The sequence below is a fragment of the Vipera ursinii genome, assembly GCF_947247035.1.
Source record: "Vipera ursinii genome assembly, chromosome: 3".
Lineage (NCBI taxonomy): Eukaryota > Metazoa > Chordata > Lepidosauria > Squamata > Viperidae > Vipera > Vipera ursinii.
In genome coordinates, this window is record NC_139516.1 from 890001 (window position 1) to 949939 (window position 59939).

The 59939-nt window shown below is 50.7% G+C and overlaps 1 protein-coding gene and 1 long non-coding RNA gene across 3 annotated transcripts; one reads left to right on the forward strand and one right to left on the reverse strand.

Annotated features, from left to right (window-relative positions):
- The first annotated feature begins 15940 nt into the window (after positions 1-15940).
- Positions 15941-20975, forward strand: LOC310639383. Its single transcript, XR_014492291.1, has 3 exons — positions 15941-16166; positions 19080-19226; positions 20843-20975. It is a non-coding gene; the product is annotated as an uncharacterized lncRNA (long non-coding RNA).
- Positions 20976-25272: 4297 nt separating this feature from the next.
- LOC310639355 (waprin-Phi1-like) lies at positions 25273-45283 on the reverse strand. 2 transcript variants are annotated; one of them, XM_083361020.1, is made up of 4 exons: positions 45204-45283; positions 34793-34942; positions 26525-26677; positions 25273-25428 (listed from the first exon to the last, which is right to left on the reverse strand). In XM_083361020.1, the coding sequence occupies exons 1-3, from the start codon at positions 45277-45279 to the stop codon at positions 26526-26528; spliced, it is 378 nt and encodes a 125-aa protein (XP_083217146.1). In that variant the 5' UTR covers positions 45280-45283; the 3' UTR covers positions 25273-25428; position 26525. The 2 variants fall into 2 exon arrangements, with proteins under 2 accessions (XP_083217146.1, XP_083217145.1); XM_083361019.1 differs by lacking the exon at positions 45204-45283 and adding an exon at positions 35228-35414.
- Between the last annotated feature and the right edge of the window lie 14656 nt (positions 45284-59939).

The following is a 59939-nucleotide window of genomic DNA, read 5'->3' on the forward strand; positions in this document are numbered from 1 at the left end:
CCCTAACAATAAGTTAAAAACATTTTAAAAACCCCTGTCGTCAGTCCAGGTCAGCCTGATGGAAAAGGAGTGGTTTGAGGCCGCGGCGAAAGGACCGGAGATCCGGGGCCGTCCGAAGCTCAGGGGGGAGCTGGTTCCACAGGGCTGGCGCTCCCACAGAGAAGGCCCTCCCCCTGGGGGTCGCCAGCCGGCACTGTCTAGCCGACGGCACCCAGAGGAGGCCCTGAAGATGTCCTGAAGATGCTTTTTCTTTTTTCTTTCCAAAAGGCAACTGGGCTTTCTTTCCATTTCCTTGAAGATATTTCATTTCACATCCAGGAAGCTTCTTTAGAACTGAAGAAGCTTCTTTGATGAGAAGCAAAACATTTTTCAAAGAAAAAACCCCAAGAACATCCAGTTGCCTTTTGGAAAAGCACCTTTGGGACTTCAGTCCACAACTCAATGGAGCTGGTGACCACTTTCCTGTTTTGGGGCCCTGAATTCCACTGCAAAGCGGCTCTTTCTGCCTGTTCCGCATCTGAGAGTAATGGAGGATCCCAACAGGCTCTGGAGTTAGAAGAAGAGGTGAGACATCCTCCCAGCTATCATGGGTCTATAAAATGAGTGAAGAAGCAGAAATTCCCCTGTCTCCTCAACGATAATGCTGGGACCTAGTAGATCAATAGATGGGACCCAATGGTGGAGATGCCTCTTTGTATGGTCCCCCTTACGCTAAAGACTTCTCTTTTACAAGATGTGGAGATGGCTGTCAATATTGATGTGACAGAAGAGAACCCGTGAAAGAGAACATTGCATTGATCATTAGAAGCTATTGATCATGCAGGCTATCTAATGATGGGGAAAGCAGGTTTCTTAATCCTAATCTGAGATACATTGAGCGGGTTCTCTGGGACTTGACAGCAGGACTGAATGGGCTGTTGGTCTGATCCAACAGGGACCTTAGTTCTGTTGTGCTGCCAACCATCTAAGCTCTCACTTGTTCAAAGAGCCATGGTCCTCTGGAAGCATCGGTCTGTAGGGTCTCCTGCTTGAGCAGGTGGTTGGACTAGAAGACCTCCAAGGTCCCTTCCAACTCATTGTTCTGTCTCCTGGAGGAGGACAGTTCTTCCACAGACGTGGAGCAAGCGTTGGTCACCTGGGCTGCTTCTGCCCAAAAGGTCCCTTCTGGACTGCTTAAGGAGCTGTGGATTCCCAGGTTACTGAGATGGAGTTTTAAGGGAGTGGGAGGTGTTGCCTTGTGCCCCTCCAATACCGCTCCACCCAGGAAGAAAGGGATCTGCACTCACCAACCCATTCGGTTGCGGTAGCAAAAGTAACTGCCAGAAGCAGGAAGCAGACCAGGTGGCTCTTCATGGTTGAAGTTCTACTGGTCCAGATGTGGTGATCCGCTTGCAATATATACCTCCCGGGCTTCGAGGCCAAGGCCAGACCTGCTGAGTCTGCTTTACTTACCCTGCTGATGCATTCCCAGAATTCCTTGCTGGAACTCTGCCCCACTGTGTCCACAGGCTTATCTTGTGTGGGGCAGGTCGGGGTGACCCCTGGAGGAAGGCCATGGGGTGTACTCCTGCCAGGTAGATCTCCCCACTCCATCCTTGGCAGCTGGCAGCAGGAGGCTGTGCCCACTCTGGAGAGCCAATATTTACAAGGCCATGAAGTGCAGTTGCCTTCCCTGCAGATTTACAGAGTACAGAATAACAGAGGTGGAAGGGACCTTGGAGGTCTTCTAGTCTGACCCCATGCTCAGGCAGGAGACCCTATACCCTTTCAGACAAATGGCTGTCCAGTCTCTTCTTAAAAACCTCCAGTGTTGGAGCATTCACTGCTTCTAGAGGCAGGTGGTTCCACTGGCTAACTGTCCTCACTGTCAGGAAATCCCTCCTTAGTTCCAGGTTGCCTCTCTCCCTGATTACTTTCCATCCGTTGCTTCTTCTCCTGCCTTCAGGCACTTTGGAGAATAGGTGCCCCCCCTCTTCTTTGTGGGGAAATGATTTACTCATGGGGAGATGACCATGTGGCTTTTAGGGCAGCAGGGAAACCATTTTCTGTCCAGAGTGCTATCACCAACTACAGATCTTTGTTGTTCTTTGAGCTTGGTGCTTTTCTTGCAGATATTTCTTCACCAAACTAGGTAACATCATCAATGCTAGAAGTGGAAGAGAAGGAGAGGATGAGAAAGAGGAGGAAGGATCCTTAGTGGTCTCTGAGCTTGGTGATAAAGTTGGCAAAGTTCTACATTTAGAGAAGAAAGACCACAGGTACGTATGGTACCTTGCTCAATAGTAGTAACCGTGAGAGGGATCTCGGAGTCCCACATGCTGCAGCTGCCCCCTCCCCCAAAAAAAGCCAACACAGTGCAAGGCTGCATTAACAGAGGGATAGAATCAAGATCACGTGAAGTATTAATACCACTTTACAAGGCCTTGGTAAGGCCACACCTGGAATACTGCATCCAGTTTTGGTCAACACAATAATAAAAAGAAAGATGCTGAGACTCTAGAACAGGGGTGTCAAACTCGCAAAGTCACGTGACGTGACACGACGTATCGCAACTTTTTCCCCATTGCTGGCAATGGGGTGGGCCTGGTTTTGCCATGACACATCTGGCCCATGGGCTGGCAGTTTGACACCTCTGGTCTAGAAAGAGTGCAGGGAAGAGCGACAAAGCTGATTAGGGACTGAAAGCTAAAACATACGAAGAACGGTGGCAGGAATTAGGTATGGCCAGTCTAGAGAAAAGAAGGACTGGGGTGCCCTGACAGCAGCGTTCCAATATTTGAGGGGCTGCCACCAAGAAGAAGAGGAGGGCTCACCTTATTTTCCAAAGCACCAGAAGGCAAGAGAGAGAGAAAAAACAACGGACGGAAACTCACCAAGGAGAGAAGCGACCTAGAACTAAGGAGGAATTTCCTAACAGTGAGGACAATTAACCAGTGGAACTCCTTGCCTCCAGAAGCTGTAAATGCTCCAACACTGGAGGTCTTCAAGAAGAGACTGGACAGCCACTTGTCTGAAATAGTGTAGGGTTTCCTGCCTAAGCAGGGGGCTGGACTAGAAGACCTCCAAGGTCCCTTCCAACTCTTGTTATTCCCCCTTTGGCTGAGAAGGAGCCTCAGATTCCTGAACAACCTTGGACATTTGCAAGGCCTCCGCAGCCCTTCTGGAAGCAGATCCAATCTGATCAGCACCCAGCCTGTGAAAAACCCTCTTGAGGGAGGGTTTGCGGATCTGCCCCAGTTGGGGGTTGTGTTTGGTTTTCCTTGGCACACATCTTATGGGTAACAAACTCCTTATTCTCTGGTCAGGCTCCTTGGCAAAACAGCCGCGCCTTTTTTCCTCCTCCAAAATAGTTGTGCTGCAGCCAAGTCGCATGACAGATTCTGCTAGCAGCTCTTTAATCAGGGTTAATTGGAGCCTCTTAGTTGGGACATCAACCCTTTCCCCTGAAATGTGAGACGCGCCCTTTTCTCCCTCCCCTCCCCTCGTTCTCCAGGGTGGCAGCTGCAGAAGGAAACAACCCAGCCCTTGTTTCCTCACCTTTGTCCTCACCAAAGACCGATCCTGGTTAGCAGAATAACAGGATGACAGAGTGGGAAGGGTTCTTGGAGGTCTTCTAGTCCAACCCTCTGTTCAGGTAGGAAACCCTAAACCATTTCAGACCAATGGCTGTCCAGTCTCTTCTTAAAAACCTCCAGTGTTGGAGCATTCACCACCTCTGGAGGCAGGCAGTTCCACTGGTTAATCATTCTGTCAGGAAATTTCTCCTTAGTTCTCTCCTTGATTAGTTTCCATCCGTTGCTTCTTTGTCCTGACATAATAGCAGTCTTTCAACCTAAACACCTAACCCTAAACACCTTAGACAAAACAGACAGCCCAGGCTAAAATAATCTAATAGCAAAATCCATTCCACAAAGCAAGGTCATGGAACCAACCAGGTAATTCTTGATGCATGGCCAGCCATTTAATGACTGTTTGTAGTTATGAACAGCTGGAGGCTAAAACACAGGAAGAATGATTGCAGGAACTGGGTGTGTCTAGCTGAATGAAGAGAAGGGTGGGGGGTGACAGGATAGCAGCGTTCCAGTATTTGAGGGGCTGCCCAGAGAAGAGGGAGTCAAGCTATTCTCCAAAGCATCTGAAGGCAGAATAAGAAGTTTTGGATGGAAACTAATCAAGGAGAGAAACAACCTGGAGCTAAGGATAAACTTCCGGACAGGGAGAACAATTAACCACTGGAATGGCTGGCCACCAGAAGTAATAATAATAATTAAGTTGGAAGGGACCTTGGAGGTCATCTAGTCCAACCCCCTGCTCAGGCAGGAAAGCCTATACCATTTCAGACCAATGGCTGTCCAGCCTCTTCTTAAAAACCTCCAGTGTTGGAGCATTCACCACTTCTGGAGGTAAAGCTGTTCCACTGATTAATTGTTCTCACTGTCAACTAAGTTTCTCCTTAGTTCTAGGTTGGGTCTCTCCTTGATGAGTTTCCATCCGTTGCTTCTTCTCCTGACACGATAGCAGTCTTTCAATATTTGAGGGACTGCCACAAAGAACAGGAGATCAACTTATTGTCCAAAGGACCAGAAGGCAAGAGAAAAAACTAATCAAGAAGAGAAGCAACCTAAAACTAAGCAGAAATTTCCCAACAGCGAGAATAATTAACCACTTGCCTTCAGAAGTCGTGGCTGCTCCATCACTGGAGGTTTTAAAGAAGAGACTGGACAGCCATTTGACTGGAATGGTGTGGGGTCTCCTGCTTGAGCAGGGGGTTAGACTGGAAGACCTCCCTTCCAAGTCTGTTATTCTGTATTCTATATACTTCTTGAGTTGCTCTGTCACAAAGTTTTGTTAAAGTCCTTGTTCTTTGTTTTGGGGTAAGAAAATCCAAAACACCATTTCTCTTTATTCTTTTCTTAGAGCTGAGTCTTGGGAAAAGCACTTATGTATTTCATTTTATTTATTATGAAATTTAATACCACTCATCTCACCAACGGGCAACTCTAGACAGTTTAGAACAAGTAAAAGGATCAGAATAAAACATTAAAATATTACAATAATATTTGACTAGCGCTGGTCAAGAGGCTTGATCCAAGAAGCTGGCAGCTACCTGTCATAGGGTTGTGGGGAGGAGGAGAGAAATTTGGAAAAAGGAATCCATCTTCTTGTTCTGGATAAAGGCAGAGTGATCTCCCCTGTCCATTCTGCCCATCGCTCAAGCTTGTCTTGATCCTTTGCTGCCTTGGGCTCATCTGCAGACGTAATAGGGATCCCTCAGTTAGTCCAAAGAAAAGAGGAAGTAGGGGAGACATGATAGCAGTCTTCCAGTATCTGGGGGGCTGCCTCAAAGAAGAGGAGGGGGTCACGTTATTCTCCAAAGCACCAGAAGACAAGAAACAGTGGTTGGAAACTGATCAAGGAGAGAAGCAACCTGGAATTCAGGAGAAACTTCCTGACAGTGAGGACAATTAACCAGTGGAACAGCTTGCCACAAGAATCATGGGTGCTCCATCACTGAAGGTTTTTAAGAAGAGACTGGACAATCACCTGTCTGAGATGGTAAAGGTTCTCCTGCTTGAGCAGGGGGCTGGACTAGAAGACCTCCAATGTCCCTTTCAGCTCCTATCCTATCCTATCCTATCCTATCCTATCCTATCCTATCCTATCCTATCCTATCCTATCCTATCCTGTCCTGTCCTGTCCTGTCCTGTCCTGTCCTGTTCAGTTCTACTCCACTCCACTCCACTCCACTCCACTCTGCCATTGCAGAGCAGCAAAGGCTGGGGAATTCTGGGAGTTGAAGTCCACAAGTCTTAAAGTTGCCAAATTTGAAGACTCCTCGTCTTAGGCCATATTTTCTCATTTTGTTCAGCAGAAAAACAAGGCTCTTCTGTTGGAGGCTGTGCCAATATCCCTTACGTACAGCATTTCTCTAATCTAGTAACTGTTTAAGAAGGAGATAAAGTTCAGTGTGACACGACCTCTTTGACACAACCTCAAGTTGGCTTCTGTGATTTGTCGGCTGTCTGTCCAAGCTCTGATAAGATATTGCTTAATAACCTGTTCAAAGGTTTGGACTAGCGTGGACATCAAGGTGACAGGTCCATAGTTGCCCAGGTCCTCCCCTCCCCCTCCTTGAAGACAGAACTGTGTTTGCTCTCCTTATTTTGGGGGCCTCACTGGTCCTCCAGGAGCTTTCTGCAGATTGCCAGAAAAGACCAAGTCCAATCATCTCGCAATTAAAGTGGAATTCCAAGAACGCAGAACGTCCCTTGTCCCTGTGTATGATATCATGCAACATGCAAGCCCAAAATCTGGGTTAATAATCCACAGGGCTCATTTTGAAATCACGCATTTGTCCAAAGATGCTTTTTCGAAAGGCAGCTGGACTTCGTTTTTCCTTGAAGAAGTTTCGCTTCTCCTTCCAAAAAATTCTTCAGTTGAGTTCTTCTTGGAGGAGAAGGGGAACATCTTCAAGGAAAAACAAAGTCCGGCTGACTTTTGAAAAAGAATCTTTTGGACAACCATGACCTGGATGACTGGGAATCTCCATAGAAATGTCCCGTTTTGTGGCCTAACAGGATGGGTTGGTCCAATAACTGGAGCTGGCCACAATTCATTGCCTGGTTCCTACAACACAATCTACCCCACCCCTATTTTAACCTACAATAGTGGTATGAATTCCACAAATCCAGCCCCTGAGTGACCAGAAGTGGCCATCCCTCTGTAGATGCCACCTGGTTGGTTGAACTCCACAAGGAGAATGGAGGTCAGCATTTCCTTTGAGGGGCCTGAATGCACATCTGTACATATCACTCTTCTATTCCATCTGATGACCTCTGGAGAATCTGCCTGTCTGTCTGTCTGCCTACCTGCCTGCCTATCTTCTCTCTCCCTCCCCCCCCCTCTCTCTCTCTCTCTCTCTCTCTATCTATCTATCTATCCATCCATCCATATCTATCTATCTATCTATCTATCTATCTATCTATCTATCTATCTATCTATCTATCTATCTATCCATCTATCCATCTATCCATCTATCCATCCATATCTATCTATCTATCTATCTATCTATCTATCTATCTATCTATCTCTCTCTCTCTCTCTCTCTCTCTCTCTCTCTCTCTCTCTATCTATCTATCCATCCATATCTATCTATCTATCTATCTATCTATCTATCTATCTATCTATCTATCTATCTATCTATCTATCTCTTTCACTCTCTCTCATTCCATTCCATTCCATTCCATTCCATTCCATTCCATTCCATTCCATTCCATTCCATTCCATTCCATTTGTTTGTTTGTTTGTTTATTTATTTAGAAAATGTATATGGCTGCCCAGCTCTCTCATGGTGACAGGGCAGCTTACAGAAGTAAAACCCCAAATACTAACTCACACAAACCACCTTGTCCCTTGGTGACAACAACCAAACTGACCACTGGAGGGACTCCGTATCCCCCTGGGGTCCCCAGGCCCTCTGGCAAAGCCAGGTCTTTGGGCCCTCTTGAAAGAATGTCAGGATGGGAGGCAATCTTATCTCCACAGGGAGGAAACCTTTTTCTGTGTCCCACCAGATGGGCCTCTTTAAGAGAGGGGACCCATAACTTCCCCTGCCTGCTTGGTCTGGTGAGTCAGGTGGATGCAATTGGGGAAAGACGGTCCTCCAAATAGCAGGGAGGGAGCTTCCTCGGAGAAGGCCCTTCTTCTTGGTCCCACCAAATGGACTTCCTCAAGAGAGGGGACATGAGACACCCCCTGCTTCCCTGCTCTGGTGGGTTGGGTAGATGTGTGATGAGTCTCCCAGATGCTTCTCCAGATACCTCTCCAGATGTCAGCTTGGAGGAAGATGAACCAGTTCCAGGCATGTCAGGAAGGGAGTTGGTCAATGGCTCTGAGCAGCCATCCAAGAGGGATTTGGCTGAAGCACGGCTGCAGCAGGACAGCCCTGAGGCTTCAGGTGGGGAGAGCAGGCAGCTGCAGCCGGTCAGGGATGAGGAAGAGGAACTGCCTTCTGCAGTGCAGGGCAGAGAAAAGGCAGGAGCAGTGAAGGTCAGCCAGATTACCCATGAGGAGGCCGCCTCATCCTTCTTGGTGGGCTGCACCAGAAGCTGGCTATTTAGCGCAGCAGACGGAGGGAGACAATGCTGGGAATATGTTTTCTTGCTGTCTGTTTGGAACAGAGGGGTTGATGGAGGAGGAGGAGGGTTTCAGGGTCTCTTTACCCCCAGCAGTGCCAGCTGACCTTCCCCTGGCTCCCTGCAGACCATCCTGCAGCCATTTGAACAGCACTTTTTGGCCTCTTCACAGTCAAAGTCATGAGCGCAGGTCTTCAGCGTCTCCTCCAGGCATGGTCCCAGGGACCCCCGCAACAGCAAGGGACACACTCCAGGCTTCCCTGCAACCAGAAAGTAGCCTGAGGCCCCTGCCTCTCCCCCCCCACTCCCTAACAAGCACCTGGGCTCCCCTTCTGCCTTGGATCCCTGTCCAGCCCCTCCTTGCCTCCTATCCCTCCCACTTGCTTCATCCCTCAAGAACATTATGCTCTTCTGAATGTCCTTCAAGAACTTAATATTGATCTTTCAAAAACATTATGTTCTTCTGAACGTCCTTCTAGAACTTAATATTGATCTTTCAAGAACATTATGTTCTTCTGAACGTCCTTCAAGAACTTAATATTGATCTTTCAAGAACATTATGTTCTTCTGAATGTCCTTCAAGAACTTAATATTGATCTTTCAAGAACATTATGTTCTTCTGAACGCCCTTCAAGAACTTAATATTGATCTTTCAAGAACATTATGTTCTTCTGAATGTCCTTCAAGAACTTAATATTGATCTTTCAAGAACATTATGTTCTTCTGAATGTCCTTCAAGAACTGTATGTTCATACCTCAAGAACATTATGTTCTTCTGAAAGTCCTTCTAGAACTTTATGTTCATCCATCAAGAACATTATTCTTCTGAATGTCCTTCTAGAACTTTATGTTCATCCCTCAAGAACATTATGTTCTTCTGAACATCCTTCAAGAACTGTATGTTCATCCCTCAAGAACATTATGTTCTTCTGAAGGTACTTCAAGAACTTTATGTTTATCCATCAAGAACATTATTCTTCTGAACGTCCTTTTAGAACTTTATATTCACCCTTCAAGAACATTACGTTCTTCTGAACATCCTTCAAGAACTTTATGTTCATCCCTCAAGAACATTATTCTTCTGAACGTCCTTCAAGAAAACAAGAACTGCACTGGCCCTACCCACTAGGTGTCTTCACCTTTGCTTCCTTAGACTTGGAATGAGGTCCCTGCAAATCCAGGACGTACCTGGGGGAGGCCCTTGGCACTGGAAGCCACAAGCAGTGGGGCGGCACGTCTCCTCCTTTGCACAATCGGAGTCCTCTTTACAGCGATCTTGGCATTTTGCTGCTGGTGGGTCTGTGCACCCAGCAGGAACTTCTGTGGAAAGAGAGGTCCTTCCGTGACACCCATTCATCTTAAAAGGGCGAAGCTTAAAAAACACTGATCTAGACTGAAGTCATGGGGATCTGACCCTTCTAGGGAAAGGAATACGACGTGATACGGGGCAGGGACAGCCTTGGGACACACGTGGGTGTGTGAGGGGAGTGCTTCCAAAGACAGATGACAGCCTCGTTGTTGTTTCCCTAAAGTGAAGGGATCAAAGAGAGAAGCAACCTGGAACTAAGGGGAAACTTCCTAACAGGGAGGACAATTAACCAGTGGAACAGAAGTTGTGGGTGCTCCATCCCTGGAGGTTTTTAGGAAGAGACCGGACAGTCACTTGTCTGAAATGTTATAGGGTCTCCTGCTTGAGCAGGGGCTGGACTAGAAGACCTCTAAGGTTCCTTTCAGCTCTATTCTATTCTACTGGGTTCTTGGCCTGAGCTAAATCACGTTCAAATGATGCAAAAATCTGGGGGTAGGGAGGGGGGCTCCTTATGTGGGCAAGGTTGTTTCCTCACCCTACACTCCCCCTACTCATCTCATCTCATTTCGGTGCCCACCTGGCAGGGCCAGGGAAGGGGCCAGGGGAGGTCCCCTCTGTTTCCTTGCCCTGCAGTGGGGTGCGGTGGGGACGGGGGGCTGTCCAGACTTTCTCGAGCATCTCTGGAGGCAGCTGCATCTGTTGGGGTCCCTCCCCACCCCCCTTGTGGCTGTGTGGCTGAGAGTGGGGTCCCCCCAACACAGGCAGTCCTTGAGTTACAAGCTCTCCTTTAGTGAGCATTTGAAGTCAACACGGCAATGAAATTACCATTTTTCACACTTACGACTGTTGCAACATCCCTGGGGTCACGTGATCGAAATTCAGGACCTTGGCAACTGACTCCTATTTATGACTGTTGCAGCATCTCCAGGGGGGTTGGGGTGGGGTGTCACGTGATCCCCTTTTGCAACCTTCTGACAAGCAAAGTCAATGAGGAAGCCCGTTTCGCTTAACGACCGTGTGACTTAAGAACTGCATTGACTCACTTAAGAACTGTGGCAAGGAAGGTTGTAAAAATGGGGCAAAACTCAATAACTGTCTCACTTAGCAAGAAAAACATTGGGCTAAAGTTGTGGTCGTAAGTCGAGGACTACTGTGCATTCTCTGGGGGCCATCAGTGGACAACTACACCCCCCTGGAGCCAAGGAGGACCCCTCTTTGGCCCCTTTTTCTGGCCCCGAGACCCCCAAACAGCTGCTACGGAACAGGTCCCCTTGCAGGTCCAGTCCATCAGGAACACCCTCCCTTGTTCGAACTCTCTGCCCTCCCAGGACGCCGTCTCGTGTCCAAAACCCCACCCTTGCTGTGCTGGGCAGCAGGCAGAGGCCTACAAGCCCCCCCCCCTCCGGCCTTCCATCTGCAAAGAATGCCTCTGGGGCAGGGAGGTTGGCCTGGCCAGGAACTGTTCCGCTTGCCAAGGAATGTTTTTTCTTTGCAAAAACTTTCTGGTTCCTAAAAGCCGGGTGGGGGCCATTGTCGCGAGTGCCAAGGCCAGGAAGGCAGGAAGGGGGTGGGGGGGATGCTCAGTGAGGTGATACCTGCTCTGGGTCGCACACACTTCAGGCCGCAGCCGGCGAAGCAGCACTTCAGCCCTGGGGGGCAGCCTCTGTCGTCCTCACACTGGTTTGGGCAGGGGGTCCCGGAGGGCAGCACCCGCCTCCTCGGGCACAGGCCTGGCCGGGCTGCGGCAGAGACAGGAGGAGGCCGGTGATGAACAGAGCCTGCCCAGGGCGGAGGCCTAACCCCAACCCCAACCCCAACCCAACTGTCTGTTGCTTGTCCTTGAGCCTGGCTGGACAGCAGCTGCCAGAGCGGCCTCTCTTCCTTGTCCCCCTCCCAGGAGACCCTCCCCCTGTCCGGCCAGGGTGAGCCCCCTCACCTGCCTCTGCCGCCACACAGCGCAGCTGGCAGTCCTGAAGGCAGCATTTCTCCCCGGGACCACAGGCGGCATCATCCAGGCAGGACACCCGGCAGGGCTCCAGGACCGTGGGGCAGGCCGTGGGGCAATAGCCGGGGTTGACTGTAAAATAAGGGGTAGAAGAGAAGGCCCCCGCTGCGCCCCCCCCGAGCAACAGGGGGTCTGCCTCTGAGCAGCCTGGGCTCCGCTTGACTCCTGCCATCAACCCCGGCAAAGGCCAGGCTGGCTCATCCGTGGGCAGAGAGACCCTTTTTGCCAATGGGGGCAGAAGCCCTCCCCCTTCAAGGGGCCCAGAGCAGTGCAGGCAGTCCTTGACTTACAACAGTTCATTTAGTGACTGTGCGAAGTTACAACGGCATTGAAACAAGTGACGTGACTGAGGGATCCTTGCTGCTCTCTGAGCTCGCTTGCTTTTTTGCAGACGTTTCATTAGCCAATCTGGGGAACTTCATCAGTGCAATCCCCACTCCCCTCCCAGCACTGATGGCGTTCCCTAGCTGGGTCATGAAACGTCTGCAAGGAAACCACCCTAGCTCAGAGAGCGCCAAGGACCCCACAGTCCTCCTCCTCCTCCTCCTCCTCCTCCTCCTCCTCCTCCTCCTCCTCCTCCTCCTCCTCCTCCTCCTCCTCCTCCTCCTCCTCTCCACAAACCCCATTTCCTCTAGCCTTGATAATGTTCCCTAGCTGGGTCATGAAATATCCACAAGAAAACCGCCAGGTTCAGGAACCCTACAGTTTTCCTCCTCCCCCTCCTCCCCTCCACCCTCCTCCTCCTCCTCCTTTCCACAAACCCCACTCCCTTGTAGCACTTATGGTGTTACCTAGTTGGGTCATGAAATGTCTGCAAGAAAAGAGTCCAGCTCAGAGACCACCAAGGACCCCACAGTCTTTCCTCCTCTTTCCCCTCTTCCTCCTCCTCCACCTCCTCCTCCCTGCAACCCCCCGCTCCCTTCTAGCACTGATGATGTTGCCTAATTGGGTCACAAAACGTCTGCAAGAGAACAACGAAGTTCAGAGAGCACCCAGGATCCCTCATTTCAGCCCTGAGCTACAAATATTCTCCTTTATTGACTTAGGACCATTTTGCACACTTAGAACCGTGGCAGCATCCCTGTGGTCATGTGATCAAAATTGAGAATGCACAGCGAAACTGGCTCACATTTACGACGGTCGCAGTGTCCCGGGGTCACGTGATCATGTTTTGCGAACTTCTGACCAGCAAAGTCAACGGGGGAAGCCAGGTTCACTTAACAACCGTGTTACCAACTTAACAAGTGCAGTGATTCACTTAACAACGGTGGCCAGAAAAGTTATAAAAATAGGGCAGAGCTCTCACGTAACAACTCTCCTGCTTAGCAACAGAAATGTGGGGCTCATTCGTGATCGTAAGTCGAGGGCTGCCTGCAGCTGGGCCCCGTTAGGGTGTGACTGGCTGCCCTCCAGGTGGGGCTTTCAGCTGCGGCCAGAGCAGGCTGGAGGGCAGCTGCACCAAACAGAAGAAGCAGGCAGAGACTGCACGGCCCTCTGGCCCCCACCCCCTCTCACAAGGGGAGCACCCCCCCGTGGACTCCCTCCCCTCCCGAACATTGAAAGCCAGGCTGGCAAGGGGCCCTGTGGGGCGAGTCACGGGGCAGCCCCCCTCCCTTGCAGCCCCCCCTACCCAGCGCAGGCTGCACGCAGATCCTCATTCGGCCCAGGCTGCAGCACTTCTGTCCCCCCGGGCAGGACTCATCCGAGAAGCAGTAGAGCTCGGAGGGCAGGGGCTCCTGGGCGCTTCCTGCTGGGCACCGGCCGGCCTTCCCTGGGACCGGGGTTGTTCCCATGGCAGCTGTGAAGAGGAGGCAGAGGTCAGGACGGACAGGCCATCTTTGTGTGTGGGGAGGGGGCAAGACCCAGCGCCCCTCCTGCCCTCCCCCCCATGGCAAGCCTGGCCCTTTTCCAAAGACTGGCGTCTCACTTTTGGGGTGAGGATTCCCGTAGGTTCTTTGTCAGAGACCCCAGTATGGATCACCGCCCCCCCCGTCTGCCCCTGTGCCATCTTTTCTCTGGGGTCCCTCTTGCAGCTGCCAACTCCAGGGAGGTGCCGCAGCCAGGAACCCCTTGCCGTGCCCCTGGGAGGGGGGGCATTCAGGCTCTGGAGCATGAACCCCCCCCACCCTCTGGGCCTCACGTCCGGCTGGAGAGCTGCAAAGGCACCCACTCACCTGCCCTCCCTCGCTCAGTCGTGGAGGTGAGCATCCCCAGGAGGAGCCAGAAGGCCTGGGACTTCATGGCGCTGCTGGGAAGAGGATGCCAAGCCGGGCCCCCTTGCCCTATATAGCTGGCCAGGCAAAGGGGGTGGGGCTGGGTCCCTTGCCCCCCAGCTCAGTTCTCTCAGCCAGGGCTCCTGGGTTTCCCACCCAGGTGAGCGGTGCCAGCACTGCTTTGCTGGCCTCTCCCAGGGCAGAAGTGATGGATGGCGCTTTCATCCGGGTGGGAGTGGAGCCACCAAGCCAGCGCATTGTCCCTGGCGCTCTCCTGGGCATCGGGCCTCTGATCTGCCTCCAATGGGCAGGGCTGCCCCCTTCTGCGGAGAGACTGGCACCCGGGCAAGTGGTCACCGAGGGGCTCCATGCGCCCCCCCCACCCAGCAGCAGTCCAGAACTCTATTGGTTGGGTACAATGAAACATTCAGAGGGCAGATTCACCTCAGCTTCCTGGTTGGCCTCCGTTTGGGCGAAAACCCAAGCAGAGCAAGAAGCATGACTAGAGGACTGGAGGTGAATCCATACGACAAATGGATGAGAGAATTGGGGGTGTCTAGTTTAATGAAGAGAAGGACCAGGGGGGACATTGTAGCATCTTCCAATATCTCAGGGGCTGCCCCAAAAAAGAGGGAGTCAAGCTCTTCTCCAAAGCCCCTGAAGGCAGGACAAGAAGCAACCGATGGAAACTAACCAAGGAGAGAAGCAACCCGGAACTAAGGAGGAATTTCCTCACAGTGGGAACAATTAACCAGTGGAACCACCTGCCTCCAGAGGTGGTGAATGCTCCAACACTGGAGGTTTTTAAGAAGAGACTGGACAGCCATCTGTCCAGGATGGTCTAGGGCAAGGGCAGGCAACCTTGGCCCCTTCATGACTTGTGGACTTCAACTCCCAGAATTCCTCAGCCAGCATGGGGGAACTATGGCCCCCTCATGACTCGTGGACTTCAACTATTTATTTATTTATTTATTTTATTTATTTATGGGACTTATATGCCGCCCTATCTCCCAAAGGACTCAGGGCGGCTCACAACAATAAAACAGTTATAAAAAATAGTAATACAAATATTAAAAAAAGAATTAAATTACAAAGCCCTATAATTAATTACTAAAACCAATAAATTAAAACAATATTAAAACTCCCAGAATTCCTGAGCCAGCATGGGGAAACTTTGGCCCCTTCATGACTGGTGGACTTCAACTCCCAGAATTTCTGGCTCAGCTTGGAAACCTCTCCCTTTCCCCTCAGCATGGCTGGCTCAGGAATTCTGGGAGTTGAAGTTCACCAGTCCTAAAAGAGCCAAGGTTGCCTAACCCGGTATAAGGTTTCCTGCTTGAACAGGGGGTTGGACTAGAAGACCTCCAAGATCCCTTCCAACTCTATTATTCTGCATTCTGCATTCTGGGGCTATAGGGAGAGGAGAGAGAGAGAGAGAGAGAGAGAGAGAGAGAGAGAGAGAGAGAGAGAGAGAGAGAGAGAGAGAGAGAGAGAGAGAGAGAGAGAGAGAGAGAGAGAGAGAGAGAGAGAGAGAGAGACCTAACTACTAACTAGCTGAAGAAGGGGAGTTAACTTTGCAGGCAGGCAGGTGTGCAGGAAGAAAGAGCTCTGAGGATTTAACAGAATAACAGAGTTAGAAGGGACCTTGGAGGTCTTCTAGTCCAGCCTCCTCCTCAGGCGAGAAACACTATGACTATATCATTTGAGACAAATGGCGGTCCAATCTCTTCTTGAAGAGCTCCCGTGTTGGAGGACCTACCCCCTCTGCAGGGAAGGTCTTCTACGGATTAACTGTTCTAACTGTTCTCCTCGATAAGCTTCCACCTGTTACTTCTTCTCCTGCCTTCAGGGGCTTTGGATTACAGGCCGACCCGGCTCTTCTCTGCGGTAGCCCCTGAGACATTGGAAGACTTTGGGCTCTGCTTGAGAGCTACCATTTGCCTCCTCTGAAACACGCCCCTGTCTGTGTGGGGACCCCTACCTGCCCCTGCCCTTGAGATTTGTATTTAATGCAATACAATGCAATACATAAAGAGATGGAGCCTCCTGCATCCTGGCTGTGACGTTGACAGGGGAGTGTGACCTTCTCAGGTTCTCACTTTTTTCGTGCTTTCAGCCAGGGGATCCTTTGTAATCCCAACACGCAAACACCGATTGTAATTTAGGAACCGGGAAGGAGTAACAGCCCCAGGGCTCTCTCCCACAAAGCCTGATTGTCAGCACAATGGACCTTTCATGGATAAAGGTGGAGGTTATCGTCCATCTCTTACCTGGGAAGGGAAAGGTCACCCCTCTGTTTTGTTGAGAAAGTGATTGTGACACCTTTCCTGTTCTTCTTGTTCCCACAAGGACCCCTTTCACCTCACTTCTTCCAGGAAGGACTTAAAAGACCATCAGTCCAGTCCAGTCTGGTGTTCCTGGCACCATGAAGGCTACGCACGGTCTCCTCCTTCTGGGTCTCCTCATCCTGCTGGCTGGGTCGCCCCTTTCGATGGGACAAGAAGGTAAGGGGACAAGAAGGTAATCCCCAAATTCTTACATCTCTGAAGGTTTGTGTGGTCTTCGTACCCACGTGGTCCTCCTCCGCTCTTCTCTTGGAACAAGTCAGAGACGGCTGAAGGTGGAAGGGACCACAATGGCCGTCTGGCCATCTGAGAAAGCTGTTCAAGTGCCTTCTAATAAAGGAGAATATTTGTAGCTCAGGTTGAAATGAGGGGTCCTTGGTGCTCTCTGAGTTTCGCAGTTTTCATGCAGACCTTTCAGGATGCAACTACGTAATTTCGTCAGTGCCAAAAGGGAAGGCGGTGTTGCAGAGTGGAGAAGGAGGAGGAGGAGGGGGGGAAGAAGAGGAGGAGTGTGGGGTCCTTGGTGCTCTCTGAGATTGATAGTTTTCTTGCAGACATTTCATGGCCCAAACTAGGTAAACTCATCAGTGCCCCCCCTCCCTTCTAGCACTGGCGATGTCACCTAATCTGGGTCATGAAACGTCTGCAAGAAAACCACCCAGCTCAGAGAGCAGCAAGGACCCCACCCTCCTCCTCCTCCTCCTCCTCCTCCTCCTCCTCCTCCTCCTCCTCCTCCTCCTCCTCCTCCTCCTCCTCCTCCCTACAAACTGCACTCCCTTCTAGCACTGATGATGTTCCCTAGTTGGATCATGAAACGTCTGCAAGAAAACCACCCAGCTCAGAGAGCACCCAGGACCCCTCTTCTCTTAGTTTGCTAAAATTAGCTTTTGAACCGTTAGTACTCTGAATATGACTAGTTGTTACCAAGCATGGCCATTTGTGCTCAAGGTCTCACCTTCAATCAATTCCTTCCTTTTAGATAGTGCTCATTATTGGGGTATCCCCCTGGGCCCAGGTTCACCTACTTCTGCTCCCCATACTTGGCAGTTACTTTCCAGTGCTCTGGACCCACTTTTCCAGTTCTGGGGAAGCTCAGCTGTTCCCAGGAGATCCTCACGGCAGACCCATCCCTGCTGCTACCATTTGTGTGTAGGCTGTTGTTCACTTTTAGTGTTCCCTCCCCTCTTGAGCCTCATCCTTCTGTGGGAAGCAGGGAAGGAAACCCTACCAGTGTCCCCAGTTTCTCCCCCCCCTTCCTAAACGGTGGTGTTTCTGCCCAGATACCTTGCTACAGATTTGAGCTTTGGGATCTTATGGAAGAATGGCATGTGCAGGAGAAAGTGCAGAACCCAGAGGGTCTCTGGTCATCTAGACTTTATTGGTCAAGCACCACAAACACCCATGCTCATCCTCATTTGCGCCACTGAAAAAAATGCTGAGAGGTGCCCATAGATGATAGCCACGTGAATTGGGGGTCTCTCAGCTAGTCTCAGCTCTCTTTCCAGCTTCTCCCAACTGCTTTCCATCCCAATCCATTGCGTGTCAACCCATCTGTCCTGGGCTGCATCAACAGTGACCTGCTGCACGGATGTCCACTTTCCTCTGGTCCTTCTTTGACCTCAGAGAGGACTTTCTTCTCTGGCCTTCTTCTCTAGGGTCAGACTTTGGCCATCCTGCCCCATCCACTTCTCCCTACATCCAGTTTTGTAACAGGGTTCGTAAGAGTATGAGGTTCTGTGGAGGTTCTCCATCATCCAGGCCATGGTTGTCCCAAAGGTGCTTGTTCAAAAGGCAAGAGTTCTGAACCGAAGACGCTTCTTGGATGAGAAGTGAAACCTCTTGAGGGAAAAATAAAGTCCAGTTGCCGCTTGAAAAAGCACCTTTGGGACTGGAACCTCAGAAAATGTTCGGTAAGGATTGGTTAGAGTCCCTGTCCTTTTGGAGAGAGGAGAAGGCATTGGCTGTTTAGATCAGCGTTTCCCAACCTTAGGAACTTGAAGATGCGTGGACTTCAACTCCCAGAATTCCCCAGCCAGCTATGCCGGCTGGGGAATTCTGGGAGTTGAAGTCCACGCATCTTCAAGTTCCTAAGGTTGGGAAACGCTGGTTTAGATTGTTCTTTTATTTATTTATACAATATTTTTTACTACTCTTGAAGAGGACGGTTAATAGGACTCTGGATCCGTCCGTGCCTGTTCAAAAGGTCCTTCCCTTCTTGGCTCTAATTCTCGGCATTTAACAAGGATTCAAGAATGATGGATTGTTTCATATATGGTGGACCTGTAAAAAGGTTAAAGCTTTTTGGATTAAAATCTGGTGGAATATGCAGAAGATATTTAAGCAAAGGATAAAGTTTTGTCCGCAATTGTTTTTTCTGGGAATTATTACTGATACTACTGTTGTGGACGTTAAGTTGATGCTGAACTTAATTACAGCAGCAAGACTCTTAGTAGGTCAATATTGGAAGAAGGAGGAACTCCCGACTATAGAAGAATGGACTCTAAAAGTTTCTGACCTGGCGGAAATGGCAAAGATTTCGGCTTATTTGAAAGACCATTCGCAACAACGTTATATTATGGAGTGGGAAAAGTGGATTGATTATATCCAGAACACATATGGGACCAAAAAGTTTCATTTAGCATTTGAATAAGTTTTTTTTATGTGATATTATTATTGCTTGTAGTCATTTCATATGAGCTAGAGTGCGATAGACTTAATAGTTTATTGTTGTTAGCATATGGTTGTTTATGATTGTTTTTTGCTTTTATACCTTGTATTTAGCTCTGGGAAGTGGGGGGGGGCAGGGGGGAAGGGGGGGAGGGTTAGGGAGGGTTAGGAAGGGTTGGGTGGGGGGAGGGGGGAGGGATTGTTAAAGATAAAAGGTATTGTAAAACTTTTCAATAAAAAAAAAGAATGATGGATTGTTCAGCCTGGCTAAAAGAATCATTATGCAACACTAAAGGAGAAACATTTATGCACTGATCCTTTGGTACTCGTTTGTTTGATTACTTCAGCATAATAAGCTAACGCTCAACAATGCAAAACCACAAACCATTGGGGTGTTCTGTTTAGTTGCTAGGAAACCTGGCGGGTGTCCCAAGGCACCTGAAGGCATGATCTCCACTTGTGACGTGAAGTGTGAAAGTGACTGGGAGTGTGATGGCGACCAGAAGTGTTGCCCTTACGGTTGCAGCATTCGGTGCAAGGATCCTGTCTAAGGTAAGAGCATTCAGCCTTATGCCACTCTGCAGAGTTTCGTGGATGCCAGCATGGACTGGATCTAAGCGGATCTCTCTGGAATCCTTGAGGCTTCCATCCTTCTTGGATCTGTCTTTGGGTGAACCTAGCCCCTTTCAAGACGGCCATGGAAGGAGAACGTCCAGGTCTTCTCCAGCCATTCGAGAGACCTGGGAGTGGAAGCCAGTCCCAGCTCAGAAGGACGGACGGAGAGGGTGGAGGGAGGGCGAAGTTCTCTCTTAGCGTCAAGAGATGGCCTGATTCTGGCTTGGGAAGACTTGGGGGAGGGAAGAGATAGAGAGAGAGAGAGAGAGAGAGAGAGAGAGAGAGAGAGAGAGAGAGAGAGAGAGAGAGAGAGAGAGAGAGGAGGTAGATGATAGGAGATATAGAATAGAATAGAATAGAATAGAATAGAATAGAATAGAATAGAATAGAATAGAATAGAATAGAATAGAATAGAATAGAATAGAATAGAATAGAATAGAATAGAATAGAATAGAATAGGAAGGGACCTTGGAGGTCTTCTAGTCCAACCCCCTGCTCACGCAGGAGAACCTATTCCATCTCAGACAAGTAACTGTCTAGCTCTAGCCTCTTCTTAAAAATCTCCAGTGATGAAGCGCCTATGATTTCTTGGGGTAAGCTGTTCTACTAGTTGATTGTCCTCACTGTTAGGAAGTTTCTCCTTAATTCCAGGTTGCTTCTCTCTTTGATCAGTTTCCAACCATTTTTTCTTGTCCTGCCCTCTGGTGCTTTGGAGAATAACGTGACCCCCTCTTCTTTGTGGCAGCCCCTCAAATACTGGAATGCTGCTATCATGTCTCCCCTATTTCTTCTTTTCTTTAGACTGGCCAAACCCAAGTCCTGCAACTGTTCTTCGTATGTGAGATAGAGATATAAATAGAAATAGATAGATGATAGATAGATAGATAGATAGATAGATAGATAGATAGATAGATAGATAGATAGACAGACAGACAGACAGACAGACCGACAGACAGACAGACAGACATATAGATAGGGAGATAGAGATAGATGTAGAGATAGATAGATGATAGATATTTCAGAAAAATCTGGTGCCACCATCCCACTTTCCTGATGTCACCCCCACCTCCTCATTTCGCTCAGAGCTCCCCCATCCCAATTCCTTGGGAAAGAGGCCAGGTGTTAAGGGCTCTCTGGAAGCTTAAAAGTGTGTGGAGGCCTTTGGGATCTTGGGGGGGGGGTTATTCCAAAGGGGAGGGTCTACAACAGAAAAGGCCTGCTTCTGAGGACCTGCAAAGTGGAAATGTTTAAAGGAAGGGAGCTGGATTGTGCCCCTCGTGCCCTCTTTGGTGGGATGGGCAGACACTGTCCGGGAGAGATATTTAGATCCATGGTTGATTAGTTGAGCCAACTTGAAACTCTAATTTCTGACTCCCGGAGAAGGTCTCTCCTCCAGTCGGCGATGGTCCTCATTTGATTACAGCCTTGCCCATGCTCCAAGGAGCCCTCTTTGGAATTCCCCCTTGGGGACAGAGAAGGTCCAGGGCTGGTCGAGAGGTCCAATCAGAAGACTGTTCTGGATTAAAACCACATGCCTGACTCTGTTTTCACAGGACCCTCTGTGTCGAAGCTTCGGCCTTTCCAAGTTGTGCCCAGTGAACCGACTTGACCCAAAGAGCCTTCTTCTGTCCTGGACCACCCTGCAGACCCTCCCCCCAAAACCCACCCTGGGCTCATCCCTTCTTCTCTGCAATAAAGCTTTGTGTCATGGTTCCGACAGATACGTAAAACTCTTCAAAGACCTTTGAGGCACTGTTTTCCTTAAAAAATCTTTATTAGAGCAGCGTAACATCGGCAGTAACATAAACTGAAGCCAAAAACTGAGTCCCCTGGACATATAGTATCAAGTGCAAATCCCTCCTCTAATTAACAGTCCTAAATCACATCCCCCAATTAATTTAAAAAGGCAGGCTTTCCCTCCAGTTCTCCAACCCGCCATCTCTTATTTCAAAAAACCTTGATTCTCATACAACTGCAATGTTGTTATGGCTAACTAACTTCCGTGCACATTCCTCCTCCCCGCTCCCCCAGTATCATCTAATTCTAACTCTAAGAGTAAAACAAAGTTAAGGAAAATGGCTGCATCTCCATATGTTGTCAAAGCAAGAACCCATTTAAAAAAGCAGTGATGAAAAGAATGTGGGCACCGGGGGCCTTTCAACCCTTTTCCAGAGTCCAGTTGAGGGCTGCAATGCCCCCTCCTGGAACAGAGTGACTGAGGGTCTCACCAAAGCAGATTCCCAGTGGACACCTTCCTCCTTTGGGGTTTCTTGCACACCCAGCTGGGGGAAAAAAAATCCCACTTCACGGCCATTTGCACACCAGCTCCCCGGTCAGCCTCACTGGAGCAGAGCCAGCAAGCCAGTCTTTTCATCTACTCTCTAAAGCAAAGCCATTTCCGCCTTTCCATTTCCATTTGTATTTTATACTTCGATACGTTTATTGAAAATATATTTTTAAAAACATGTGAGCGCCCACGCATGGAGTTCCCAGCAGAGGATTTAAATCCTTCCCAATAACATTTGCTCCCTGTGTCTGACGAGTCTCAAGGAAAGACAAAACCGGTCCAGTGCTGCCTCCTGATGGTGCATGAAAAGAGAACACGCAGAGTTGTTTGTAGTCTTAGAAAAGAAAATTTTGGCAGGAAACCAACTGGAAACCTAGCCTCTTCTAGTGTCCTCCACCCATTTTGGGATGGATGCCAGGTCTCTGCCAGAACGCTGCCATTCCGAGGGGAGGGGGGGCTGAGAGGCAACCTGGAACTGAGGAGAAAGTTCTTAACAGCGAGGACAATTAACCAGTGGAACTGCTGGCCTTCAGAAATCGTGGGCGATCCATCACTGGAGGTTTTTAAGAAGAGACTGGACAGCCACTTGTCTGGAATGGTCTGGGGTCTCCTGCTCAAGAAGGGGGCTGGAGTAGAAGACCTCCAAGGTCCCTTCCAGCTCGATTCTATTCTATTCTATTGTACTCTGTTCCGTTCTGTTCCACTCCATTCTCCACTCCACTCCACTCCATTCCATTCCATTCTTATTCGGAGTTTGAAGAATCTGCTGCTTTTGCTTTGGGGTATCTGTGGGAATGAGGGAGGGGGCAATGGGCCAGCAGGGCCAGCAGGATGGACTCCATTCTGGCCCGTTCCAGTCTGTTACCAAGGTCGTGGTGCCAGGAGGACGCTTTGCTATCACCTTCTCATCTCAGCATTCCCATAACCTTCACGCCAGCCGATTGGCTCCTGATGGACTGGAGCACTGCGGTGGGGTGTGGACGATGGGGAATTAGCCTAGTGATTTGCATGGGAACTTCAGATTCTGCCTGGCTTCTCTGCAATCACATTCTCTCGATAAAATTTCCTTTTGAAATAATGCTTGTTTCAAGAGTAATGCTTTCCTGAGAAAATAGCTGAGGTGGGACCTTACACTGGACTTTGATGTAGTTATTTAAAGCATTGGCTGTCCCTAGTCCAAGTGATGTACAAGACTGGAGAAAAGAAAGTAAAGGTTTCACTCGTCCAGGAGCAGGAAACCTCGGCTCTTTTATGACTGGTGGACTTCAACTCCCAGAATCCCTGAGCCAGCATGGGGGAACTATGGCCCCCTCATGACTTGTGGACTTCAACTCCCAGAATTCCAGAGCCAGCGTGACTCAGCTTGGAAACTCTCCCTTTCCCCTCAGCGTGGCTGGCTCAGGAATTCTGGGAGTTGAAGTCCACCAGTCATAAAAGAGCCGAGGTTGCCTATCCCTGCACTTGTCCAATCATGTTCGACTTGGGGTGGTGGTGGTGGATGGTGCTTATCTCCGTTTCTTACCTGAGGGAGCCAGGCTTGTCTGAAGACACTTCCGTGGTCATGTGGCCAGCATGACAACATGACAGAGGTGCATGGAATGTTGTTACCTCCCCACTCATGGGGTATCTATTTATCTACACGCATTTGCATGCTTTTGAACCGCTAAGTGTGCAAGGCATGGGAGCGCACCCCTTCTCATAGTGCTTGGGTCTCGAACCCGGGTTGTTAGCTGACAAGCGCAGTGTCCCTTGACTGCTGAGTCATTGCCTCCCCAGAGAAAGCGTAAAAGGTCTCTCCTTGATTAGTTTCCATCCGTTGCTTCTTGTCCTGACATAATAGCAGTCTTTCAACCTAAACACCTAACCCTAAACACCTTAGACAAAACAGACAGCCTAGGCTAAAATAATCTAATAGCAAAATCCATTCCACAAAACAAGGTCACGGAACCAACCAGGTAATTTTTGATGCATGGCCAGCCATTTAATGACTGTTTGTAGTTATGAACAGCTGGAGGCTAAAACATAGGAAGAACGATTGCAGGAAATGGGTGTGTCTAGTTGAATGAAGAGAAGGACTGGGGTGACAGGATAGCAGCGTTCCAGTATTTCAGGGGCTGCCCCAAAGAAGAGAGGGGGGTCCACCTATTCTCTAAAGCAGCGTTTCCCAACCTTAGGAACTTGAAGATGCGTGGACTTCAACTCCCAGAATTCCCCAGCCAGCTATGCTGGCTGGGGAATTCTGGGAGTTGAAGTCCACGCATCTTCAAGTTCCTAACGTAGGGGAACACTGCTCTAAAGCACCATAAGGCCAGACAAGAAGCAAAGGATGGAAACTCATTAAGGAGAGAACCAACCTGGAACTAAGGAGGAATTTCCTGACAGGGAGAGCAATTGACCACTGGAACTGCTTGCCACCAGAAAGTTGTGGGTGCTCCAACACTGGAGGTATTTAAGAAGGGATTGGACAGCCATTTGTCCAAAATGGTATAAGATTTCCTGCCTCAACAGGGGGTTGGACTAGAAGACCTCCAAAGTCCCTTCCAACTGTGTTATTCTGTTATTCTGAATCCAGTTCCGACAGGTGCTCCCTGGTCACATGACTGCATTTCGGCTACTTGGCAGCTGGCCTGCATTTACGGCCATTTGCAGCATCCTGCAGTCGTGTGATCCAGTTTTGCAAGGTCTTTGCAATATAAATTTCGTGGTTCATAAACATCACCCTGAGACCTGGAAGCGGAGCCAAGGAGGCAGGTACCCCACATCCCCCGAGGTGGCCATATTTGACAGAGGGGACCCGGAGAACAGCCGCTCTGCTGGAATATCCTGGATGGGCAGAAATGGTGGGAGACCTATAGGCCCCTTGGCCATACTGGGCTTTAGAGGCCATAACAGGGCAGTGACAAGCACCAAGTGTACCTCGCCTCCATGATGGCTGGACGAGAAGATGCTGGGGAGAAGGCCTTCACTTGTTCTTCATCTGATATCAGAGGTGTCCCTCCAGAAGTACCACCTGGCACATTTTATCCCCTTGACCTTGAGGGGCACTGAGGGGTGAAAGACCCTTCCTGGCTCTTGGTCCTGGCTCTGCTTTCCCCTGAGGGTCAGTGTGCTCCTCTCTGGCCCGCCCCATTATCTACCTCCCCATAAGAAGACCCCTTCCCCCACATAAGGATGAGGATATTTAGAGGCAATTTTGCTACCAGGGCATGTCAGGGCATCCATGGCCTCTGCTTGCACTTCCTTATCACCTGCCCTCCTTGCTTCCACTACAGCTGGAGGCTCGCTGAATCAACATTTTTGGAACACAACCTTCAATTCCAAAAGAGAGGTTGAGGGTGGAAGGGCTGGCCAGGTGCTGAGAAACTTCCAGCCAGGCTGGAAGGAAGAGTCAAGTGGGGATCTAGCTTGGAGTCCTTGTGCAGTCACAAAAGGCATCACCTGACCCTCCCCGGTCGTTTCCAATGCAAAGCAGGCAGTCTGGGGAGATTCTTGTAATTTAGGCAGAAGCCACTAGAGTTTCTGACTGATCAACTATCCATGAGTGGCTGTGGCTGCTCGTGCCTGACACCAGGGAGGCTCTCCCATTGTTGACCCTCCCTCCCTGGCCAGAGCTAGGTGGAGAAAGGGGCCCCACTGCCAAAGGGAAAAGGTAGCCAAGCAATCAGCACAAAACCAGACAGTTCAGAGGCTGCTGTGTGAAATGAGAGGTTTACTGAAAAAGGAAGAAGGGATGGAGGTGCCTCCAGCATAGAGGGTTGGCTAAGCCTGGGTGGGAAGGAGTCAAGAGTCTCACGGTCATTTATTCAGAGTCCAGTCCTGCGAATGCATTGGGTTCCCCAGCCTGAGCCGTATCTGCAGAGCAAAGGAGAAATAAGGCCATGGTAAGACCACAATTGGAATATTGCCACCATATAAAAAAGACGTGGAGACTTTAGAAGGAGCACAGAGAAGAGCAACAAAGATTATTAGGGGATGGAGGCTAAATATATATGGGTATGTCATCATCAGGGTGTAATAGGGTTTGCAGAGAGGAGGAGGGGGAGGGGGAGGAGGACTGTGGGGTACTTGGTACTCTTTGAGCTGGGTGGTTTTCTTGAAAAGACATTTCATGACCCAACTAGGGAACATCATCAGTGCTAGAAGGAACTTGGATTTAAGGAGAGGAGGAGGAGGAGGACTGTAGGGTCCTTGGTATTCTCTGAGCTTGCTAGTTTTCCTGCAGATGTTTTATGACCCAACTAGATAGCATCATCAGGGCTAGAAGGAAGTGGGATTTATGGAGAGGAGGAGGAGAGGGAGGAAGAGGAGGAGAGGGAGGAGGAGGAAGACTGTGGGGTCCTTGGTGCTCTCTGAGCTGGGTGGTTTTCTTGAAGACATTTCACGACCCAACTAGATAACATCATCATCAGTGCTAGAAGGAAGTGGGATTTATGGAGAGGAAGAGGAGGAGAAAGAGGAGGAGGAGAAAGAGTAGTAGTAGTAGTAGTAGGATCCTTGGTGTGCTCTGAGCTCGGTTGTTTTCTTGCAGACGTTTCGTGACCCAAACTAGGGAACATCAGTACAAACCCCACTCTTCTACCGTTGATTATGTTGCCTAGTCAGGTATTGAAAACCACCAAGCTCAGAGGGCACCAAGGACCCTTCATTTCAACCCAGAGCTACAAATATTCTGTTTTATGGGTGCCCTGCTCCCATTCTGCTCTGAGCCAGCCGGCCCACTCCCCAGCAGGCAGCATCCCCGTCTCTTTCCTTTCCTGGCCCTCCTTCCCCTTCAGGGCCTTTGCCTCTCTCTGCACTCCATCCTGCGCCCTGGGCTGGTGTCCCTCCACAGCGCCTTGTCTGGGCAGAGGAGCTTCTGCTGGGCCAGGGCACAGAGTCCCAGAGGAGGCTCACTCTGCTCTTCAGGACATTTCTTTCCACGTGTGTCCCATGCACAAAAGACGCTCACCTCATTGCACGGGGATTGCGCATGACATATGCCCGCATCCATTTTTGCAGCACTTCATTTCGTTTGCGCAGTTCGAATCCGATTTACACAGGTCCCTGCAAACACCCAGAGGTGGGATGGGCATGTTCACATTTGGGCAGGATCCGGGCTTCTCTGCAAGGAGAGAAGAGCAAAGTGTGAGCACGTCACAGAAAGCAGAGGAAGCCTGCAAAAGTCCTTGGGAGGATCTATTGGGGAGGGGGGCTTTCCCGCTTGTGGGCATTGCCAGGGAGTGGGGAGAGGCTGCACCCATTGTTTCAAGAGAACCCCTGGAGGCTCCTGCGCAGTCCCAGCCTGGAAGAAGCAGGAGCGTCGTGATCTGAAGGCTCTGCACAAAGCAGGCAGAAGCTGCAGGAGCAGAATAATCAAGAGGGATTTGTTAGACGGTGCCCCTGCCCACATTTTGACAACGTGAGGAGCATATTTGGGGTCTGACCCCAGCTCATTCATGCCTGCTCTCTGTAGCTGCTGTTTTGCTGTGTGCTCCAGAGGCTGAGAAGTCAGGCAGACTGGCCCAGTCCAGGCACTGGGCACTGGGTGTACCATGCCTTAAACAGCGCACAAAAAACCAACAGTTTGTTCACAAGTGAGGCTGGGTGCAACTTGGTGTTTCTTACGATTCTAGCAAGAAGGTCACCTGCACTCAAGGCAGCCCAGTCAGCTTTGGTCTCTGTAGCCGAAACTCCAGGTCTCACCTGCAACTCTGAACAACAACCAGATTGGGGGGGGGGGCTCTGAGCCACATAGGGCTTCCAAACCTACTTAGGTACAGCTACTTAGGTACATTCATGACACCCAACAACTGTTCTTGAAAGCACACCCTGTTCTCACATGATTTTCGGAGGCAGCGGAGGCCGATGGAGAATGCGGTGTGGTCCTCCTTGTGTGGCCTCCAGCTCACCAGAAGTTGCAGGAGAGAGAGTGCTATGTTCTCCATTGCCTCTGGAGCCGCTCACCTTTGATCTGCATGCCGTACTTGACCATCTCTAGCCTCTTACACAGTTCTATCACAGCTGGACAGGCGCCGGCAGCCAACATGGAACACCCAGCACAAGCAGGTGCTGGCATCCTCGGACTGCTCTGCCAACAGCCACTTGCTGCAAAACTCCAAATAGGTTTCAGGAGGCAGTTCGTATCAGCATAAACAAGACCAGCTGAAGTTAAGGGGTGGAGAAGCGTCACCAAATCTGGCCAGCTCAGGAGGGTCTAGGACAGGGGTAGGCAACCTTGGCTCTTTTATGACTCGTGGACTTCAACTCCCAGAATTCCTGAGCCAGCATGGCTCAGCATGGAAACCTCTCCCTTTCCCCTCGGCATGGCTGGCTCAGGAATTCTGGGAGTTGAAGTCCACGAGTCATAAAAGAGCCAAGGTTGCCTACCACTGGTCTAGGACAACTCGCTGCAGCCAACTCATTCTGGCCATTTTGTCATGGCCAACTTGCCACAGCCATGTTGCCGCAGCCAACTCAGCACAGCCATCTTTCTGTAGGCAATTCACTGCAGACAACTCGCTGCGTGGCAATCCATGTGTGATAACTCAATGCAATAAATGTTCTCCGCCACTGTTTCTTCTACATTATTTCCATTTTGGGAATATTTATCACGTTGAGTTATCCCATGTGGAATTCTCCCACGGCAAGTTGTCTTGTGGTGAGTTGGCCATGTCGAGATGGCTACAGTGATATTGCCCCTCTGGGTTGGCCATGGTGAAATGTCCCCTCTCCAGAAGGGACATGGCTGATGCACTAGACTCGAGAAAACGAACTATGGCACGTTTGTCCCAGGTGACACACCATGGTGTTTGGGTGACATGCTGGCATTCATGACACCCAACAACTGTTCTTGAAAGCACACCCTGTTCTCACATGATTTTCGGAGGCAGCGGAGGCCGATGGAGAATGCGATGTGGTCCTCCTTGTGTGGCCTCCAGCTCACCAGAAGTTGCAGGAGAGAGAGTGCTATGTTCTCCGTGGCCTCTGGAGCTGCTCACCTTTGATCTGCATGCCGTACTTGACCATCTCTAGCCTCTTACACAGTTCTATCACAGCTGTGATAGAAAAGCGGTTTCCGAAGCCGCTGCAAGAGGGAAGGCCCCTTGGAGTTGGCTTCTATGGGCTGCAGTAACAGTGGCTGGAGGGAAGTGGCACACAGCCGATCCTGAGGCTCACATACAAGTATTCCTCGACTTACGACCACAATTAAGCCCAAAATTTCTATTGCTAAGCGAGACATTTGTTGAGTGAATTTTGCCCCATTTTACAAGCTTTCTTGCCAACATTGTTAAGGGAATCGCTGCATTTGTTAAGTTGTGGCACAGGCATTAAATGAATCTGGCTTTCACATTGACTTTGCTTGGCAGAAGGTCGCAAAAGGGGATCACGTGACCCCAGGACACTGCGACCGTCATAAATACGAGTCAGTTGCCAGTTTTGACCAGGGGGATGCTGCAACAGTCATTAATGTGAAAAACAGTCCCAAGTCATTTTTTCAGTGCTGTTGTTGTTGTTAGCTGCAAAGTGTGTCCGACCCATCGTGACCCCACAGACAACGTTCCTCCAGGCCTTCCTGTCCTCTACCATCTTCTGGAGTCCATTTAGGCTCACGCCTCCTGCTTCAGTGACTCCATCCAGCCACCTCATTCTCTGTTTAGTATTGTAAGTCGAGGACTACTTGTATGTAAAAAAATGTTCCCCTTGTGTGTATGTGTGTGTGTGTGTGCATGTGACAGAGTGTGTATGTGTGAGTTCTTGCACATGTGATTGTCAAGTTAGGCATTTACCAATTTTTTTGATAGACCGAGTCCAAAAGGTTTGCCAACATTTTGGCAGACTTACTTATGCAAAAGACCTCCTTGCCTTGGTGCCACCAGCTCTCCCTGATTCAGCCGTACTAGATCACAGATCACTTGGACCCCCTTGATACAGGAGAGAAACCACAATGGTCCTACCGGTTGATGGGGGACGGGGCAGCAGGTCCGTCCTGATCTCACAAGGCCTCTTGGTAGCCTTTGCGCTGTTGCCCATGGTGTCCTTCTTGACGGATTGGGGGCCCTTTGTGACAGTGGTTCCCCTCCCTCCTCTACGGATGTCTCCACTTGAGGGTTGTGGGTAAGAAGAGATTGGTCCAATGGGCTCTACCTCAGAAGGGGCCCCAGGATTTTTGTTCTCCCCCCCACAATTCATTTTAACACAACATGGAAACCCTGGAAGCAGTCAGTCTTTGCTTCAGAGGGCCATATCATCCACATATGCTGAGGACACACAACAGCCCAGGCAGTGCTGGCAATGCCTGGAATCAGGGTTTGAAGCCTGTAGGGGTCTGGATGGAAAGAAATGGGCTGAATTCAAGCAGGACACCATTGCTATTTGCTCATCACTATTGTTTGTTTGCAAAGAAGGAACAGCGTGCATCTCCTGGCATCTCCTCCCCAAGCCCTCTATGGAAGAGACCCCAGGGAATTCACAGAAGACACGGGAGAAGTGCTGGCAATATCTCAGCCCCTGCATAAAGAAACCTCCCCACTCTAGAAGCCCATTGAGGCATCTGCACCTTCCCACGACTTCCAAAGGGCCCTCAGGGAACATTTCAAGAGTCTGTCCTTTGCTTGCAGAAATACGAACAAGGCCTGGCATCGACAGGCAGAACTGCTCTGGCACGATGTAAGGACTGTGAAGTAGCACATGCTAGTATGCTCAGGAACACCACTGTCTACACAGAAGAAGCTACAGGACTGGGGGGGGGAGTTGACTTGCCCCAAGCAGCCCTACAAGCGGAGACATCTTCAAGTGATCATTCCCCATCTCGGTGGCTGGATTTGGTTAGCTACTCTTGGGATGTAGGAAAAGGACGGACTGAACTAGGGGTGGAGTCAAGAGAGGAACCAGCCTAGACTCCTTACATTTCCGCAAATGGTCCAAGTCGAACTCTTCTTGACTTCCCTTGATTCATCTCTAGCGCCAATTTAGTGCTGACCGTTTGATGACTAGATTCGTGTATACACCTAAGCAATAAATCAGCATCACTGGAACTTAATCTGGGGTCCTGATTCTTTTCACCTGACATGGGATTGGGCAATCTGCTTGTGTTTGTGTTTCTTGCTGGGCTGCCCTTGTTGTTGTTAGCTGCGAAGTCTTGTCCGACCCATCGTGACCCTATGGACAACATTCCTCCAGGCCTTCCTGTCCTCTATCATCTTCTGGAGTCCATTTAGGCTCACGCCTCCTGCTTCAGTGACTCCATCCAGCCACCTCATTCCCTGTCGTCCCCTTCTTCTCTTGACCTCAACTTTTCCCAGCATGAGGCTCTTCTCCAGTGAGTCCTTCCTTCTCATTAGGTGGCCAAAGGACTTGAGTTTTAGCTTCAGGATCTGGCCTTCTAAAGAGCGGTCAGGGTTGATCTCCTCTAGGACTGACCGGTTTGATCGCTTTGCAGTCCAAGGGACTCGCAGGAGTCTTCTCCAGCACCATAGTTCAAAGGCCTCAATTCTTTGGCGCTCAGCCTTTCTTATGGTCCAGCTTTCACTGCCATACATTGCAACTGGGAAGACCACAGCCTTGACTATACACACTTTTGTCGACAGGGTGATGTCTCTGCTTTTTAGTGTGCTGTCTAGATTTGTCATGGCTTTCCTCCCGAGGAGCAAGCGTCTTTTAATTTCTTGGCTACAGTCCCCATCTGCGGTGATCTTGCAGGCCAGGAAAATAAAATCTGTCACTACCTCCATTTCTTCCCCATCTATTTGCCAGGAATTGAGAGGGCCGGATGCCGTGATCATGGTTTTGGGCTGCCCTTAGTAACCTCAGTGGCTTCTCAAAGTCCCACTCATAGAGTCAAGAGGGGGGGGTCTGCGAGTGAAATGTCCGGTTGCTCCCAGGCCCCTCTCTCTGGGTGTCCTGGCCGCAGCGTCCACTTGACATGCAGCGGGTCAAGAACACCCCTCTGAGGCTGTGCTCTTTCCAGAAGCTTCCATGGGCCCTTGCTGCGCCTTCCTTCTTTTCTGGAGTTGGATTGACATCTTCAATGGGTGTGCAGGAAACCAACGAAGTGATTCAGGGGGGCAATCCTCTGGGGAGGGAGCGTTCGGCCGCCACCATGCCACTCGAGACTCTGCCAATGCTTTGGAAATTGAGGGAGGGGGTGTGCATTCCTCCTGCTTTAACCCCCCTCCCCCATTTATCCCCTTCTAGGCAGGCAGCCTTCCCAGCTAAGGCAGAAGGTGGAATGTCTTCCTGTCTTTTTCCGCATAGTTGTGGCTGGTGATTCAGCACCGTTTCCTGCTTCTGGCAGTGGCTTCCTCCGTGCAAGAACAACAAAGGGATTTACTCCCTGAGTAACTTCCCAAGTGCTTCCTGCTGCACCTGGAACAGGAGAGCAGCTTCGGCCAGTTTACACACCCCACACTCCCCACCCCAGTCCCGGCACCATCGTCACCCTGCCAAGTTCTTCTGAACCTCCTCCCCCCCAGCCATTCCCCCCCCTTCCTTGTTCTTCCCATGGCAGGAATCTGGGTGAAACCAGACCGGAGAAACCCGCCCAGGAAACGCACAGGGCTGGAGTCAGTTCAGAGGCTGCGTGGCCCTCAGCTCTGAGTCAGCTGGAAAAGGATGGCAGGCCGGGTTTTCCAGCCAGGAGAAGACCTCTCCCTGTGCCAGAGAAAGCACACAGTGTGCCGGGAAGAGACTCACAATTCTGCAGAAAAGAGAGAGTTAGCCCAATTCCAGAGGAGCCACCAGTTTGGGGGAAAGCAAGCCAGAGCTTCTAAGCCACCCCATCCACAATGCCAAGTTAGGCTTGTGGAGAAGCAGCTCCAAGCTGGGGGAAAAGAATGGGGTGGGGGGGGGGAGAACTGTCGCTTGCAGACCAGAGAGGAAAGCTGTGGAGAGAAGAAGCAAAGTGTGGGGCAAAGGTGGAACTTTGGGGGCTGGGAAAGTCGGCTACGACTGTTATTTAGTTCAAATCTCAGAAAATTCCCTGAATGAGAATCAAAGCAGGAGAATCTATTGGCCTCTGGCCATGGAGAGCAACCTTGTGCTCAGCACAGGATCCCCAATCAAAGGATCCCAGAAAGGGATCTTATCAGAAGACCGGCTGAGTATGGCCCAAAAAAACACAAGCAGGCGTGTGCAGCAACACAATCAGAGTTCTGCTTTTTAAGCTTTACATTCATCGCAGGTACAGCTTCACACGGACACACAGACACAGACTTGAACAATGGGCCCTAGGCAACAAAATGAAATTTAACATAGAGAAAAGCCAGATTTTACATCTAGACAGGAAAACCAAAAATAGAAGTACAAATTAGGCAAAACACGGCTCAAAAACAGCAACTGTGAGAAGAAGTCCCAGTGGACGATCCCTTGACCGTGAGCCAGCAATGTGCAGCAGCAGACAAAAAGGCTAATACAATCCTGGTTGTATAAACAGAAGCGCAGAATCAAAATCCCGTGAAGTGTTAGTACACTTTATAAAGCCTTAGTAAGGCCCCACCTGGAATCCTGCCTCCAGTTTTGGTCACCACAATACAAAAAAGACTGAGAATTTGGAAAAACTGCAGAGAAGCGCAACTTCTTACCCCCTCGCTTTACGATGCAAGGCTTAGTGACGGAAAGTCCAGTCCCAACTCCCATCGTACACTGAGGACGATCTACAACTAAATAACTAAATAATAACCACTAACTAATAAAGCACTGGTGATGTTTCCTAGTTTGGGCCATGAAATGTCTGCAAGAAAACAACTAACCAGTCCAGCCCTGAAGTAAGCAAGACCCCAATCAAGAAACTGCCCAAGAAGCCAAGAGCCCAACCAAAGAATCTCTAAGACCATCAACAACAATACTGACAGGCAAGACGCCAGAATATAAACTGACAGCAAATCGCACTCCTTACTTGCACTGATGGTGTTCCCTAGCTGGGTCATGAAACGTCTGCAAGAAAACAACCCAAGCTCAGAGAGCACCCAGGACCCCACAGTCTTCCTCCTCTTCCTCCTCTCCACAAACCCCATTTCCTCTAGCCTTGATAATGTTCCCTAGCTGGGTCATGAAATATCCACAAGAAAACCGCCAGGTTCAGGGACCCTACAGGTTTCCTCCTCCTCCTCCTCCTCCTCCCCCTCCTCCTCCTCCTTTCCACAAACCCCACTCCCTTTGTAGCACTGATGATGTTCCCTAGTTGGGTCATGAAACGTCTGCAAGAAAACCACCCAGCTCGGAGAGCACCAAGCACCCCACAGTCCTCCTCCTCCTCCTCCTCCTCCTCCTCCTCCTCTCCACAAACCTCTCTCCTTTCTAGCACTGACGATGTTACCTAACTGAGGAATGAAATGTCTGAAAGAAAACCAACAAGCTCAGGGACCACACAGGACCCCTCACAACTACAACTAAAGTCAGGTTAGTTTTTGAAAACCTCAGAACTGATCAATATTGCAGCTGAGGCGTTTCCTGCCCCCCTTTTATCCAATGCCAGTTCTGCCCCCCACAATGAGTCCAGCCATAGAGAACGTCCCCTCCCCCACATCAAATGCAAACGCCCATCAAGCGCAAATCTGATCCCGTCAAGGGCTCCTCTCGACCCCTCCTGACCCTCAAGTCACAAAGCTCTGTCTCAGGGGAGAAGATCTCTGAGGGACCCAGGTGGTCCCTTTTGCTCCTCTTTTTGTGGAGTCCCCCAACGAAGCCACTCGGAACCAGCTGCTCAGAAGAAGCGCCAGAAGGCCCCAAGCGGACAGCTCCCCCCATGGACCTTCTAGCTGGCCAATTTTTGGAAAAGGCCTTTGGGAGCAGGCACTGCCCAGAAGGCCTTGGAGACCGACTGGTTCAAGAGATCAAGAGCTCCTGGCCCCACGGTAGCAGCCAGCAAACCCAGCATCTCGGAGATGCTGTTAAGGGCAGAAATACGGGAGGAGGAGGAGAAGTGGATCCATGAGCCACAGCCTCTCCACGGGGACTGCCCAGGGTGCTTTCTAAGCTGGCACGGTGGAGAGGGTGCAGCCACCAGGATGTCCTCCTCCAGAGCAGTGCAAGGCTCCACTTCCTCCCCAGATCACCTCCCTGCAGTCACGTCTGTGGCGTCTTTCTGTGCTCCCGAGTGAGCACGTGTGCGTCTTAACGCGGCCGATTGCCAGCGGGTGATTCAGCGTTTTTGTGCAAAACTAGGAGAGGGCTGATTTAGTAACCCCCGAGTTGGCCAGCTGCAGAGTGGCTGGAACCGGCAAGAACCCTTTGGAAATACCGTCTGGGATCTGGCAGGAAGTCCCACATCCTTTCTGGCAGCACTTCTGGTTCCCCTCGCAACTGGCATCCGACCGGCAGTCCTTCGTGCAGTTCCCGTTGGGCGTCTCCAACTCTGCCTGGGGACAGCTGCCGGCTTTCTCTGCAACCGCTAGAAAAGGCCCAGGAGAGAGGTTGAGCCGTGGGTGCCGCCTGGCGACTGGGCTCCCTTGCAGGGCTGGGGGGCATCCCCCCACTGCTGCCACCCAGAAGCCCCCAGAAGAGGGGCTGGCGTGGGGGAGGGCCCTCTGTTCAGCCAGGTGACCCATGGAATCCCCCCCCGTCCACTCCCCCCAGCCCTGGAGGAAGCAGAGCTGTGCCCGGCCTGCTCTGGGGGGCTGGAGGCCGCCTTCTTTCTTCTCCTGGGGAGGCGGGCAGGGCGGGCCCTTCCACCCACCTGTGGTGTTCTGTCCAGCCTGGTCAGGCTCCTGAGCACAGGTCAGGAGGAGGCCCACCAGGGAGAAGAGGAGGAGGGGGCAGCTGCATCTCCTGGGCGTCATGATGGCTTTGCCTGAAGGAAGCTGTGGGATCCGGCCTGCCTCAGGCCAAGCTTTAAGCTCTCCCAGGTGTGGCTGGCAGAGGGGAAGGGAGGGCGGAGGGGAGGGGAGGGGAGGGAGAAGACGGGCACCTGGGTGAGCAAGCGATTCTCAGCTCTTGCACAATCTCAAGGAGTCAGGTGTCACAGCTGGTTCCCCCTCTCATGCAAACCAGGAAGCTGCCAGCTCAGAAAACAGACTGGAACTGACCAGCTGACCGACGAGGCGATTCGGACGTGCCAAGAGACACCACTCCACCTACTGGGCTCCTCAGCCTTGGTGAACCCTTCAGCATTCTGGCATGTGCCACGCTCAGCCTGGCTGGGGCTTTCCAGAGGAGAAGCAGCAGGCTGATCAGTGCCTAGGATGGCCCTGGCCTGTGATGCGATGAAACTGGGCAGAGCTTTGGTGAGACGTTGCGGCCACATCACAGCTCTAAGGAGTTTCTCGTGACTTCTGACGGATGGCTGCTGGCAGTGGATGCTGGCAGTTTCCTGTAATGAGCTCCTGGGTGGGGCACCTCAGCGAGGCCGGTGAGATAGCAGGAAAAATGGCCCAGAAGAATGAAAGATTGCTCCTGGTGCCCACACAATGGAGAACGTGTCCACTGGGTCTCTAAGGTATTGGGGTGCACCCGAAAGGCAGGAGGATGTATGTATGGAGGTCTCATTTTGCAGGCAGGCTCAGGAAGACCTTGAGTGAGGAACACGTTGGGCCAGTGAAGAATGGAGAAGGCCTTCACTCCATCTAATCTCGGTCCTTTCTGGTTCAGCAAGGAGACCAGAGCTTAGAAGACTTTTCAAGATAGCTTGGAAGGACCATGATGACCTTCCTATGGTTCAGACTCCAGAACCAGATGGGATGCTGGATTCTCTTTTGCTGGTGGGCTTTCCAGAAGCCCCTGGAGATACGAGGAGCACAGAAAGGGAGGGTCTAAGGGCAGGAAAGGAGCTTTCAGCTGGATCCAACCACAGAGACCATCAGATTTTGTCATGATTTGGCCATGTTCTCGGTTTGCATCCAGACATCAACACTGGGGAGATTTTTTGCTTTCTGTGACATCCTTTAGCATATACACCCCAGGGACTGAAAAGAGATCACTTGAAGATTTGAAGAACCAGCTGGGTGAGTCCTGTTCTTCCTTCTCACCTACAAGCGAGTTGGTGAAGGTGACCAGGATGAAAGGAGACCCTGAACGACAGACTGACTCTTGCTCTGCAGAAAATCTGAGATGGGTGCTGGGAAGGAAGGGGTTCTTCTCTTAGCCACAGTCCATGATCTTGGACATCCAGGTGGCGGGGTCAGTGAGGTACAGTAGACAATTGTCTTGGCACAATTGTGTAGTGGCTGCTGACTTTCACAGATCTGGCAAAAATTGGTGGTGACTAGACTAGTGCAGCATCCTTTACAGGCATAAAGAGGGTAATGGCTCACACATTCCATGACTGCTGAATAACAGAACAACAGAGTTGGAAGGGACCTTGGAGGTCATCTAGCCCAACCCCCTGCTCAGGCAGGAAACCCTATACCATCTCAGACCAATGGCTGTCCAGGCTCTTCTTAAAAACTTCCAGTGTTGGAGCATTCACCGCTTCTGGTGGCAGGTTGTTCCACTGGTTAATTGTTCTGACCGTCAGGAAGTTTCTCCTTAGTTCCAGGTTGCTTCTCTCCTTGACTAGTTTCCATCCGTTGCTTCTTGTCCTGCCTTCGGGCGCTTTGGAGAATAGCTTGACTCCCTCTTCTTTGGGGCAGCCCCTGAGATATTGGGAGACTGCTATCATATCACCCCTCATCCTTCTCTTCATTAAACTAGACATACAGCCAACGTTCTTCGTACGTTTTACCCTCCAGTCCCCTGATCATCTTAGTTGCTCTTCTCTGCCATAAACCTTTAAACAGGCTTCTGCGGGTTAATTGCAGAAAGCTTTTCTCAATTCCCCCCAAAGCCCTGTGCAACCGTGGTTGCTGGCGTCTTCACCACAGTGGCCTCACCAAGGGTGTGTGTGTGTGTGTGGGTGGGTGTGTGGGTGTACTACTGGTGCAGTTGTGCACATTGCATGCCAGCTATGAGACGGCTTGCTTCACACCTGAGTGGAAACCTTTCTCTCCATCTGGGCCAGGGGTAGGCAACCTTGGCTCTTTTATGACTCGTGGACTTCAACTCCCAGAATTCCTGAGCCACCATGGGGGAACCATGGCCCCTTCATGGCTTGTGGAATTCCTGAGCCAGCATGGGGGAACTATGGCCCCTTCATGACTCGTGGATTTCAACTCCCAGAATTCCTGAGCCAGCATGACTCAGCTTAGAAAATTCCCCTTTCCCCTCAGCATGGCTGGTTCAGGAATTCTGGGAGTTGAAGTCCACGAGTCATCAAAGAGCCAAGGTTGCCTACCCCGGTATATCCCATTCACACACCCAACTTTATTCAAGGGGTGACTCAGCTCAGGGCACCTTAACCTGGGTGCTCCCAGCTACCTCTGGCAAGGGACCCAGCGTGGGTGGGCATGAAGACCCTCCCTTGCTGAGGACAAGCTCCTGGAGCAGACTGGGAAGCTGCAGAAGAGGCTCCAACCGGTCCCACTGAGTTGGGGGCCCCCCTCATCCCTCCTCTCCTGCCCACATTCTCAATTCAGCATCTTTTTTCCTCCATTGCCAAGTAGGGTAACCATCATCCAATACTGGTGCATCTGACTGCTCTTCCCTATAAAGTGAAGATTTTTGCTCTTCATTTTGTTCTGCCTATGGAGATCCTCTGTCGTCCAGGTCCCGGTTGCCCCAGTGCTGCTTTTTGGGGAGGCAACTGGGCTTTCTTTGTTTTTCTTTGAAGACCTTTCGCTCCTCATCCCAGAAGCTTCTTCAGGTTCTGACTGGATGGTGGGGGATGGAAGGATTTGCACTCCTTGCAGACAGCCGGTCATTTGCTCCACACCCCTTTGCACCACTCAGGTGACCCTGAGGACACAGATAAACCTCCAAGTGGCTTCAATGACTCTCTAAAAAGGAGGCAAATGACCAGCGCTCTGCGAGGAGTACAAATCCTTCCCTTCCCCACCATCCGGTCAGAACCTGAGGAAGCTTCTGGGATGAGAAGCGAAAGGTCTTCAAAGAAAAAAGAAAGGAAGTCCAGCTGCCTCTTGAAAAAAGCACCTTTGGGATAAATTTTGTTCTGTTGCAGGCGACCCTTTTCTCCAACCAACGTTTCGGATGTTAGCCCTCTTTTCTGCGATACAGGCAGTCCTCGGCTTACAATAGTTGATTTAGTGTCCATTCAAAGTTACAACAACACGGAAAAAAAGCAACTTATGACGCGCTTTTCACACTTAATGACCGTTGCAGCATCCCTGTGGTCACATGATCAAAATTCAGACGCTGGGCAACTGGTTCATCCTTACGACGGTTGCAGCGTCCTGGGGTCAGGTGATCTCTTTCGGCAACCTTCTGACAAGCAAAGCGAATGGGGAGAAGACAGATCACCAATTTAAACAACTGCAGTGATTCACTTAACAACGGTGGCAAAAAGGTCACATGGGGAAAAGCTCACTTAACAACTGTCTTGCTTAGCAATAGAAAGCTCAGTTGTGGCCGTACGTCAAGGACTCCCTGTGTTAACTATCCCAGCCATGTTGGATCCCTTGCAGATATGACGGCTTCCTCCCTCTTAATCCAGATCAGGGGTCTTCAAACTTGGCCCTTTTATGACTTGTGGACTTCAACTCCCAGAATTCCTCAGCCAGCTCCTCCTCCTCCTCCTCCTCCTCCTCCTCCTCCTCCTCCTCCTCCTCCTCCTCCTCCTCCTCCTCCTCCTCCCCTCCCTCTGCTCTCTGCAAATCCCACTCCCTTCTACCACTGATGACATTTCCTAGTTGGGTCATGAAACATCTCCAAGGAAACCATCCAGCCCAGAGACCTCCGGGGACCCCACAGTTCAACCCTGAGCTGCAGAATGTCCCCTTCTGTTGCTGTTAGCTGCGAAGTGGTGTCCGACCCATCGCGACCCTATGGACAACGTTCCTCCAGGCCTTCCTGTCCTCCACCATCTTCTGGAGTCCATTTAAGCTTAGGCCTCCTGCTTCAGGGACTCCATCCCCTTCTGTCAGCACCTAAATATTTCTGGCCTTGTTTTTACCCTCCTCAAACTCCAGTCCTGCCCCATCAGCCTGATTTCACAATTTCCTCTTGGGGGTCCCTTCCCCTTGTAGGAGAGGCCTGAGGCCAAACAGCTGAGGCCGTTTGCTAATTTCTGGTAGATTTAGACTTCTTCATGCAGCAGCTGGTTTATGGATTTTCTTTTATTTTGAAAATTAGTGCAGAATGGGAGTCTCTAAACCTGGCAACTTTCAGACTTGAGGACTTCAACTCCCAGGTTTCCCCAGCCATCATGCCTGGGTGGAGAATTCTGGGAGTTGAAGTTCACCAGTCTTACAGCTCCAAGGTTGGATATTCCTGGTCTAGGGTCTTCTGCTTGAGAAAGGGGTTGGACTAGAAGACCTGCAAGGTGCCTCTAACCTGTTCTTCTGTATTCTTTTCCCCACTGTCTTTCTTATCCTTGCTGTGAGCTTCTGAAAATCCACCCTGTTTGCACACCAAGAGACCTACGTTCAAAAGATTGGTGTTTGTTTAACATCAAAACATCCAGTGTCACAAGGCACATTCCTCTGACGATTGGCTTGGCTTCCGTAATTCAACTTTCTTATCAGTTTGGATCTAGTCAAAGTCAGCTGATCCTCCCGTGCCTTCCTCAAGCTTTGGAAGGAGAAAGTGGTCAGCAAAGCAGGTCAAGAAGTTCTTGGAAGGACTCCTTGTGGGTTGAACTTCACTCTTGACAAATGAGGCCAAGAGGGGGGTCCTTCTTCCTGTCACTCTGCCCCTGAGATATGAATCTAGCTTTTTCGGGGGCTCTGGAGCTCACACTCTTTGCAGCTCCCAGTTTTAGAATTAAAAATCTGATGACCGAATAATAAGGGGCTGGGTATGGCTAGTCTAGAGAAAAGAAGGACTTGATAGACGCATTCCAGTATTTGAGGGGCTGCCACAAAGAAGAATGGGGGGGTCAACTGGTTCTCCAAAGCACCAGAGGGCAGGACGAGAAACAACGGTTGGAAACTCATCAAGGAGAGAAGCAACCTGGAACTCAGGAGAAACTTCCTGACAGGGTGGACAATCAACCAGTGGAACAGCCTGCCACCAGAAATCGTGGGTGCTCCATCACTGGTAGTTTTTAAGAAGAGACTGAAAAGCAACTTGTCTGAAATGGTGTACAGTTTCCTGCTGGAGCAGGGGGCTGGACTAGAAGACCTCCAAGGTCCCTCCCAGCTCTATTCTGATTGTCTGATTGAATAGAGTAGCTGGCAGAGAAAGCCTCACCCCCACCAGATCCCTGCCCGGCCTGGACACCCTCCAGCCCAGATCTCAGCCTGGAGTGTGAAGCCACGTCTCTGTCCAGAGACTGACTCTGCACAATGTGTGCGTTCCTGCCCAGCACAGGGAGTCCTTTCCTCAAACTTTAATTGAGATCGGAATGTCCATTGCTAAATGCTGTGGTTGTTAAATGAGTCACGCCCATTTTTATGACCGTTTTTTAAAACTGCGCTCGTCAAGGGAGATCACGTGGTTGTTAATTGTGTCTGACGTCCCTCACTGACTTTGTTTGTTGCCTGCCTCCCCCCACCACCTCCCGGAGAGTACAAATAGTGACCACACGACCCTGGGATGCTGCAGCACCTGCCGGTTGCCAGGCGACTGAACCCTGATCACGTGACCCCAGGGGGGTGCTGCAGCTGTCATGAGTGGGGGGATGGGTCGGGAGTCACTTTCCGCTTTTGAGTGCCATTGTAACTTTTAACGGTTGCTAAACAAATGGTTATACGTCGAGGACTTCCTGTAGAACCAAAGGATCCCCTGTTTGAAGAGAATCCATTTGGGGTTTATCTTCTTGACCCAAAGCCAAGGGATTCTGATCCCTGCCAAATTTGGGGGGCTTTAGAAAAATGAGGGTTTGGATAGGGCTTCCCAGAATTCCCAAAGTCCAGAATCCTCCCTCAGACTTAACTATTGCATGTCTGCCTGTCTGTGTCCATCAGTGCATCAAAGCCATGTATCCATCCCTGCATTCATCCCTGCATGCATCCCTGCATCCACCCATGCATGCATCTACCCCCTGCATGCATGCATGCATGCATCCACCCCTGCATGCATCCATGCGGCCATGCATCCATCCCTGCATGCATCCCTGCATCTATCCGTGCATGCATCCATCCCTGCATGCATCCATCCCTGCATGCATCCATGCATCCACCCAGCCAATCATGCCAGCCAAATCAAATGAAAGGGATCTCTGTGATTCAGTGGGTGTTTTGTAAACAACATATGGAAAAAAAGAGGAGGGGGAGGTTTCGACCCCGGTGTTCAATGGAGAGCAAGTCGCCCAAAGTTCCATCACCGCAGTTTCTTAAAACTTGAACCCCTCTGGATTCAGTGGGGCTGACTCCCCCTTCCATGAGTTTGAGGCTGCAGCTCCTGTGCCACAACACAGGGGATTCGAACCCAGGATCTTGGGGAGTGTGCCAGGCTTTTGGAGCCCAGAAGCTGGGGCCCTTGCCTTTGCGGGCACAGATTGACAGCTGCAGCCTATTTGGAAATCCTTCAACAAACGATAAAAAGAGAAGCAAGGCTGCAGGAGAGAGGGGAAAACGTCAGCCATAATAAATTTACTCGCTGCCTGCAAGCTCAGAGCAGGCAGACTCAAACAGCTGCTTGGCCTGCAGCCCAGATTCCCCATTGAAGCACAGCGCAATGGTTACATCACAGATAGTTGCCCCCCCCAAACTCAGCCATGGTCAAGAACAAGTGCAGAGAAGAGCAACAAAGAGATCAGGGGTCTGGAGGCTAAACCGTATGATGAACGGTGGAAGGAACTGGGAATGTCTAGCCTAATGAAGCGAAAGTGACACAATAGATGTTTCCCAATGTTTGTCACGGAGAAGAAGGGGTCAACTTTATCGTCCAAAGTGCCAGAGGGCAGGACAAGAAGCAACAGAGGGAAACTAATCAAGCAACCTAGAACGAAAGAGAAATTTCCTCACAGTAAGAACAATTGACCGCCAGGGACCTAGTGGTTAGAATGCAGTACTGCAGGCTAACTCACTGCCCACTGCTAGGCGTTCGATCCTGACCGGCTCAAGGTTGGCTCAGCCTTCCAACCTTCCCAGGTTGGTAAAATGAGGACCCAGATTGTTGGGGGAGGCGGGCAACAGGCTGACTCTGTAAACCGCTCAGAGGGGGCTGCGAAGTCTAAGGGCTACTATCGCTATTGCTAATCAGTGGAAGGACTTGCCTCCCGAAATTGTGGCTGCTTCAGAAGGTGTTCAGAAATAAATTGGGCAACCATTTGAGAGAGATGGTATAAGGCAGAGGTCTTCAAACTTGGCCCTTTTATGACTCGTGGACTTCAACTCCCAGAATTCCTCAGCTGAGGAATTCTGGGAGTTGAAGTCCACGAGTCATAAAAGGGCCAAGTTTGAAGACCCCTGGTACAAGGTCCCCACCTTGAGTAAGGGGTTGGACTCCAAGGTTCCTTCCAGCCTTAGGAGTCTATGATTCGAATGGCTTCTGGCTTTCCTTGCATGATTGGAGGGAGTGGGGGGGAGGGTCCTGAGCTCAGAGGCATCTACCTGGAGCGATCAAACCAGGAAGAAGCATGGGCCTTGCAGAGGAGGCTCAATGTTTGTTGCCCTGGCAACAGTTAATGTTTACAAGACCTTGGTGACCGCTTCCCCCTTTCACTCCCTGTCCCACCACATTCCTGAGCCGGTGGGAGGGTGGGGGGTGGGTGGGGGGTCACTGAGGACAAGAGGAGAGGACAGACTCGTGGTGCGCCTTCACTTCCAAAGCAAGCCAGAATCTCAGCCCTTCTCGCCAGCCTCCCATTCGAGACCCTGCAGACCCAAACCAGCCGCAGGAGAGACTCAGGGAGACCCCACCCATAATTCTGTTTGGACTGGGCACTGCAGGAAGCCTCTCTCTAGAGATCCAGAACCCATGGTGCCCAGCACCTTCCCTGCCTGGAGTTGACTTAAATCCCCCTGGCACCCACCAGCTTGACTTCTCCCCTCCTTGGAGGCTGTACACAATCTGGTTGCCACCAACAGAAGCCTGAAAACATTGAGTCCGTATTCCAATTTTTAGTAGGATGGAATGTGGAAACCACGTGGTGCCCAACTTGAGAATAATCATATTATCAATGCTTAATATCGAGGCGGTCCAGTTTCACTGCCTTGGCTCGCCAACTCCTTTCTGCAGGAGGGCTTCTGACAGTGGCCAAGGTGGACCTTGGCCCAGCTGAGCCTCATCCGGTCCAGAAGAGACCAACTGCCCTTCAGGTGGCTCACTTGCCACAGCACCAAGCCATCGCACACTCTGCCAGTCCCCTCCCTGATCTACCTGCCGGTGGAATCCTGGAAGGACCCCCAACCACTCTACTTCCATCTGAGCAACAGTGGAAGGCTGACCCCAGACGTTTGACTGGCTGCAGTGGTAGATCACCAGAATCCAGTCCCTGAGACTGCTGGTGAAAAGGATCCAGAAGAGCTGGTGACAGGTGCAAAGGCTGCTCCAGATCCTGGAGAGGCAGGCTAGCCCAGCTGCAGGGGAATTGTGTGCACGCTTGCCCGAAGCCACCAACGGGCTTCTTTCTGGGACTTTGGTTCTCACTGGGGCTGCTGGCCACCAGCGATGGGAAGGATGAAGGCTTGGTCCAAGGTGGTCTGGAAGGGACCAGGCAGAGGGGGATCACTCTGGAGCCATGGCTGCCCCACCCTCGATTTTACAATTTCTCAGGTGGCCTTTGGTGCAACAATCCCCTTAGAGGAGCAGGAACAGGACGAGATGGAGAGGAACAAGAGCATGTGCAGAAGCCTTAGCAACAAGCAGCCAAGAAGAACCAGGACTCTCGAGGTCTCGGGGACAGACGCGCCTCACTCACCACCCGGGGGATGGAGGACTCTGTCCAGGGGGAGCTGCCCCAGAGCAAGCGGCACAGGACAGCTCAGGTCTCCTCTGCTTTTGACCACTACTTTAGGCCATTGCCCAGCTTTCACGAGAGGGCTGAAGGCTCTGGCCCAAAAGGTCAAGAGGGTACCTATGAAGGTGGGATCGGAGCTGCCCCTGACAAACAGCTGGAGCTCCAATCTTCTAGACCATCTCCAATCACATCCCACAGAGTCCTGCTGCGAGCCACATGGCATCCGGGACGGGGGCTGGCTGTGGGTCTAGCACAGGAAACCCCTTTTCCTCCCCAGACCAGGTCATTCATGCCAGACTGGGAATTTCCCTGCCTCGCCTGCACCCAGAGGGGGTGGGACCTCTGCTGTGACCTGGGTCTCCATCGCCTTCCTCCATCAGAGGTCCTCCAGATGTTCTGGGATTGCCCTTCCCAGAATCCACAGACAGACTATAGGGATGGCCGTTGGCTGTGCAAGCGTGCCCAGAGGGGAGCCCCCTCCCCAGCCTTCATTCATTGCTTGCAGCAGGGTCCCCCAGATCCAGGGGCTAGAGCTTGGTTGTTTTCCTGCAGATGTTTCCTTACTCCAACTAGGGAACATCCTCAGCGCTAGTGATCGCTGACACAGATGATGTTATCTAGCTGGGTCATGAAACGTCTGCAAGAAAGCAAGCTCAGAGAGCAACAAGGATCCTCCCCCCCCCCCCCCGTTGAACCCAGAGCTACAAATATTCTCCTTCATTTGCAAAGGGGCTCCTTGCAGCTTCGTCCAAGAGCCCTGCCCCCCCCCCCCGCCGCATCCAGGCCTCTTGCACCCCCTCGGGCAATCTGCACTCACCAGCTTCAGCTGAAGCCACGTGCCCCAGCATCCCCAGCAGGATGGCCCCAAGCAGGAAGCAGAGGATGGTCTTCATGGTGCTGCTCAAGAAATCAGCCTCCTTCCAGGCTAGCAGAGCAGGCATATAAAGGGCTCCTTCAGGGAGGGGGGGTGAGAGCATCAGGGGAAGGAGGGAGGGAGGGGTGAGGCCAAGGTGTGCTTTGCTGATGACTCACGTTTAGTCCCCCCCCCAGGAGCAAATAATTTCATGGATGGGGCTGACAGCCTTGCCTGAGGCATTTGGGCCCCAGACACGCAAGCGCCTTCCCCCTGCGCAGCTCCAGCCAAGCCCGCTCTGTGTCCACCGTCAGCTCCATCCCCTGGGCCTGCGGAGTTTGTGCCAATAAAGTTCTCTCGCGCTGGCAGGCTGCCCGTTGCAGGCATCGGGGCACAGACTGCTTCCTCCATCTGCCGAGAATCACTGAGGCAGCACGGGAGCCTCCCTGCCCAAAAGAGGGGCTGCACCCCTTCCCAGGAGGACGCATCACCTTGCCCACCATCTCCCCTGCCTGAGCCCAGCGTGGCGAGCTTCCCCTTGCCGGCGTCCTCTCCATTCTTCTTTGAAGAAGAGATTGGACCCCCAGGGTCCCTTCCAACTCCTCTGTTATTCTGGCACTTGGCAGCCATGTCGAACTGAGATACCTGAGGTGGTCCTGACCCAGCCATGCCTAACTGGACTCTCGGAAAGATCTTGCCTTGAGATGTACCACTATCCCAACGTGGTAACCATCACCTGTGCCTTAGAGAACCCTAGGGCTGGAAGGGACCTTGGAGGTCTTCTAGCCCAAGCCCCTGCCCAAGGCAGGAGACTGTTCAAAAGGTTGTCCAGTTTATTTTTGAAGACCTCCAGTGATGGAGCACCCTCAACTTCTGAAGGCAAGCCATCCACTGGTTAATTGTTTGCACTATGAGGAAATTCCTCCTTAATTCCAGGTTGCTTCTCTCCTTGATTAGTTTCCATCCGTTGCTTCTTGTCCTGCCTTCGGGGGCTTTGGAGAAGAGCTTGACCCCCTCTTCCTTGTGGCAGCACCTCAGATATGTTTTATCATGTCGCATTTAGTCCTTGTCTTCATTAGGCTAAACGAGGGGTCTTCAAACTTGGCCCTTTTATGACTTGTGGACATCAACTCCCAGAGTTTCTCAGCCAGGCATGCTGGCTGAGGAATTCTGGGAGTTGAAGTCCACAAGTCATAAAAGGGCCAAGTTTGAAGACCCCTGGGCTAAACGCTCCCTTAACTGTTCATGCTATGGTTTAGCCTCCAGGTTTAGCTCATCTTTGTTGCTCTTCTCCGCACTCTTTCCAGGCTCCCGGCATCGTTCTGCTTCCCCTCTCTGTCACCCCCTTCTTCCCTTTTATACGAGTTCATCTTAATGGCAGGAGCGAACCTTTTCTCCACTGTTTGGAAGATGCTCTTCGAAGTCTTTAGTAATGACGCTCCTTCAGGTTTCATGCCTCTCACTTTGAACCTTCAACTCTTAGAGTTAGGCCCTGCATGGCCGCCCTTCCCAGAAAACCCTTTTAAGGAATCCGAGAAGAAAAAGTGGTTATTTTGTAGCTGTGAGATCTGCCCAGTGGTGGGATTCAAATAGGTGAAGAACCGGTTCTCTGGATCTGATATAGATAGATATGATAGATAGGTAGGTAAAGGTAAAGGTAAAGGTTCCCCCGCACATGCGTGCTAGTCGTTTCTGACTCTAGGGGCCGGTGCTCATCTCCGTTTCAAAGCCGAAGAGCCAGCGCTTGTCCGAGGACGTCTCCGTGGTCATGTGGCCGGCATGACTAGACGCCAAAGGCGCACGGAACGCTGTTACCTTCCCACCGTAGCGGTCCCTATTTTTCTACTTGCATTTTTATGTGCTTTCGAACTGCTAGGTTGGCAGAAGCTGGGACGAGTAACAGGCGCTCACTCTGTTACGCAGCACTCTGGATTTGACCCGCCAAAGTGCCGACCTTCTGATCGACAAGCTCAGCGTCCTAACCCACTGAGCCACCACGTCCCAGATAGGTAGGTAGATAGATAGATAGATATGATCACTGGTGGGTTTCAAATAGGTGAACAACCGGTTCTCCGTGTAGATGCCACTTCTGGAAGTCCGTTCTGGGCCTGGGCAACAAAAAATTAGCTACCGGTTCTGCCAAAGTGGTGTGAACCGGCTGAATCCCACCACTGGATCTGCCCTGTAACACAGGGATGCCCAATGGGCAGGTAAAACCCAGCCGGGGTTCAGAGATGGCGCGTTTCTCCCTGGGTTGGCTCAGCTGCAAGAATTTGCACCAAGGGGTTTCGGTGTGCAGGAGGGCTTTGTGGCAGCGAGGTGACCCTCCATCCTTTCAGTGCAGGCTGAAACAGCCCAAGTCCCTCCATTATGACCAGCAGAACTGTGGTGTCTATGGAGGTTCTCCGTCATCCAGGAGACTGGTTGTCCCAAAGGTGCTTTTTTCAGGAGGCACCTGGACTTCCTTGTGTTTCTTCTGGAGACGTTTCGCTTCTCATCCAAGAAGCTTCTTCCGCTCTTCCATTCCCCACCATCCAGTTAGAGCGGAGGAAGCTTCTTGGATGAGAAGCGAAACATCTCCAGAAGAAACCCAAGGAAGTCCAGTTGCCTCCTGAAAAAAAGCACCTTTGGCTCCACCGTGGTGGTTTGCATGCTGTGGCAGACTCAGGATGCTCCTGGGTCTCACCTTGCATGGTGGCATCATAGCTACGTGTCCCAAAGGTGCTTTTTCCAAAAGACAACTGGGCTTTTCTAGTTTTTTCTTTTCTTGAAAACATTTTGTTTCTCATCCAAGAAGCTTCTCCAGTTCTGAAGTTCAGAACTGAACTGAAGAAGCTTCTTGGATGAGAAACGAAACATTTTCAAGGGGAAAAAACCAAGAAAGTCTTGGTTTTGGAAAAAGCACTTTTGGGATAACCAGGACCTGGATGATGGAGAAGCTCCGTGGACACAGGGCTGCGTGTCGAAGAACAGACCCTTGAGGTGGCACGAGGGCAACACGTCTGTCCCCACACAACACATGAGAACAGAGGTCGAGTCTGCATGTTGTGGGAGAACTTTGCAAGTTGGGGACAACAAACTTCACATTCTGCAAAAATGCTTTCTTTGGGCCTCCTGTTTCCTTAGGCTGGATTTGGAACATAGCTTGTTATGTGAACACAGTTTATGAGTCTACGTGAGGCCTTGCATGGCAGGTGTGAAATAGCCCTCGATAATGATTGCCAGGAAAAATAAAGCAAGTCCTTCATGGACGTGTCCGCCCTGGTTTCCGGCAATAAAGCCAAAGGCGTTTACAGATGATTTATAGGTCTTATATAAAAGGCCTGAGAAGATGGCAGCATAAAAACTGGCAGATGTTTCATCGTATCATAGCAACCACCATCTTGACTTTGTTTATTAGGCCCTGAGGAGACCCCCCTTGGAATAGTATCTCCGTTCTTCCAGCTAAATCAAGTACTTTAAGCCTTCTACTGGATGGTATCTTCTTTCTAGCATGTTATGACTTGAAGATGCATCAGAATAACAGAATACCAGAGTTGGAAGGGACCTTGGAGGTCTTCTAGTCCAAGCCCCCTACTTAAGCTTACTACTCAAAAAAGATCCTGAGACTTCGGAAAAAGTTCAGAGAAGAGCCACTAAGAGGATCCAAGGCCTGGAGACTAAAACATATAAAAAACAGTTGCTGGACTTGGGTTTGGCCAGTCTAAAGAAAAGAAGAAATAGGGGTGACATGATAGCAGCGTTCCAGTACTTGAGGGGCTGCCCCAAAGAAGAGGGGGGGTCACGTTATTCTCCAAAGCACCGGAGGGCAGGACGAGAAACAAGGGTTGGAAACTGATCCAGGAGAGAAGCAACCTGGAATTAAGGAGAAACTTCCTGATAGTTGTCGGATTCAGAGACCAGTCATCGCAGGGTGTCCCAAAATGTCTGTCTGCCTACGCAGTTTATTGTATTTATACAGTTTTAACAAGCAGGAAATAACACAGAGCAAAAGCATGGTTTATTGGTGTACTCCCGAGTCAATCTTAAAGAACATCCGAACATCCAAGCCAGGGCAGAGTCTCTCTTATCTGGCTGGTTCTTGGCAGTCCTTGGCAAGGCTAATTGGAATGAGCTCATAGACATGCAGATGTCAGGATACTAAGGCAGGCAGTTTGCTGTGCAGGGTCCCTTCATATCCTTGACCTCCATCTCTACAGACAGTGAGGACAATTAACCAGTGGAACAGCTTCCCTCCAGAAATCGTGGGCGCTCCATCAATGAAGGTTTTTAAGAAGAGACTGGACAGTCACTTGTCTGAGGCAGTATAGGTCCTCTGCTCGAGCAGGGGGCTGGACTAGAAGACCTCCAAGGTCCCTTCCAGCTCTATTTCTATTCTATTCTATTCTGTTCTGTTCTGTTCTGTTCTGTTCTGTTCTGTTCTGTTCTGTTCTGTTCTGTTCTGTTCTATTCTATTCTATTCTATTCTCTATTCTGTTCTATTCTATTCTATTCTATTCTATTCTATTCTATTCTATTCTGTTCTGTTCTGTTCTGTTCTGTTCTGTTCTATTCTATTCTATTCTATTCTATTCTATTCTATTCTCTTTCTATTCATTCTCTATTCTGTTCTGTTCTGTTCTATTCTATTCTATTCTATTCTATTCTATTCTATTCTATTCTATTCTCTTTCTATTCATTCTCTATTCTGTTCTGTTCTGTTCTATTCTATTCTATTCTATTCTATTCTATTCTATTCTATTCTATTCTATTCTATTCTATTCTATTCTATTCTATTCTATTCTATTCTCTTTCTATTCATTCTCTATTCTGTTCTGTTCTGTTCTATTCTATTCTATTCTATTCTATTCTATTCTATTCTATTCTATTCTTTCTTTTCTTTTCTTTTCTTTTCTTTTCTATTCTATTCTATTCTATTCTATTCTATTCTATTCTATTCTATTCTATTCTATTCTATTCTATTCTATTCTATTCTTATTCCAGAGAAAAGGCTGTCCAGTTTCCTCCTAAAAGCTTCCAGTGTTGAAGCACTCACAACTTCTGCAAGGCAAGCCTTTCCGCTGGTTAACTGTTCCCATGGAGCTGCAGTCTTGCTTAGGGATACGATCACAGAGAATGCAAATATATCCTGCTCATTTTTTATTAGGACAGGTGGAGTAAAGAGTGAAAAAGGAAGCTGGTAAGGAAATGAGAGGAATCATTGTCCGGCACTTCCACAAACTCCAGAGTTGCAAAAACAGCTCTGCTATCGATCTTCTTGTTTAATGGCCTCGGTGCACGTGGAACTGCTACCATCTCTGAATGGCAACTTTAAAAAGAGATTGGACAGTCTGGAGTGGGCTAGGGTTTCCTGCTCAATCGGGGGGCTGGACTAGAAGACCTCCAAGGTCCCTGGAGGTCCCTGGTATTCTCTTATTCTGCTTCTCTTTATTAATTGATTTTGGGGAAAGCATCTGGACAGCAAAGATTCACGGATTTTCTCACAAGAGCCCTTTATAGTTGGTGTTTTCCGAGCTCTATTCCAATTACAAGTGGCAGCCCTTATGAATGGACTTATAGCCATTTGTTTAGCGACCCTTTGGAGTCACAGTGGCACTGAAAAAAGTGACTTATGACCCTTTTTCACCTTTATGACCGTTGCCGTGTCCCCACACTCAGGTGATAAAAATCCAGCCCCTCGGTGGCTGGCTCCTCTTTATGACCCTGGCAGTGTCCTGCGGTCACATTTTGCGTCCTTCTGACAAGCAACCTTAATGGGGAAACTGGATTCACTTAACAGCTGTGGTAAAATGGGGCAAAATTCACCTAACCTCTGTCTCGCTTAACAACGAAACCACTGAGGTCCATCATTGTCATAAGTTGAGGACTACCTGGCACTGTGACCGTCTAAACTCGCGTGCCATCGAGAGTGCACTTAAAAAGACATTCCAAACAGCCAGTTTCTAAAGCTGAAATATTTGGATTTTATGGAAAAATGAACTCCAGAAGTGAACCTTTGCAAAATTCCAGGCCAGGGATCTTCAAACTTGGCCCTTTTATGATGTGGACTTCAACTCTCAGAATTGGGAGCTGAAGTCCACAAGTCATCAAAGGGCCAAGTTTGAAGGCCCCTGTTCTAGATAATGACACATGTTGCAGGTTATCGATACTCCCTTAAACCTGTGCCAATGAGTGATTTTTCTCATGGTGCTTGGCTAATAAAATTCTGCTAAGGTCACACGCTTCTCGTTGTTATTGTTTATTTTGCAGTACACCACCCAGAATCACGTTGTTTGAGTTGGGAGGCCCCGGTAAATGCATTCAGTAAATAAAGTTAATGATTTAACAAATTCCCAGGCTCAGCGTGACCTTCTGCCATCTGCTTGCGTGACCTTTTGAGGGTGATTGCAGGAGGTCCTATCTCTGGGGCCAGGCTAATATGCTAAGCTTAGAGAAGAGGTCTTTCCAGGCCCAGTTAGAGGGCAGGAAGAAAAAAAATGGGGTACAGCTGATGTCTCCATGGTGGCAAACTCTGCGGAGGAAGGTCAAGGGGTTGAGTAGCCCGGTTTCCAAGACAGAATAAGAGAGTTAGAAGGGACCTTGGAGGTCTTCTAGTCTAGCCCTTACTCAAGCATTCTGTTAGGAAGTTTCTCTTTAATTCCAGGTTGCTTCTCTCCTTGATGAGTTTCCATCCGTTGTTTCTTGTCCTGACTTCAGGGGATTTGGAGAATAGCTTGACCCCTTTCTTCTTTGCAGGAGCCCTTCAAACCTTGGAAGACGTCACCCCTAGTCCTTCTTTTCTCTGGACTAGACATACTCAATCCCTGTAACGGTTCTTCCTATTTTAGCCTCCAGCCCCATAATCATCTTCGCTCTTCTCTGCCCACGTTCTAGACAATCACGAGGCCTTCAGAGTCGAGCCAGGCAAGATGCCAGGAGGGCAAGGTGGCCCGGAGATGCTTTTCAGAAGGTGACTGCAGTTCCTTGGGTTTTTTTCTTGAAGACCTTTCGCTTCTCATCCAAGAACTGAAGGTCCAGTAGCCTTTTGAAAAGCCCCTCTGGGAAGGGGAGCTACAGCTGCAGGCCCACAAGTCAAGAGATGAAGCCAAGAGCCGTTAGCACCTTGGAGAGCTGCTCTGTGCCCTTGAAGGACCCCACTCCCCTGGCTCCAGCTCTTGAACCCTCTTTGAGCGCCAGCTGGAGGGGAAGATGACTTCAGAGAGGGCAGAGACCAAGAAATGCACTTAGCTCAGGGGTAGGCAACCTTGGCTTTTAGGACTCGTGGACTTCAACTCTCAGAATTCCTGAGCCAGCATAGCTTCTAGGAGTTGAAGTCCACAAGTCATAAAAGAGCCAAGGTTGCCTACCCTTGACTTAGACCATGGCCCTCCCAAGCCTTCTCTACCTCTCACAGCTGGCCAGAAGCAGCTCCCAAGGGCACCTGGGCACCTGCTGTGAGAGCCCTGGTTCACGAGAAGGTTTCCTGTGCCTCAGAAGCAAAAGCTGGGCCAGAGGAAATACAGGAGAGAGCGGTGGACATCTCTTCACCTCAGCAGAAGAACGGGCATCTTGAGGAAAGCAGATCCCAATCAGGAACAACTTCCCACGGGCAGTTAAGCTCACCTCCACGTAGAATGCAGCCCCCGTGGCATAGCTCTGCTCTTCCTCAGAGCACCCAAGCCCCACAACTACATCCAGGTAGTGACTTATTGGGGTATTATGGTTCGTGGCATAGTCAGCCAGATGTTCAGACTGGATTTGGCCTTTTGGTCCATCTAGTGAGTCCTTCCCAAAGACCTTGGATAGGGAAATGTGGATGTTTGTTACGTCTATCGTCGCAGGATGTCAGCTGTTCTCGAGCAAAGCTGCCTTTTGCAATTGACTGACGGAGATTATGTCAATGCCGATGGCGCTCAAGCGGTGCTCCAGATGTTTTAGGATTGCACCCAAGGTGTCTATTACAGTCGCGACTACCTTTATTATTACTATGGCTGATTGCCCAGTCAGCCAAATATTTAGACTGAATTTGACATTTTTACTAGAAAAGCAGTGATGATTAGGGGAGTGGAGGCTAACAGTTGCAGGAATTGGGTATATCTAGCTTAATGAAAAGAGACCCCAGTGACAGGATAGCAGTCTTCCAGTATTTGAGGGGCTGCCACGAAGAAGGGGGGGGGTTTCCACCTCTTCTCCAAAGCACCAGAAGGCAGGAGAAGAAGCAACAGATGGAAACTCATTAAGGAGAGAAGCAACCTGGAACAAAGGAGGAATTTCCTAACAATGAGAAGAATTAACCAGTGGAAGGGCTTCCCTCCAGAAGTTGTGGGTACTCCATCACTGGAGGATTTTGGGAAGAGACCAAACAGCCATTTGTGTGAAATGGTATAGGGTTTCCTGCCTGAGCAGGGGGTTGGACTAGAAGACCTCCAAGGTCCCTTCCAACTCTACTATTCAGTTATCTAGCTATTGAGTCCTTCCCAAGGACCCGAGATAGATGTGGATGTTTGCCGGTGTTACCAAGATTGTCACAGCATGTCAGCTGTTCCGAGTCCTGCTGCCTTTCGCAATTGACCATCGTGTTCCAGTGGTGCTCCAGATGTTCTAGGGTTGCACTCAAGCCGCCTATTTCTATTGGTCCTACTTGCGCTTTCACTTGCCACAGTCGTTCTAGGACACCGCTGACCCCACAAAGCCAAAGAGTGCTGACGGTGCACCATGGGGCACCTTGCAGGTCACCCATGCACCTGAACGCCTGTGGCTCAGAGCTTCCAGGCTGGAAGTTTTGCCTGGTTTCAGCCCGGCGTGTCCCACAATCTGCCAACACCGTCTCTGGAATCACACGCGGTCCTTGATTTTTGACATTGGTGTGGGGTTCTCCTGTCCGGGCTATTTTGAACATGTTACATCAGGCCAAGGTCGCAGAGGTCACGTGGGTCCGGCAGACCCGGAGCCCAGATTTTGGCACACGGTGCTTCTGTATAAACAGCCCTGTGTACCAGATACCGCAAGATGTGCCTCTGCGCCAAAGAGGGGAAGGGTGCAAGAAAAACGTGGGCACTCCCAAGGAAAATAGAATGTGGCAAATGCCAGGGGGGGAGGAGGAGACCCCCCTCCCCCCAAAAAAAAAACAAGAAACCAGAAGGGCACCTTTGCAGCCCATCGGCTTTCATGTTTACCCAAAGACAAACAGCGGCTTATCAAGATTGTAACAACAAACACAAGAGCGTGGCTTTCGCAGAAACTCAGGGATAAGCTATTGGTGACTCTCGCCTCCACAGCCCAGGGGCATTCTGTGCCCATAAGGGCCGGTGTAAATATAAACCCAGATGGCAGCTGTTGCTGACCTCTGAATCTAGCCCTGAGCCAGCCTCCCCTCCCCCCTCCCCCCTTTCCTGGCTCTACCAGACTCTGACTTGGGGGTGGGGAATGGGGGACACATAGCCTTAAACCAGGGGTCTTCAGACTTGGCCCTTTTATGACTTGTGGACTTCAACTCCCAGAATTCCTCACCCAGCAATGCTGGCTGAGGAATTCTGGGAGTTGAAGTCCACAAGTCATAAAAGGGCCAAGTTTGAAGACCCCTGCCTTAAACGGTCCCTTCTCTTCCCAGGACCGGGAAGGCCCCCGCTGGACAGCCCCTTGTCTGAAATGATGTAGGGTCTCCTGCTTGAGCAGGGGGCTGGACTAGAAGACCTCCGAGGTCCCTATTGTGATTCTGGCGGAGACCCTTCCCCTCGGCAGGAGCCTCCGGCGCGCCCTCCCCTCCCTCCCCTGTATGCGGACCCCCCCCTCCTCCCGTGCGCGGGACGCCCTCCTTTCCTCGGGCGCACCCAGCCCCTCCCTCCCCTCCGTGAACCCCGCCTGCAGCCCCCTCCCTTCCCGGCGGCGGGGAAAAGGAGGGGGAAGAGCGGGACCCTCGTTTCGACCCTCGAGCCGGCCAAGACGCCGCCGCGCTCGCGCTCGTTGGGACGGGGGTGGGGAGGGCGCTTAGCCGCGGTGTACGAACGGCCCGGCACTCCTCCATCGCGCCGGGCTGCAGCCCCTCGGCGGTCTCTCCCCGGGGGGATGGAAAGGCGGGAGGAGGAGGAGGAGGAGGGCATGACCAACCGCTTGCAGGGGCGGCAGGCGGGGGGGAGGGCTCGGACGGAAATCACCCCCCGGTCTCTGGTCGGGGAAGCTCAGTCGCAGTCTCCGTCCGCGGGGAGGGGCGCAGCGGCGGAGGGGCTGCGGGGGCCCGGCCGACTCTGCTTCTTGCACCCGGTTGCCTCCGCCCCCCCTCCTGGCCGGGAGGTCGACTCCGCGGAAGCGGCGCCCTCCGGCTCTCGCCCCCGCCGGCCCTTTACGCACTTGGGGAAGGAAAGGGGCCGTGAAGCGGCGATGGTTGCCGTGGCTTCGATTTATAGCAAGGGGTCTTCAAGCGTGGCCCTTTGATGACTTGTGGACTTCAACTCCCAGAATTCCTCAGCCAGGCGTGCCTGGCTGAGGAATTCTGGGAGTTGAAGTCCACAAGTCATCAAAGGGCCACGTTTGAAGACCCCTGATATAGACTTTAAGAGGAGTGGACTTCAACTCCCAGAATTCCTCAGCCAGCATGCCTGGCTGAGGAATTCTGGGAGTTGAAGTCCACCTGTCATAAAAGGGCCACGTTTGAAGACCCCTGATATAGACTTTAAGAGAAGTGGACTTCAACTCCCAGAATTCCTCAGCCAGCATGCCTGGCTGAGGAATTCTGGGAGTTGAAGTCCACAAGTCATCAAAGGGCCACGTTTGAAGACCCCTGATATAGACTTTAAGAGGAGTGGACTTCAACTCCCAGAATTCCTCAGCCAGCATGCCTGGCTGAGGAATTCTGGGAGTTGAAGTCCACCCGTCATAAAAGGGCCACGTTTGAAGACCCCTGATATAGACTTTAAGAGAAGTGGACTTCAACTCCCAGAATTCCTCAGCCAGCATGCCTGGCTGAGGAATTCTGGGAGTTGAAGTCCACAAGTCATCAAAGGGCCACGTTTGAAGACCCCTGATATAGACTTTAAGAGGAGTGGACTTCAACTCCCAGAATTCCTCAGCCAGCATGCCTGGCTGAGGAATTCTGGGAGTTGAAGTCCACCCGTCATAAAAGGGCCACGTTTGAAGACCCCTGATATAGACTTTAAGAGAAGTGGACTTCAACTCCCAGAATTCCTCAGCCAGCATGCCTGGCTGAGGAATTCTGGGAGTTGAAGTCCACAAGTCATCAAAGGGCCACGTTTGAAGACCCCTGATATAGACTTTAAGAGGAGTGGACTTCAACTCCCAGAATTCCTCAGCCAGCATGCCTGGCTGAGGAATTCTGGGAGTTGAAGTCCACCCGTCATAAAAGGGCCACGTTTGAAGACCCCTGATATAGACTTTAAGAGAAGTGGACTTCAACTCCCAGAATTCCTCAGCCAGCATGCCTGGCTGAGGAATTCTGGGAGTTGAAGTCCACAAGTCATCAAAGGGCCAAGTTTGAAGACCCCTGATTTATAGGCTCACCCCTCTCGCCGTCACGATTCCGGGCAGCTGGCAACAATTCAACAACAACAACAACAACAACACCGACAAAGAGCCAGACGCCAGGAGAACAAAGGACGCCAAAGAGCAATCGGGCAATTTTCGGAAGAGATCCGAGGAAGCAGAACGTTCTGCCCAAACGGCCCCGCGCGAAAGGCCGGGGAAGGGCCCAGCGGGCCTCGGTGAGCGGGCCCTTCAGGGAAAGGGGGCCGAGCCCTCCGCTCTTTTAAGCGGCACCCCGGGCGTCCGTTGCCCGCTGACTCCGTGGGGACTTTGGGGAAATCACAAGCCGCAGCCTGGAGTCAGCCATTTGTCAGCAAAAGCTGCTGTTAAACTCGGGCCCCCGTCCAAAAGTGTTTCTTTCCTGGCTGCTCTCAAACAGTTCCGGCTTGGGACCCCCTTTCTTTCCCAAATATTGTTGAGGGGTTTGGGTTTATGTGGGTTGACGTGATAGCAGGCTTCCAATATTTGAGGGGCTGCCACAAAGAAGTGGGGTGTGTGTGTGTTCCACCTATCCTCCAAAGCACCCGAAGGCAGGAGAAGAAGCAAGGGATGAAAAGTAGTCAAGGAGAGAAGCAAGATAAATTTCCTGACCGAACAATTAGCCAGTGGAACGACCTGCCTCCAGAAGCTTAAAAAGACTGGAGGTTTTTAAGAAGAGACTGGACAGCCATTTGTCTGAAATGGTCTAGAGTTTCCTGCCTGAGCAGGGGGTTGGACTAGATGACCTCCAAGGTCCCTTCCACCTCTATTATTGTTGTTGTTATCATTATTGTTGTTATTGTTATTTTTCCTCCCTGGATTAGAAATGAAAACACAAAAACGTCAAAATATTTATTTATTGGACTTTGTAACCCCCCCCCCGAAAGGGTCCAGGGAACCCCCGTCATTCCCTGCCCCACCCTGTGAGAACTGCTGGACTAGTAATTGGGATGTGCAACGGGAGGGCAGCCCAGAGGCTCCAAATGCAAGAAGGTGGCACTTTCCCACCCAACGTCAGGTTCAAAACCGGAGTGGGGGATGTCACACCCTTAATCGTGCAAGCAAACCCTTGGAGTGGGGAGAAGCCCCAACCTCCATCTGGGTGCCAGGCTTCACCTTGTGCCACTCGGGGCTTCTGGGCTGCAGGGAGGATCCGCCAAGCCTTGGCTGAATTTGAACCGGCAATCCTACAGGCGCTTTTTCAGGAGGTAACCGTACTTTCTTGTTTTTCCTTTGAAGATGTTTCGCTTCTCATCCAAGAAGCTTCTTTAGCTCTGACTGGATGGTGGGGAAATGGAAAGATTTATACTCCTTGCAGACAGTTGGTCGTTAGCATTTCCATTTGGCAGCTGGGGAACGGATAGCCTCCTGGCAAGCTGCCATCCTTGTGTACGAATGACCAGTCAGAGCGGAAGAAGCTTCTTGGATGAGAAGCAAAACATCTTCAAGGGAAAACCAAGGAAGTCCAGTTGCCTCCTGAAAAAAAAAGCCCCTTTGGGACAATCAGGACCGGGTGACTGAGCACCTCCATAGACGTTTGATGGATCTGGTTCAACGCAGGATGTAGGCTGGAGAAGCGGCGCTGCCTCCCTGCTGGGCTGGCCTCACAAAGCGGTTGGACCAAATTCACGACCGTCTTCAGGGCTCTTAGCCTTTGGTGGCCTTTGAGGACCTCAGCTGGTGCCGCCAGAGGCTTTGGCTCCCATCTAGTGGACATCCCTGTGGTTTCAGCCTCACAGGATGCTTTTTCAATGCTGAAGCAATAAAGGATTGTATGTGTTTGTTTGCATGTTTGTTTGTGCATGCATGTGTGTGTGTGTGTGTGTGTGTGTGTGTGTGTGTGTGAGAGAGAGAGAGAGAGAGAGAGAGAGAGAGATTGTACCAAGTTGAGAAATTCATATTGCAATTTTTCTACCCATCGTGGGCAGTTGTTGGGAGCCTCTGAGATCTCATTGCCATGAGTCCCACCCATGTGCTGTTGTGTGCGGACGCCTCTCACTAAAAGCAAGCATGGATAAATTGAGCCTGGTTTGTTCTCAGTCTTTTAAGTGGCCACAGACTACTAGCCAGAGTGGCATTTGATCCCAAAACAAGGAGGCATCGAGAACCCCAGTAATGCCCTCGACGTGATGTCCTGGTGCCTGGAGGCGGTCCGGGTCTGGATGGGGAGGAACAGGCTTCGTCTCAACCCCGACAAGACGGAGTGGCTGTGCGTACCGGCATCCCGGGATATTCAGGATATCCCACCCCTCATTATGGGGGGTGAGTCATTACCTCCTGTAGATAGGGCTCGCAACTTGGAGTCCTCCTAGATTCACAGCTCTCTTTAGAAGACCATATTGTAGCTGTAACTAGGGGGGCGTTCGCCAGGTTCGCCTGGTGCGCCAGTTGCGGCCCTATCTAGACCGGGATGCCTTGCGCACGGTCACTCATGCGCTCGTGACCTCTCGTCTTGATTACTGCAACGCTCTCTACATGGGGCTACCCTTGAAGACCACTCGGAGGCTCCAGCTGGCACAGAATGCAGCCGCGAGAGTTGTGTCGGGGGTCTCCCGATACTCCCGTGTTACACCTTTGCTCCGCGAGCTGCATTGGTTGCCAGTTGTCTTCCGGGTGAGGTTCAAGGTGTTGGTAATGACCTACAAAGCCCTTCATGGCATGGGTCCGGAATACCTTGGGGAGCACCTGCAGCCGGCGTCAACTTCCCTCCGCCCAGTACGCTCCCACAGAGAGGGCCTCCTCAGGGTGCCGCCGGTCAAAGAATGCCGACTGGTGGCCCCCAGGGGGAGAGCGTTCTCTGTGGGTGCACCGGACTTATGGAACCATCTTCCGGTAGAGCTCCGGATGGCGCACCTCCTCACTCCTTCCGGCGCGACCTTAAAACCCATCTCTTTAAGGAAGCGGCCTGGCCTGATGGGATGGGGTGGGTTTGTTATTATGACTTTAATTTTAAATTTGTACTATGGGCATTGTTTAATCATGTTTTAATAATTTTAACTTTTGTATCTGTCTTTTACGTATTGCCCTGTTAACCGCCCTGAGTCTCTTGAGAGAAGGGCGGTATATAAATTAAATAAATAAAATAAATAAATAATAAATCGTTTTCCCCTTTGCATTTGAGCATCCAAGAAGGGACAGGAAAGGAGAAAGGGGAAGAGGAAAGACAAACAAAAAGAAGGAAAGAGGGGAAGGAAGAAGGAGGGAAGG

Excerpts from the sequence above, each read along its gene's own strand:
- LOC310639355 (XM_083361019.1), bottom strand. The coding sequence starts at position 35,330 with ATGACGCCCAGGAGATGCAGCTGCCCCCTCCTCCTCTTCTCCCTGGTG. Across the intron at positions 34,943-35,227 it reads GGCTGGACAGAACACCACAG|CGGTTGCAGAGAAAGCCGGC; the intron begins GTGGGTGGAAGG and ends GGCCTTTTCTAG. Across the intron at positions 26,678-34,792 it reads TTCCTGCCAGATCCCAGACG|AGAAGCCCGGATCCTGCCCA; the intron begins GTATTTCCAAAG and ends CTCTCCTTGCAG.